General features: G+C 48.1%; 18 non-coding genes across 18 annotated transcripts; 7 read left to right on the forward strand and 11 right to left on the reverse strand.

The window, feature by feature from the left end:
* Positions 1 to 21,976: 21,976 nt before the first annotated feature.
* trnas-gcu (transfer RNA serine (anticodon GCU)) lies at positions 21,977 to 22,058 on the reverse strand. Its single transcript has one exon. It is a non-coding gene; the product is annotated as a tRNA-Ser (tRNA).
* A 1,518-nt stretch (positions 22,059 to 23,576) lies between these two features.
* trnas-gcu (transfer RNA serine (anticodon GCU)) lies at positions 23,577 to 23,658 on the reverse strand. Its single transcript has one exon. It is a non-coding gene; the product is annotated as a tRNA-Ser (tRNA).
* A 1,519-nt stretch (positions 23,659 to 25,177) lies between these two features.
* trnas-gcu (transfer RNA serine (anticodon GCU)) lies at positions 25,178 to 25,259 on the reverse strand. The gene has a single exon. It is a non-coding gene; the product is annotated as a tRNA-Ser (tRNA).
* A 509-nt stretch (positions 25,260 to 25,768) lies between these two features.
* Positions 25,769 to 25,856, forward strand: trnap-ugg (transfer RNA proline (anticodon UGG)). Its single transcript is given in 2 exon segments — positions 25,769 to 25,804; positions 25,821 to 25,856. It is a non-coding gene; the product is annotated as a tRNA-Pro (tRNA).
* Positions 25,857 to 26,774: 918 nt separating this feature from the next.
* On the reverse strand, positions 26,775 to 26,856 carry trnas-acu (transfer RNA serine (anticodon ACU)). Its single transcript has one exon. It is a non-coding gene; the product is annotated as a tRNA-Ser (tRNA).
* A 1,514-nt stretch (positions 26,857 to 28,370) lies between these two features.
* Positions 28,371 to 28,452, reverse strand: trnas-acu (transfer RNA serine (anticodon ACU)). The gene has a single exon. It is a non-coding gene; the product is annotated as a tRNA-Ser (tRNA).
* Positions 28,453 to 28,961: 509 nt separating this feature from the next.
* Positions 28,962 to 29,049, forward strand: trnap-ugg (transfer RNA proline (anticodon UGG)). The gene is given in 2 exon segments: positions 28,962 to 28,997; positions 29,014 to 29,049. It is a non-coding gene; the product is annotated as a tRNA-Pro (tRNA).
* A 1,512-nt stretch (positions 29,050 to 30,561) lies between these two features.
* On the forward strand, positions 30,562 to 30,649 carry trnap-ugg (transfer RNA proline (anticodon UGG)). Its single transcript is given in 2 exon segments — positions 30,562 to 30,597; positions 30,614 to 30,649. It is a non-coding gene; the product is annotated as a tRNA-Pro (tRNA).
* A 907-nt stretch (positions 30,650 to 31,556) lies between these two features.
* trnas-acu (transfer RNA serine (anticodon ACU)) lies at positions 31,557 to 31,638 on the reverse strand. The gene has a single exon. It is a non-coding gene; the product is annotated as a tRNA-Ser (tRNA).
* A 1,510-nt stretch (positions 31,639 to 33,148) lies between these two features.
* On the reverse strand, positions 33,149 to 33,230 carry trnas-acu (transfer RNA serine (anticodon ACU)). The gene has a single exon. It is a non-coding gene; the product is annotated as a tRNA-Ser (tRNA).
* Positions 33,231 to 33,739: 509 nt separating this feature from the next.
* trnap-ugg (transfer RNA proline (anticodon UGG)) lies at positions 33,740 to 33,827 on the forward strand. The gene is given in 2 exon segments: positions 33,740 to 33,775; positions 33,792 to 33,827. It is a non-coding gene; the product is annotated as a tRNA-Pro (tRNA).
* Positions 33,828 to 34,746: 919 nt separating this feature from the next.
* On the reverse strand, positions 34,747 to 34,828 carry trnas-acu (transfer RNA serine (anticodon ACU)). Its single transcript has one exon. It is a non-coding gene; the product is annotated as a tRNA-Ser (tRNA).
* Positions 34,829 to 35,337: 509 nt separating this feature from the next.
* On the forward strand, positions 35,338 to 35,425 carry trnap-ugg (transfer RNA proline (anticodon UGG)). The gene is given in 2 exon segments: positions 35,338 to 35,373; positions 35,390 to 35,425. It is a non-coding gene; the product is annotated as a tRNA-Pro (tRNA).
* Positions 35,426 to 36,347: 922 nt separating this feature from the next.
* Positions 36,348 to 36,429, reverse strand: trnas-gcu (transfer RNA serine (anticodon GCU)). The gene has a single exon. It is a non-coding gene; the product is annotated as a tRNA-Ser (tRNA).
* Positions 36,430 to 36,938: 509 nt separating this feature from the next.
* Positions 36,939 to 37,026, forward strand: trnap-ugg (transfer RNA proline (anticodon UGG)). Its single transcript is given in 2 exon segments — positions 36,939 to 36,974; positions 36,991 to 37,026. It is a non-coding gene; the product is annotated as a tRNA-Pro (tRNA).
* An 896-nt stretch (positions 37,027 to 37,922) lies between these two features.
* trnas-acu (transfer RNA serine (anticodon ACU)) lies at positions 37,923 to 38,004 on the reverse strand. The gene has a single exon. It is a non-coding gene; the product is annotated as a tRNA-Ser (tRNA).
* A 1,515-nt stretch (positions 38,005 to 39,519) lies between these two features.
* On the reverse strand, positions 39,520 to 39,601 carry trnas-acu (transfer RNA serine (anticodon ACU)). Its single transcript has one exon. It is a non-coding gene; the product is annotated as a tRNA-Ser (tRNA).
* Positions 39,602 to 40,110: 509 nt separating this feature from the next.
* On the forward strand, positions 40,111 to 40,198 carry trnap-ugg (transfer RNA proline (anticodon UGG)). The gene is given in 2 exon segments: positions 40,111 to 40,146; positions 40,163 to 40,198. It is a non-coding gene; the product is annotated as a tRNA-Pro (tRNA).
* Positions 40,199 to 72,089: the final 31,891 nt, after the last annotated feature.

Genomic DNA, 72,089 nt, shown 5'->3' on the forward strand with positions numbered 1-72,089 from the left:
CCCACTACAGTCTGAAATCTTTTACTAGCTCTTAATTCTAACCATAAAGTCTCCATTGCCTGCTTATCTCTCATTATAGTCTCTCTTATGATTGAAGTGCTTTCACGCTTAATCACTAAGACTACGACCCCCCCTGTACCATTTCCCTATCTTTCCTGTAGACGTCCAGCAGAACTTCCACCAATCTGTATTACTGCCAACTTGAGATGAAGGCTACAATTCCATGAACCTTTCATCTTCTTTTGTACCTGTCCAGTAGTTTGAACTAATTACTGTACATGGACTTTTAACACTTTCTGCTCCTCCACAGTTCCTAACTTCTCACCTTTTTGAATATACTCTGATCTATATTTCTCAGGTCTAAAGTGGATGATCTCACTGTTCTCCACGTTGAACTCCATCGGCCACAGTTGTGCCCACTCACTTAATCTATCAATGTTCCTTTGGAGCTTTCTGCTCCCACCTACACTACTTACTTTGCCGCCTAACTTAATGCCATCAGCAAACTTGGTTATAGGATGGTCGTCATCAAAATGTGAAAGAGGGCTGGGACCGGGAATAAATCTGCGGGATGAGCTGACAGGACATTGGAATTCGGAATGTATAAATGCAGTCTCAAATGCTCCACTTATCTGCATCAGACTGAAAGTAATTTGTAATACATCATCGATCCATATTGGTCGCTGTAACCTGAGGTTGTAGCTCAGCGTTTCAGTTTGGAAAGGGTTGGGTCTCTGTGGCACATTCAGTTGACAGGGTCAGCTGTCAGCTCAAATAATTGATGGCTCCATTAAGGATCGAGTAATCTTTACCTTATTGTCTCACAGTTTCAGGTTTCAATGAATGAACACAACTGTGCTGCAAACATTGCCAGCTGGGCCCGGTTGATATTCCTAACATTTACCCTGCGGTCGGATAGCAAACACATCAAAAATATATAAAAGCCTGAGACTGGCTTCACGGAAATCAGAATTCATCTTCGCAGGCAAGGCCCCGAAAGGCCGGATGGGAGGCTGCACTGTTTGCAGGAGAGCTGGTTTGCTATGACATGGATGTTTACGCAGTGATCCAGACCAGACTCTCTCCGTGTTTCCACAATGAAAGTCACACCGTTTATTTTAGAAAAGCAAAATGATATTCACATTCTCACTGGCTTCAGTTGATTTGTGAGAGATCATTATAAGATCCTGCAGGGCTGCCTCGGTTAATAGCAACTGTTTTAAGCTCAACTTCAGACAAGGCAACAAATCTATCGTTTTGTTGCTGTTTTCCAGAGCCTGGAATGAGTGAGGCCGCGAAAAGCAGCTCTCTTCAATAACCTGCTGATGGCAAATAGCAGTGAATGTGGCCTCAGAGAGCGCATTACAGCCCATCTCTGGGGAACAAGATACCACTGAAGCAGAGTTGTGCAGAGCTTTGCATCTCACGCCTATAGGTGACGCCATGGAGATGGATCACATAGAATCATAGAATGATAGAATATTACAGCACAGTAGAGGGCATTCGGCCCATCGAGCCTTTGTAAGAGCGAACCAATTAATCCCACTGCCCTGCGGGTTCCCCATAGTCCAGCATATTTTTTATTTCCAATTGTTTATCTAATTACCTTTTAAATATTAGTATTGAATCTGCTTCCACTACCCCTTCAGGCAGTGCATTACAGATCATAAAAATTCACTGTATTAATGTTTCCTCCTGTCACTTCTGTTTCAGTTCCAAATACCGTAAATCTGTGAATTCATGTAACCCACCCTCTGGTCACTGGAAACTGATTGTTCTTCTTAACTCTCCCCAAATCCTTCAAGTTTTTAATCACTTCCCTCAAATCTCTCCTTAATCTTCGCTGCTCCAACGAGAACAATCCAGCTTCTCCAGTCTCTGCACATAACTGAAGTCTTTCATCACTAGTACCATTCTAGTAAATCTCCACTGCACACTCTCTGAGGGCGTGACATCATTCCTCACTGTGGAGCCCAGAATTGGCCACAATACTCCAGCTTGGGCCTAATTAGTGTTTTATGAAGTTTGAACATAAATTCCTTGCTTTTTCCTCAATTCCTCGATTTATAAAGTCATGGACCGCGAATGCCCTCCTTACAGCTTCTCAACTTGTCCCAACACCTCCAAATGCATGTGAACGTACACCCCCAGGTCGCTCTGTTCCTGCACCCACTTTAAATGTAACACGTGGTTTATTTTGACTCTCCTGATACTTCCTACCAAACTTAATTAATTTGACAAATTTCATCTGCCATGACCATATGTCCTCCTGAAATCTGCCAATAACATACTCACTATTTATTACGTTGCCAACACATCCGCAAACTTTGAATTTTGACTCCCCATACCCAAGTCCAGGTCATTTATATATAACAAGAAAAGCACTGATCCTAATACCCATCGCTGGGGGACCCACTGCAGCGAAGGCAGCGCATTACTGCCAGTGAAGCAATATACCACAGGGCCCAGCGAGGCCTCATCATACACAGAACACATTGACAATGAAATCACAGTCACTCGGCCTTCCAGCAACAGTTCGCGTTTTGTTTAATTCAGTGTGTAACTGCAGGGTCATTGGGATATGAATCAGGAAGTCAGAATGACCGAATGGTCTAAGGTGCTCCGTTCAGGTTGTAATTTTCTCTAGAGGCGTGTGTTTAAATCCCCCTTCTGACATTTTGTCCTTTACTTAGACAGAACGATTTTATTTGGATCTTTTGGAGGTATTTTTTCGGCCCAGTTGATTTATTCCTTCCAGAAAACGAAGCCCACTTCCATCCAAGTTGGTTTGTTTTATTGGTTGTAAGTATGTATTGTGTTGGCAGTCAGCAGAACAGGGCCAGAATCAATCTATTGTGCTTCAAACTTGCAGTTCCACGTCATAAATTATCAGATAGGACCCAAATCATTCCACAGCAATCTCCAGTGGCTTTGGAAGAGGGTTAATGTAAACTACCATATTTAATTCAGGACATAAAGACACACAATTAAAGTCTTTTTTTAGCAATCAATTACCTGTGATCCTTCTAAATATATTTGGGTGTGCCCATGTTAGATACACATGTATTTGTGAGTTGCTAATGTGTTGAATGTAAATGATTTTGCGTCTCTGTTAGTTACTAATATAGTTAGATGTGTCTGTATTATTATTTAATGTATTGGGTCGGGAATGTGTGTCAGTTATAAATGTATTTCTGAGCGCTGCAAATGTCCAGTCCGGCCCCATTCTACCTTCTCATTGTTCCCACTTAGGACACGGCAGACCATCTGTCACATTCGGATTCAACTTTGCTTACATTAACCATGTTGATATTAAGACAATGTGAAGTTTACACGATAACAACTCTTGTTCCACCAGACTCGCTGCTACCACCTAAGCATTCCTCAATCTTTCTGATACAACCTGAGATTTAATTTCCCACTCTGATATCTCCAGAGCATTGGTTACTCTCACTGATAGCTCCTCAGTGTCCCGTACCCTCTTTGATACATTCTGAGCGTCCCTTACTCTCTCTCTCATACCTCCCGATCGCTCATTAACCTCTCTGATACCTCGTGAGTTCCCTTTACCTCTGCAATACCTTCTGAGTGTCCGTTACTCTCTCTGGTATACACTTAGAGCCCTCATACCCACGTGATACTATCTCAGAAACCCTTCACTTCTCTCACAGCCTCTGAGCTCCCCATTGCTCTGGCAATCCCCTCTGAGAAAATCTGAGACTCCCTGATGCCAGCAGCAATGTGTGTTTGGAATGTTGCGGCGCAGGACAATGTGGGCAGAAACGGCTGCCTTTCCATCATGTGTGGGGAAAGTTAAGTAGATCTTGTATGTGAGAAGAGCGCAGAAACATTTTGCCTGGAGCTGCGCCCTTGAGGCAAGTTTTGTGTTGTCGGGTAAACTGCTATAGTGAAAACACAAAATTAAAACAGAAAATGCTGGAAATATTCAATAGCTCAGGCAGCATCTGAAGAGAAATTTTCCTTTTACCAGGACGTCACTGTCCACTTTGAATTATACTTCACGTAACTTATATCTTACAATTTCAACACCTCCGTGCAAGAAACAGTTTGGGCTGAAATGAGGACTTTGCTGATTTGTGCAAATAGAGCGAGGCAGCTAAACAAAACTTCCCACTGCGGATTGGGCAAGGAAAGGACTCAGATACAGGAGTCTTGGATGTGTTGAAAAAGATCTAGTCTTAAATGCAATAACAGTAGAATTCAAAACAATGCGTGTAGAGCACAGACGATTAGCAACCCATCGCCTTAACCCCTCAACCACCTCGCTCCATAAACACAGCTCAGAAAGCTCTTTTATTTCCCTCTTTCTCACTGCAAAGCCCTTGACTCAATGCAAAAGCATTAGGAGAGCCGGCTTTCAATTATCAGTCACCAGTATCAGAAATGTGAAAACATTGGCGGGGTAGCATGACCGTGGTCAAAGGCACTGGGTTTAGGCTCCAGTTTCTTCGAGGGCTGTTGGTTCAAAAGCCACCCCTGCCATAAAATTGCGTCAATTTTTGTTGTTGTCCGAAGAAATGCTCGCTGCAAAGTTCAAAATAAAAAATATATGATGGAGCGAACATTGATCAGGTCAAGCAGCATCTAGTGAGAAATGCACTTCATCAACAATCCCTTATATTAAGCAACATCATGCGTGAAAAATCTGTTCTTTTTTTTCCTTCCTGGAATGTGGGCCTCGCTGGCAATCCCTAATTGTCCTTGAGAAGGTGATGGTGAGCCGCCTTCTTGAACCGCTGCAGTCCGTGTGATGAAGGTACTCCCACAATGCTGTTAGAGAGGGACTTCCAGGATTTTGACCCAGTGACGATGAAGGAACGTTGATATATTTCCAACTCAGGCTTGTGTGCGACTTGGAGGGGTACATGGAGGTGATGGTGTTCCCATGCGCGTGCTGCCCTTGTTCTTCTAGGTGGTAGAGTTCGTGGGTTTGGCAGGTGCTGTTGAAGAAGCCTTGGCGTGTTGCTGCAATGCATCTTGTAGATGGTACACACTGCAGCCGCGGTACACCACTGGTGAAGGGAGTGAATGTTTAAGGTGGTGAATGGGATGCCAATCAAGCGGGCTGCTTTGTCCTGTATGGTGTCGAGCTTTCTGAGTGTTGTTGGAGCTGCACTCATCCAAGCAATTGGAGAATATTCCATCACACACTTGACTTGTGCCTTGTAGATGGTGGAAATGACTTGGGGAGTCAGGAGATGAGCCAATCGCCATAGAATACCCAGCATCTGACTTGCTCTTGTAGCCACAGTTTTCAGCGGCTCCCAGGCATGCCTCAAGCCGGGACCGGCAGCTCTCCACCGGTAGTGGCGGATTAGAGGGTGGGCATCCTGGCTGCTGCTGCTTCTGCCTCTTGCATTCCGAGAGCCCTGGTGGTGGTCCACACCGATCTACCTTCTCTGGATTCGGTGTCACTTGCAAACTGTGGACCTAGTGGTGGAACGCCAGTGTATCTGCATTCACAGTATAATGCTGTGTGTTTGAATCACTGCGGGATCACTGAGCTTTCACAGTGTGCGGTACTGAGTTTATATCAGGGCAGTGTTTGAATGATTGAATATCCAGTTTTGGGGCAATAATTATTTTCCGAATTAAGTGTGCCTTTTCTGTTACTTTTGATTACACTGTCAGTTTTTCTGTTAGAGTGTATTTTTTAAATCTTATATCTGAACAATGTTGAAGGGATGTGCTGCGCTCACTGATTTTAGAATAACTCTCTCACCCACTAGATAGAGATTTCTGATGCGGTAACAGAGAGGGTTGATGAGCGCAATGCAATTGACGTGGTGTACATGGACTTCGAAAAGGTTTTCGACAATGTGACACTTAATAGGCTTGCCAGCAATGTTAAAGCCCATGGAATAAAAGGGACAGTTGTAGCATGGATACGAAACTGATCTAAGTACAGGAAACAGAGAGTTGTGCTGAACTGTTGCTTTTCGGACTTGAGGAAGGTTTACAGTGTTGATCCCGGGCTCAGTACTCAGCTTTTGTTGATATATATTAATGACTTGGGCCTGGGAGTTCAGGGCACAATTTCAAAACTTGCAGCTAATGCAAAATTTGGAAGTACAGTGAACAATGAGGAGGATAGTGGTAGAGTTCATGAGGTCATAGACAGCCTGGAGGAAAGCGCGGACACGTGGAAGATGAAATTTAATGCAGAAAAGTGCGAAGTGATACATACTGGTCGAAAGATTGAGGAGAGGAAATGTAAACTAAAGGGTACAAACATAAAGTGGGTGTATGAAGAGAGAGACCTGGGGGTATATGTGCACAAATCGTTGAAGGTGGCAGAGCAGGTTGAGAAAGCAGTTAACAAATACGCTTACAGGGTCCTGGGCTTCATGAATAGGTCTATAGAGTACAAAAGCATGGAAATTATGATGATCCTGTGGAAAACACTGGCTCGACTCCAACTGGAGTATTGTGTCCAATCCTGGGCACCAAAATTTAGGAAGGATGTGAAGGCCTTAGAGAGGGTGCAGAAAAAGGTGAACGAGAATGATTCCGGGGTGAGGGACTTCAGTGACGTGGATAGACCGGAGAAGCTCAGGTTGTTATCCTTAGCGCAGAGAAGATTGAGTTGAGATTTAATAGAGGTTTTCAAAATCATGAGGGGTCTGGATAGAGTAGAGATAAGCTGTTCCCATTGGCAGAAGTGTCGAGAACCAGAGGACACAGATTGAATATGATTGGCAACAAACCAAAGGCGACTGAAGCACAACCTATTGTTACACAGCGAGTGGTTCGGATTTGGAATTCACTGCCTGAAAAGGTGGTGGAGGCAGTTCAATCATGGCTTTCAAAAGGGAGTTGGCAAAGTATCTGAAGGAAAAAAAATGCAGGGCTACGGGAATGGGCGGGTGCCAGGGACTAGCTCAAGTGTTCTTGCCGAGAGCCGGCACGGCCTCGACGGGCTGAATGGCCTTCTTCCGTGCTGTAATCATTCCATTCTATGATTCTATGAAAGGCGCTATATATATTCAAGTTGTTGTTGCTTTACAGTTTGTTATAATATTCGTAACATGCAAAATCTAAACTTTACAAAACGAAATCCACACAAAATGTCTGGGGCAATTTTTTTGAAGGACATCCATTGCACCTTTGCACTGGGCCGAGTAACACATCTTTCTGTTTATATGTCATTCTTCGGTTTGCTGATAAACGTTTAACTGGCGGCCAGTTCCCGTTAATGGTCACAAGCAGTAACAGACAGACAGAGCGTGTCTGACCGTCCCGAGATGTGCAAAAGGCATCAGTTTAGGACAAATGCATCTAATGACGCTAATTTCTTATTTCTCTTGAAATGCCACTGAATTAACTGACTGGAGGAATTGCTTCAACTCCACCTGATCGACTCGACTCAACCTTGGGCCGAGTGGCAAGTGGTGCAAACAAATTCTGCAACTGAATCATGAACGTTCTTCAAGGAAGGGAAACTGCCCCCTACACTTCCTGTTATACAAGTGGCCCCAGGTCCATTCGAACTTTCATGATGCTTAATCCCCTCTGAGCTGGACTGACGAACCATTTTCAAGAAGGCGGTTCATCGTCTGCTCAGCAGAAAAGTCAATCTGCTGGACGTCCAGCTCTGCCAGACTGCATGTTCTTTCAGTCTTTCCCCTTTTCTGCCCCTTTTGCGGGTTAGATCAGCTCTGGCAATCGATGTAAATGTAGCCCGGCAGCTCCAGCTCTTATTTATTCGAGCATTGTATGGAGCTTTAAACAGTATCGCAGCAAGCAGGAAAACCCGAGAGGATTTCAAGCCCAACGCATTAACCCTTCCTACCATCACAGCTGCAAGCGGCAGGTGCTGCACAGCCGGAGAGCATCGCTGCCTGTATTGCTGTGTTATAATCGTATTTGCATTTATTTACAATTTATTTACGAGCAACATAAGTACAAATATATACACAAAAATCACATTTATAACAAATACAGATGCGCCACAGTACAATTGTAAATAAAACTGTTGCATTCAAATACATAAACACTAACACAAATAAACAAAATATATTTTTATTCAACACAACAACTCACAACTACATTTGTTACTAACGCAGAGCCACCAAAATGTATTTACAACTATCAGAGATAAAAGAACATTTTACTCACTGCGGTTCCTCGGCAAATGTTGCTGTGTCTGTTTTTGCTGTGCTTGTGCTCGGTGTGTAGGAAGGTTTGGCTGGGCCGGGGTATATCGTTTCCCAGGGATGGGCTGTAATACGCTGTCTGAGGCCACATGCACTGCTTTATTATATATAAGTAATGACCTGGACTTGGGTATACAGGGCATAATCTCTAAGATTCTATGATTCTACCGATCCAATGCTTGTTACAGACATTGCATGATTTTCATAGCTTAAGAATCGATGGCAACATAAATCGGGGCACTCTTCTTAGGCAGTGCCTGGGAACCCGAGGATGACTTGCTTCCACGTTAAATATTAATTCTCAGGTGGTTGATGAGTCCAATGCGGGATCTACAGACTCTGTTACAGGTGGGGCAGACGGTGGTTGAAGGGGCGGGTTGGTGGGACGCTTGGGTTAAAATGCGTTCGTTGTGCTTGGCTTCCATTTGCTCCCGGCGAAGTGTCTCGAGGTGTTTGGCGCCTTCCCGGATGCTTCTCCATCACTTTGTGCGGTCTTGGGCCAGGTTGTCAGTGGCGATGTTGCACTTTTTCAAGGAGGCTTTGAGGTTGCCCTTAAAGCATTTCCTGGGGCTCTCTTGCTGTGTCGCAGTTCTGAGTCGAGCATTTGTTTTGCGTGTCTCGTACCGGGAATACGGACTAAATCGTGGTCAAAGCTTCGATGCTGGGGACGCAGGCCTGAGCGAGAACACTGATGGTGGTGCGCCTATCCTGCCAATGGATTTGCAGGATCTTGCAGAGGCAGCGTTGGTGCTTCCACTCCAGTGCTTTGAGTTGCCTGCTGTACATCGTCCATGTCTGGGAGGCATACAGGAGGGCAGGAATCACTACTGCTCTGTAGACCATGAGCTTGGTGCCGGATTTGAGGTCCTGGTCTTCAAACACTCTCTTCCGCAGGCGACCAAAGGCTGCACTGGTAACTGTGTTGGACTTGTCATCGATGTCTGCCCTTATTGACAGTAGGTTCCCGAGGTAAGGAAAGTGGTCCAAGTTGTCCAAGGCCTTGTCCTGGTTTTTGATAATCAGGGTGCAGTACTGTGTGGCGGGTAGGTTGGTAGAGGACCTTCATCTTATGGATGTTTAGTGTAAGGCCCATGCTCTGGTACACTTCGGTGAAAGTGTTGATGATGGTTTGGCGTTCGACCTCCAACTGTATGCAGACGCAAGCATCATCTGGATAATGTAATTAGATGACAGAGAATGGGACGACCTTGCATCTGGACTGGAGGCGATGGAGATTTCACAATTTCCCGTTTGTTCTGTAAATTAGCTTCACTCAAGCGGGGAGCTTACTGAGGGTGAGTTGGAGCATTGCAGCAAGGAAGATCGAGAAGAATGTTGGTGCGATGACACAGCCTTGCTTAACCCCGGTCCATACTTGAATTGGGTCTGTTGTGGAACCATACGTCAGGACCATGGCTTGCATATTGTCGTGAAGCAGGTGGAGGATGGTGACAAACTTTTTAGGGCAGCCGAATTTGAGGAGGACACTCCATAATCCCTCACGGTTGACAGTGTCAAAGGTGTTTGTAGGTCAAAGAAGGCCATGTACAGCAGTTGGTGCTGTTCCCTGCATTTCTCTTGTAATTGAGGCACGGTGAAGGTCATTTCCATTGTGCTCTTTAGTGGGCGGAATCCGCATTGCGACTCCGGGAGGAGCTCTTCAGCCACTGGGGAGAAGGCAATTGAGGAGGATTCTTGTGATGACTTTCCCTGGGGCAGACCGCAGGGAAACTCCTCTGTAATTACCGCAATCGGATTTGTCACCTTTCTTGAAGATGGTCATAATTACGGCATCTCTGAGATCCCCTGGCATGCACTCCTCCTTCCAGATAAGAGAAAGTAGTTCATGAATTCACAGCAGTAGTGCTTCTCTGCCATGCTTTAGTACCTCGTCAGGGATTCCATCTGCTCCTGTGCCTTTTTTGTTCTTCAGTTGTCGGATGGCCTTTTCAACCTCTTGCCGGCCTGGGGTTGTGATTAGGTGGTGGCGGGGAGCATGCTGCGGGATGGAGTTGAGTACACTTGCATCGAAGACAGATTCTTAGTTAAGGAGATCTTTGAAGTGCTCCTTCCAGCGGGATTTCACTGCCTCTCTGTTCCTGATGAGTGCCTCGCCATTCTTGGCCCACAGTGGGGTAGGAGCTTGAGTGCTTGGTCCGTACGTGGTCTTGACTGCACTAAAGAATCCACGCACGTCATGGTTGTTGGTTAGCTGCTGGATCTCCTGTGATTTATCGACCCACCATCTGTTCTTTTTGTCGCTAGTTTTATGTTGCACCTCGGCCTTCAGGCGGCTGTAGAGTTGCTTTCTTGCTTTCAAGTTCTGTTCCTGTTTCCAGATCAGGCATGCCTTGTGCTTGTGGCTTATTAGCTCCTGGATCTCCTGGTCATTCTCGTCGAACCAGTCTTGGTTTTCCGGGTCGAGTGACCGAGCATCTCTTTACAGGTGCTTATTATGGAGGTCTTTATTGCAGACCAGGCACTGTGGGCACTCTGTGCCTCTGAATCACTGGGAGTCGTCAGGTTGATTGTGAGTTGCTGGCTGAATAGGGCTTTCTTAGCAGGGTCGTTGAGTGCTCCAGCGTTGATTTTCTTGTGGCATTGCTTCTGTTGCTGCCGCTGTTCTGTGGCTACGTTGATGGAGATGACAGAGTGGATTAGGCAGTGGATTGTCCAGCAATCGTCAGCTCCTGTCATGGCGCAGGTGACGCTGTCATCCTTGTGGTCCCTCGCTCGGATGATGACATAGTCCAGCAGATGGCAGTGCTTTGAGCGAGCATGTTTCCATGAAGCCTTGCACTTGACGCTCTGATGGAACAAGGTGTTGGTTACGTTCTAAGCATTTCATCAGGAGGAGGCTACCTTGGAGTTGGCTTTCCCTGTTCCCTATCTGCCGATCGCACCTCCACAGAGGTCTGTGTCCTTTTCAACTCTGGCATTGAAGTCACCAAGGAGGATCAGCTTGTCGCCCGTTGGGACTCGGGACTGGAGTAGACTTCCTCTTTGGTCTCGTCGGTGACTTCCAGTGTTGGGACGTATGCACTGATGACTGCAGCGCACTGGTTCTGGGCTAAGGTGAGCCGTAGAGTCATCAGGCGTTCGTTTATTACACCAGGGGAGACTCTGAGACGTTCAACTAGCTCATTTTTTATGGTGAAGCCTATCCCATGGAGGCGGCATTCTTCTTCAGATTTGCCTTTCCAGAAGAAGGTTTAACCACCACCTTGCTCCTTGAGCTGGCCTTCCCCTGCATGCTAGGTCTCGATTAGGGTGGCGACATCTATGTCTAAGTGGCTGAGTTCGCTGACAACGATACCTGTACAGCATTCCGGGTTGTCGCTGTTGGGGTTGGCCATGAGGATCCCGATGTTCCAGGTCCCGAACTTCATTTTAAATGTTGGAAGATGCCTGTGCGTGAATTCTTCTAACGTGCGGTGGCCGTTTCACTCCAGCTATCACACGGGCTTGACAGAACAAGGTCTTGGTGCAATTGCAAGGGGATCAAAGATGATTGCAGACCAGGCTCTGCTACATCGGCCTAGCACACACAGCACACATGTAGGATCTTTATAGACATACAAACTTCGCTTATTGGGTTGAAATTTGGTCAGAGGTCACAGCCTCCCCCACCCCCATGCGCTCCTGCCATTTGCGAGGGAGTTTTTCAGGTTTAATTTACAGACTAGTTGAGTTGGTAATCAGGGGCGATGGAACCCTCAGTGTCCCCGGGTGAGACAGGGGTGAATCTGCCCGGGCCCGACCCTGAATGTGCGAATGTGGCAGAAAACACAAAGGGTGGTGGAGGAGATGGGTGGTGCTATGAACTGACAGCAAACCCCCTCCACAAGCAAAATTTGTCTCCGCCACAGAATCGAATGTCACTTCCGGGGCGATTGTTGCATCACTTGCTGCCTCCATGTCTTCTCACTGCCTTTGCTGATTCATTGTCCAAATCTGAGGCATCGCGCCAAACTAATGCAGAAACTCTGCTGCTGCCCAGGGCTGGGCTCCTGCTGTCCCGATACATTACTGTCCTAACAGTTCATTAACTGACTGAGTGGAGCAGTGTGGCACTTTAGAAGACAGGTAGAGAAGACAAAATCAGAGCTATTTCGGCCTCAAGTGCTCTGGTTATCAAGAATGGCTAACACATGGTTTGATTATGGATACCTCTTGAGTGCACTTGCTTCCACCAGCTGGCTCGTTGTTCTAGGGGTATGATTCTCGCTTCGGGTTTATTGGTTGGAACTTGAGAGAAGTCCCGGATTCAAATCCCGGGCGAGCCCTCGTTTTGTTCCCGGCTTTTGAACTTGAACTGCCGTTGAAAATTCAGAAAGCATGTTCCCAAATCAATCCGGGTGAAGCGCAAGGGTGTTTGCAAATATTCTGGAATAAAGGCACCTCAACGACGTACACTTTATGTCAACGAGTTTTGCTGGAATTTGAATTTGCATTGGATGGACAGAAGTGGTGTTAAAGGCTGTCTGATTGGATGTGGCTGGCCATGAAATCATACACTGGCTGAACGGCAATGCGGCCAGTGGATTGTTGCTCTAGTGTTGTGATTCTCGGTAAGGCGTTTCACTGACTGATATGCGAGAAGGCTTAGGTTCAAATCCCAAATGAGCGCAATATTGTAGTGAAAAGCCGGCAGTTTATGGCGCAACATAACAAATCTCGCCTCGTGCGTGCTGCAACATTGATGTATTAACAATGATGCACGCATTTAATGCTTCATTGCTATGACTCGAGCTGCCTGTAATTTCAGGCTCCATAATCATATTTGATAGGAAGCTGCCATACAGCGATTCTGCTTTGTCAAAAGTTGAACACGAAATGAAAAAGTTCTCGTTCCCTCCGGGTTTCCATAGCTACCCAGCTTCCTGTTCTGTACACAGGGGTGGTGGATGAATGAGACTTGGTGCGAGTTAGGACTCGGGCAGCCAGGATGATCTCAGATTTACGGAGGATATAACGTGGGAGACCGGCCAGGCGTGCATTGTAATTGTCAAGTCTAGAGTTAAGAAAGGCATGGATGAGCTTTTTAGCAGCAGATGAGCCGAGGCAGGGATGGAGTCGGGCGATGTCCCGGAGGTGGAAACAGGCAGTCTTGGTGATGGAGCACATATGTTGTCAGAAGCGCCTCTCGGGGTCAAATATGTCACCAAGTTTGTGAATAGTATGCTTCAACCTCAGACAGTTACGAGTGAGAGAGGGATAGAGTTGATGGTGAGGGAATGGAGTTTGTGGCGGGGTCTGGAATCAATGGCTTTGGTCTTCCGCATAAACCATTAGAAGAAATATCCACTCAACCAGTACTGGATTATGTAGAAGCAGAATGACAAAACAGAGGCAGTGGGGGGGGGGGGGGGTGTAGAGCGGCAGTGGTGAGGTAGAACTGGGTATCAGCATATATGTGGAAACTGACGCTGTGGTTTCGGATGATGTCGCCAAGGGGAAGCTTATTGATGAGCAACAGAAGGGGACCAAGCATAGATCCTTGGGCTCACTAGAGATAATAGTGCCGGAGCTGGAGGATAAGCCATTGTAGATGATACTATGGATACGACTGAATAGATAAGAATGGAACCAGGCGTGTGCAGTCCCATCCAGCTGGACGGCGGCCTGGAGGTGCTGGAGAAGCATGGTGAACTATGTCAAATGCTATAGCGAGTTCGAGAAGGGTGAAGAGGGATCGTTTATCTTCTGTCACAGTCGCATAGGATGTCAATTGTGACTTTGATAAGATCAATTTCCGTACTGTGGTGGGGCAGAAACGTGATTGGGGGATAAAAGCATGAAGTTCCGGTATAGATGGACACGGAATTGGGAGGCGACAGCATGTTAATGGATTTGAAGAGGAAAGGGAGGGTGGAGATGGGGCGGTAGTTTGCACGGTTGCTAAAACAGCAGTGAAAATATAAGTAATAATAAAAAAGCATCGTTTGGAATGAAATGAGTCATTGTGAGTAATGAGACCGAATGAGCATTGGCATGAACTTAATGTTAAATAAACTCCGTTCTTTTCTCTGTTGGACATTTTAATCGAATTGTGTAGAGCGACCGCAATCAAACCTGAGAATACTTTAGTAATCAGCTTTGCATTGACTGGGAACCGAAGCCCGGGTCTCTGCGTTGCAGGCGAGAATGCTACCCCTGAAACACCAATGCTCACCTTACCTTACGTTTCAATTCTCCAGTCGCATTCGTGTTTCTGTTAATGAAAGAATAAAAGGCAAATCAAAATACTGCACAGTTCTCCAGGTGTGGTCTCACCAAGACCCTGTACAATTGTAGCAAAGTTTCAGGGAGGGAGCAGAGGCTGAGGCTGACCTGTATCCCGTGGGAACAGAACACAATATTCCTGCTGTTTATTTTCATTATCCTGCAGGATATTCCATACACTTAATATCGGAGGGTTTAGTTTATTGCAATGATCGCTGCGGCTCTTTTCAACTTTAAGAATTTGCTGCAAATTAAATATCACCAAACCAACGAAATGGTTATGTAACAATCAGTGCAGCGTCAGATATTTCTGAATTCAGCATGGCCAATTGGTTAAAGGCAATGCAGAAAGCATTTCACGGTTCTGCCTCGGGAAGTTCAAAGCTTGTTATATTTAAATATTAATAAATCCAATTTGATAGAAAAGTTTAAAGCCTTGGTTGATCTTAGCTCTGATTACCCTAAAGAGTGAAGAGAGTTAATAGAAAAATCCTACAGAATCTCAAGTCCAAAGTCGCATTTTCCTCCCAAGCATGCTGCACTTATCTCATGGCACGGCTCAAATTACTGATACATACCTCGAATGAAAAACATTGGTCGGACTGTGTGTTAGAGCAGGGACGTGGCAATAATTGGACAGCTCGTGCAGAGAGCCGGCACGGGAAGGATTGGCCCAATGATTTTCATCACCACATTAAGAATTATATGATTGTATTACTCCAAGCATTGAAAGGTTTTCTACCAGCGGCTCATTGCTCCAGTGGTATGATGCTTGCTTGAAAAGAATCTTTAGTCAAACATCAACAATTTCCTCACCCTGGAGACATTGCAGAAGTCTTCAAATCAGTAATTGTTAGAAAATCAGCGCAGAGCCTAATTCCATTGTATCGCAAGAAACTCACGAGCTTATTTTTAACAGCGGGAATTCAGTCCCAGATGTGCAGAAACTGCGACGTAAATATGAAAATCCGTCTATTCCCAGAAGCCAGCTCCACAGTTTCCATATTGTCAATCTGGGAGCACAGGCAGAAGAGACGGTAAGGACGACTTTATTAATCGTTGTTTCTATCCTTTGGTAGCTAAAATATTGAAATAAAAGGGATTTTCGGACGACCCTCTTTGGATAATAAAGGTAGATCGAGGTTGGTGAGAGGTTAAGGTGATGGATTGTTCATCCAGTTGGAAGACACTTGGCCTGAAAATTTTACAGTAACCAAGTAAGACAATCTTACCTCTCGCTGTGTAAGATTCTCTCACTTTCTCGAACTAATGCTTCACCCAGTTCTAATGGAACAGAGATCTCGGATTACAGATAGATCTTTCCCCGCTTCCTTCCTTCCTTCCATTCCATTGCCTGCCGCGTTTCCTACATTACAACAGTGAATATACTTTAAAAGTACTTCATTGGCTGCAATGCACTTTGGAACGTCCGGTGGCCATGAAACGCGTGGCGGAATTTTGAATCTTTCTGTCTTTCCTTGTTCGCACTTTCCTGCCTTATTGGGCAAGGAGCCTGATTTTGATGTTAACTCTGTGATCAAAAGCTTATCAGTTCCAGTCCTAACCTCGGCTTTTTGCACATTTATTAAAATCTATTTGATTGAAACTATCCAACATATAATAACATCGTCCATTTAAAGCCAGTGAGTTATAACAGTCGTTTCAATGGTGAGGGGAATCTTTAGAGGAACAACTCCTGCGACATCAGAAATAGAATCAGTGCCCAGCTCTGCTGTTCGGGGCAACATAGAAACATAGAAGATAGGAGCAGGAGTAGGCCATTCGGCCCTTCGAGCCTGCTCCGCCACTCAATGAGATCATGGCTGATCATCCAAATTCAGTACCCTGTCCCTGCCTTCTCCCCATATCCCTTGATCCCTTTAGCCTTAAGAAATATATCCAACTCTTTCTTGAATATACATAATGAACTGGGCTCCACCGCCCTCTGTGGCAGAGAATTCCACAGGTTCACCACTCTCTGGGTGAAGAAATTCCTCCTCATTTCAGTTCTAAATGGCTTACCCCTTATCCTTAGACTATGACCCCTGTTTCTGGACTCCCCGGCCATCAGAAACATCCTTCCTGCATCTAGTCTGTCCAGGCCTGACAGAATTTTATAGGTTTCGATGAGATCCCCTCTCAATCTTCTAAACTCCAGTGAGTATAAGCCCAATCGACACAATCTCTCCTCGTACGTCATTCCTGCCATCCCATGTATCAGCCTGGTGAATCTTCGCTGCACTCCTTCCATGGCAAGTACGTCCTTCCTCAGGTAAGGCGACGAAAACTGCACACAATACTCAAGGTGCGGTCTCACCAAGGCCCTGTACAACTGCAGCAAGACAACCTTTTTCTTGTACTCGAACCCTCTTGCTACGAAGGCCAACATAACATTTGCCTTCTTAACCGCCTGCTGCACCTGCAAGCTTACCTTCAGCGACTGGTGCACAAGAACACCCAGGTCTCTTTGCACTTCCCCTTCTCCCAATCTATTGCCATGCAAATAATAATCTGCCTTCCTGTTTTTGCCACCAAAGTGGATAACCTCACATTTATCCACATTATAGTGCATTTGCCATGTTTCTGCCCAATCATCCAACCTGTACAAATCGTACTGGAATTTCACGACATCCTCCTCACAGCATACCCTCCCACCCAGCTTTGTGTCGTCTGCAAATTTGGAGATATTACATCCAATTCCCTCGTCCAGATCATTAATATATATTGTGAACAGCTGGGGCCCTAGGACCGATCCTGCCGGTACCCCACTAGTCACTGCCTGCCACTCGGAAAATGACCCGTTTATTTCAACTCTTTGCTTTCTGTCCGCCAACCAGTTCTCTATCCAAATCAATACCAAGGCAATCCTCGCCTCGTCCTGTTTCATTTTCACATCGATGGGAGAAGCTGAGAGCGATCTCCAATCTACACTGGCTTTACACCGCTTGAAAGATTGACAGGAAAAGCAAATGATGAGGAATCATAGAATCATAGAAAGTTACAGCACGGAATGAGGCCATTTTGGCCATTCGTGTCCACGACGGCCAACAAAGAGCTATCCAGCCTAGGAAGCTGGAAAAATGGTTTACTTTATCATTTGAAAATTCATTTAATTTCTTATTTTTATTGATTTTAGATGAGCGCAGTTTTCTGATTGGCACCAAGTCTGTACAATTAATTTCTGTTAAACTTTATTTTGCTCCCACTCTTCATAAAGAACAATGTGTCCCTCGCCATGGGCCTTCAAAAACCTTTCAATTATGGCCAACCTCCTGTAATCGCTGCGTTCATCCACTAGCGCCCTTTTCATTTGTCTGTTAATTGGTTCAATGGCATACTTCAAAAGACCTGTTAAGATTAAGGCGGAATGCTTTCGATCTAACTGCACCACGCCAGCCAGCCAAAGTTTCACATTCCAACCCTCATTGGCAGCTAGGTGATGCTGCCCATCGTTCACGCATCACAACAGTTTTGGGAAAAGCGCCAACCAGCAAGACAATAAAATCCAGTCCTTCAGTTAACAAGCCCACTATCACAAGATTCCCCAAGAAAATTTTGTGAACAATCGGGCCACTGTCCTTGTCTGTCGAGCAGTCCCACAGATCTAAAGGTATCGACTGGTTCTAAGGCACTAATGTAAATTGGTGCGAATGGGTCCTGTGCCCAAACCAGCGGTGGTAGCAGATCAAACGTAACATCGTAAGCAGCTGAAAGTGAATGTTGGATTAGACAACACCGCAGGAAAGTGACAATGAAATGGAAGGAGGAAAGTAATGGAGGGCTGGTGATTGTGAAAGGATGATAATGTTGGCGGGTTTGTATTATGGAGCATCAACACAGGTATGTGAGAGCGCAGGGTTTTGAAGGAATAAATAGGTTTTCATCACCAATAAGACACATTTCTTCAGGTGGTAAATACTGATGTGTCCCAGCGGTCTATCAGAGAACAGACAATATAAAGCCAGCTGTGCTGTAATAAGGATTCGAACCGTGGTTGCTGTGGTTAGAACGCAGTATCACCAGTCACTTTACGATAACAGCGGCACACATCAGTTGCGGGGTGTTTGCTCTCACCACAGCATAGTTGCGCACGGCATGGATAGGTTTGCTGCTAAATATGAATAAAATGCAATTGTTGTTTACAGCTGTTTCAGTCATAGGAACATAGAAACAGGTGGTGGCCATTTAACCATCGAGCCTGCTCCGCCATTCAATTACATCATGTCGTAACTCCATCTACCTGCTCTGATTCCATAAATCTTCATATCCTTGCCTAACAAAAATCTATCAACCTCAATTTAGAAATTGTCAATTGACCCCCGGCCTCAAAAGCCTTTTGTAGGAGAGAGTTCCGGATTCCCACTACCCTCTGTCTGAAGAAGCCCTTCCTTACATTATCTCTGAACGTGATAGCTTTAATTTTATGGTTATTTCCCATTCTGCTGGACCCTCCCACCAGAGGAAATAGTTTCTCTCTCTCTCTCACACTTATTTGACTGCAGCTCTAACCGAAGTCCACATCCCAGGACATTAACTGTTCCTCTGATCCTATCCCACTAATTTATATTTTGAGCCCGTGCCTCTTTCCCTGATGATGCTTTGCGCCCTGTCTCTGCATTTGGATTTGTTGTAGATCACTGGCAGCTGGCGGCAAAAGCGAGCGGGATATGGGCGCTCACAGGGAATGCTGCTTCTCATGGCTGCCTCACCCCCCGCGGGAGCTAGCGGGGGTTTGAAAGCATTCATGTGTGACACAGTTAGGATTTAAGAAGTGTTGTCTCAACGTACCAACATATGAAGGAAGCGCCTCTTTATGGGGGTTTTGGAGACACAACATGATTTGGGGAACTCGCCTGACTCCAGATCATAAGACGACGTGTCTGGGTTGCGGCTAAATTTTTTTACCAGATTGTGTGTGAATAACTCGAAACCCCTCACAATAAACACTGTCACTTTTCACTGTTTAGCGGACGAGTTTCTCGGAGTGATGTGCCTGATCCTCTCATTCATTCGTTTGTACAAACCTCGGGAAAGGACGGAGGTGGAAATGATTTACAGGGAAATTATCAAAACATATCTTCAAGTCTCGCGTTCACCCATAAAGAAGCTCAAACTTACGGATTCAGAATCTTTGAGTGTAATCGGCTCTGTGGGTCAATGGATAGCGCGTTGGCCTTCTAATTAATGGTGGGAAGGTTGTGGGTTGGAGTCCCGCCAGAGTCGCTGTACAGTCAGGATTTAGTGATGAACTTTTGCAGCAAAACCACAACTCGTTCATTGATGTCCTTCAAGGAATGGAAATCGCAAATGAGTCCGTTTGAATTGTGATTAATTAACATGTCAGCTTCAATCTGCGCACCTCATGTCAGCTTCAATCTGCGCACCTCATGTCAGCTTCAATTTGCGCACCTCATGTCAGCTTCAACCTGCGCACCTCATGTAAGCTTCAATCTGCGCACTTGCTGGAAAATTTTTCTTTACTCCACGAGTGTTGTGTCGACAAACCCTGTGCCTTCTGTCCTCTGGAGCTCAAACATTCTCTGGAGAAAAGAGAATCCGACCTTCTGGAACGGTAAAAAGCCATCATTTGAACCTGGGAACCTCTCCCATTCATACTTCAGATGAGGGACTGTCAAAATTGGCCGGTTTCACGCCAGATTCAGAATATAAAAAGTGTCGCCCAGATAATTAAAAGACCTTTGTAGGATTTAAACCTTCAATCTTCTGATAACTGTTTCGGTGCCAATCTCAGAGGAAGGAAGAAGGAAGAGAGGGTTCTCAGTCTCCGATTCGCGATCTCATCTCCACTTTCATTCAAGGTGGGTTGAGAAATTTCTTGGAATATTTTAATTTTAACAAGATATGAGCAATGCAGGGGCAGAGACCAGCAACACCAGTGCAATTTCCACGAAAATGCATTGCAAGTAAGATTCAGTGAAATGCTTGGAAAGTGCATCAGCATCAAACGTGTAATACAGTAACGACGAGGATTAGATTCGTACCCACGCGTGCAGAGCAGAATGGATTAGCAGTCCATCGCCTTAACCACTCGTCCACGTCGTCTCACCAATGTACGGCTTTCAGACATTCCATTTCTTGCTTTTTACATCTAATAAGAACGACCCTGAAAGAAATTCAACTTCACCGCTTATCCTGCCCGTGCACACAGATCTACAATGTTGAAAATGTACAATCAGCTTAATGAAAGCAACAGGCCTTCCGTTACTTCAGATGAGGGACTGTCAAAAATGGCCGGTTTCACGCCAGATTCAGAATATAAAAAGTGTCGCCCAGATAATTAAAAGACCTTTGTAGGACTTGAACCTTCAAATATCTGAAGAATTTGCAACCGAAGTCAGACGCCTTATCCATTAGTCTATGCGGCCGCTGATGCCGCTGACTCTCTTTTTATGGGGTGAATTGTGAGCAGGTTCAAGGAAACAGCTCGAAAAAAGAAGTGGATTGAGGAAAAGATAAAAATATTTCAACTGTATTAACAGGTCCTCTGTGAGCTGGATTCGCACCAGCGCAGTGAAACTCAATGCAAATGGGAAATGACATCGGCGGCTCGTTGGTCTAGGAGTATGATTCTCGCTTTGGGCATTTCACGATTAAAATGCGAGAGGTCCCGGGTTCAAATCCCGGACGAGCCCTGGCACATTTTCTTAAACTCAACAACTCGGTCATCAAAGCTGAAATCGCTCTGCTTCTTAAAAAACGGCATGATCCGAGATTGTGAGCTCTGCCATTTCAAACAGACACAGAATGATCCGGGACTGTGAGCACTCCTGGTTCAAACAGACCCAGATTGATTCGCAACTGACCACGACCACGCCCATTATAGACAGGCCTGTTTTTCAAAGCTTATGAAATCCATGGCAACATCAATCGGGCTGTTTCTAAATCGATGCCCGGTTTAATCTTGGACGCCAAGTTGAAAGTTTACTCCATTATCATTTTTCCCATTATCTCCGTCATTTTACTCCAGCCAAATGAACTGAGTTTAGGTGTCAGCCGTGGCTCAGCGGCAGCATACTCAAGCCTCACTCCAGAGACTTGAGTGCATAATCCAGGCTGACACTCCAGGGCAGTACTGAGGTAGTGCTGCACTGTCGGCAGTGCCGTCCTTCTAGTAAGATGTTAAACTGGGGCTTCAGATCCCATGAGCGAATGCTGAAAAGAACGAGGATTTCTCGCGCATTATTTATCTCTCAACCAAAGACCCAAAAACAGAAAATCTCGTCTTTAAGTTTGATAAATATTTTTGAAATTCCAAAGGAGAAATTTATGTTCCTGTTCCCTAATCATTTGCCTCTGTTGCCGCTAGTCTTTTCATTCGGTGCCAATCTCAAAGGAAGGAAGAAGGGGTTCTCAATCTCCGATTCACGATCTCATCTCCACTTTCATTCAAGGTGGGTTGAGAAATTTCTTGGAATATTTTAATTTTAACAAGATATGAGCAATGCAGGGGCACAGACCAGCAACACCAGTGCAATTTTCACGAAATTGTATTTCAAGTAAGATTCAGTGAAATGCTTGGAAAGTGCATCAGCATCAAACGTGTAATACAGTAACGACGACGATGGGATTCGAACCCACGCGTGCAGAGCACAATGGATTAGCAGTCCATCGCCTTAACCTCTCGGCCACCTCGTCTCACCAATACACTGTTTTCAGATATTCCATTTCTTGCTTTTTACATCTAATTAGAACAACCCTGAAAGAAATTCAACTTCACCGCTTATCCTGCCCGTGCACACAGATCTACAATGTTGAAAATGTACAATCAGCTTAATGTAAGCAACAGGCCTTCCGTTACTTCAGATGAGGGACTGTCAAAAATGGCCGGTTTCACGCCAGATTCAGAATATAAAAAGTGTCGCCCAGATAATTAAAAGACCTTTGTAGGACTTGAACCTTCAATCTTCTGATAACTGAAGAATTTGCAACAGAAGTCAGATGCCTAATCCATTAGTCTATGCGGCCGCTGATGCCGCTGAATCTCTTTTAATGGGGCGAATTGTGAGCAGGTTCAAGGAAACTGCTCGAAAAAAGAAGTGGATTGAGGAAAAGATAAAAATATTTCAACTGTATTAACAGGTTCTCTGTGAGCGGGATTCGCACCAGCGCAGTGAAACTCAATGCAAATGGGAAATGACATCGGCGGCTCGTTGGTCTAGGGGTATGATTCTCGCTTTGGGCATTTCACGATTAAAATGCGAGAGGTCCCGGGTTCAAATCCCGGACGAGCCCTGGCACATTTTGTTAAACTCAACAACTCGGTCATCAAAGCTGAAATCGCTCTGCTTCTAAAAAAACGGCATGATCCGAGATTGTGAGCTCTGCCATTTCAAAGAGACACAGAATGATCCGGGGCTGTGAGCACTCGCGATTTAAACAGACCCAGAATGATTCGCAACTGACCGCGACACCGCCCATTTTCGACAGGCCTGATTTTCAAAGCTTATGAAATATATGGCAACATAAATCGGGCTGTTTCTAAAACGATGCCCGGTTTAATCTTGGACACCAAGTTGAAAATTTACTCCATTATCATTTTTCCCATTATCTCCTTCATTTTACTCCAGCCAAATGAACTGAGTTTAGGTGTCAGCCGTGGCTCAGCGGCAGCATACTCAAGCCTCACTCCAGAGACTTGAGTGCATAATCCAGGCTGACACTCCAGGGCAGTACTGAGGTAGTGCTGCACTGTCGGCAGTGCCGTCCTTCTAGTAAGATGTTAAACTGGGGCTTCAGATCCCATGAGCGAATGCTGAAAAGAACGAGGATTTCTCGCGCATTATTTATCTCTCAACCAAAGACCCAAAAACAGAAAATCTCGTCTTTAAGTTTGATAAATATTTTTGAAATTCCAAAGGAGAAAGTTATGTTCCTGTTCCCTAATCATTTGCCTCTGTTGCCGCTAGTCTTTTCATTCGGTGCCAATCTCAAAGGAAGGAAGAAGGGGTTCTCAATCTCCGATTCACGATCTCATCTCCACTTTCATTCAAGGTGGGTTGAGAAATTTCTTGGAATATTTTAATTTTAACAAGATATGAGCAATGCAGGGGCACAGACCAGCAACACCAGTGCAATTTTCACGAAATTGTATTTCAAGTAAGATTCAGTGAAATGCTTGGAAAGTGCATCAGCATCAAACGTGTAATACAGTAACGACGAGGATGGGATTCGAACCCACGCGTGCAGAGCACAATGGATTAGCAGTCCATCGCTTTAACCTCTCGGCCACCTCGTCTCACCAATATACTGCTTTCAGATATTCCATTTCTTGCTTTTTACATCTAATTAGAACTACCCTGAAAGAAATTCAACTTCACCGCTTATCCTGCCCGTGCACACAGATCTACAATGTTGAAAATGTACAATCAGCTTAATGTAAGCAACAGGCCTTCCGTTACTTCAGATGAGGGACTGTCAAAAATGGCCGGTTTCACGCCAGATTCAGAATATAAAAAGTGTCGCCCAGATAATTAAAAGACCTTTGTAGGACTTGAACCTTTAATCTTCTGATAACTGAAGAATTTGCAACAGAAGTCAGATGCCTAATCCATTAGTCTATGCGGCCGCTGATGCCGCTGAATCTCTTTTTATGGGGCGAATTGTGAGCAGGTTCAAGGAAACTGCTCGAAAAAAGAAGTGGATTGACGAAAAGATAAAAATATTTCAACTGTATTAACAGGTCCTCTGTGAGCTGGATTCGCACCAGCGCAGTGAAACTCAATGCAAATGGGAAATGACATCGGCGGCTCGTTGGTCTACGGGTATGATTCTCGCTTTGGGCATTTCACGATTAAAATGCGAGAGGTCCCGGGTTCAAATCCCGGACGAGCCCTGGCACATTTTGTTAAACTCAACAACTCGGTCATCAAAGCTGAAATCGCTCTGCTTCTAAAAAAACGGCATGATCCGAGATTGTGAGCTCTGCCATTTCAAACAGACACAGAATGATCCGGGGCTGTGAGCACTCGCGGTTTAAACAGACCCAGAATGATTCGCAACTGACCGCGACCCCGCCCATTTTCGACAGGCCTGATTTTCAAAGCTTATGAAATCTATGGCAACATAAATCGGGCTGTTTCTAAAACGATGCCCGGTTTAATCTTGGACACCAAGTTGAAAATTTACTCCATTATCATTTTTCCCATTATCTCCGTCATTTTACTCCAGCCAAATGAACTGAGTTTAGGTGTCAGCCGTGGCTCAGCGGCAGCATACTCAAGCCTCACTCCAGAGACTTGAGTGCATAATCCAGGCTGACACTCCAGGGCAGTACTGAGGTAGTGCTGCACTGTCGGCAGTGCCGTCCTTCTAGTAAGATGTTAAACTGGGGCTTCAGATCCCATGAGCGAATGCTGAAAAGAACGAGGATTTCTCGCGCATTATTTATCTCTCAACCAAAGACCCAAAAACAGAAAATCTCGTCTTTAAGTTTGATAAATATTTTTGAAATTCCAAAGGAGAAATTTATGTTCCTGTTCCCTAATCATTTGCCTCTGTTGCCGCTAGTCTTTTCATTCGGTGCCAATCTCAAAGGAAGGAAGATAGGGGTTCTCAATCTCCGATTCACGATCTCATCTCCACTTTCATTCAAGGTGGGTTGAGAAATTTCTTGGAATATTTTAATTTTAACAAGATATGAGCAATGCAGGGGCACAGACCAGCAACACCAGTGCAATTTTCACGAAATTGTATTTCAAGTAAGATTCAGTGAAATGCTTGGAAAGTGCATCAGCATCAAACGTGTAATACAGTAACGACGACGATGGGATTCGAACCCACGCGTGCAGAGCACAATGGATTAGCAGTCCATCGCCTTAACCTCTCGGCCACCTCGTCTCACCAATACACTGCTTTCAGATATTCCATTTCTTGCTTTTTACATCTAATTAGAACTACCCTGAAAGAAATTCAACTTCACCGCTTATCCTGCCCGTGCACACAGATCTACAATGTTGAAAATGTACAATCAGCTTAATGTAAGCAACAGGCCTTCCGTTACTTCAGATGAGGGACTGTCAAAAATGGCCGGTTTCACGCCAGATTCAGAATATAAAAAGTGTCGCCCAGATAATTAAAAGACCTTTGTAGGACTTGAACCTTCAATCTTCTGATAACTGAAGAATTTGCAACAGAAGTCAGATGCCTAATCCATTAGTCTATGCGGCCGCTGATGCCGCTGAATCTCTTTTAATGGGGCGAATTGTGAGCAGGTTCAAGGAAACTGCTCGAAAAAAGAAGTGGATTGAGGAAAAGATAAAAATATTTCAACTGTATTAACAGGTCCTCTGTGAGCTGGATTCGCACCAGCGCAGTGAAACTCAATGCAAATGGGAAATGACATCGGCGGCTCGTTGGTCTAGGGGTATGATTCTCGCTTTGGGCATTTCACGATTAAAATGCGAGAGGTCCCGGGTTCAAATCCCGGACGAGCCCTGGCACATTTTGTTAAACTCAACAACTCGGTCATCAAAGCTGAAATCGCTCTGCTTCTAAAAAAACGGCATGATCCGAGATTGTGAGCTCTGCCATTTCAAAGAGACACAGAATGATCCGGGGCTGTGAGCACTCGCGGTTTAAACAGACCCAGAATGATTCGCAACTGACCGCGACACCGCCCATTTTCGACAGGCCTGATTTTCAAAGCTTATGAAATATATGGCAACATAAATCGGGCTGTTTCTAAAACGATGCCCGGTTTAATCTTGGACACCAAGTTGAAAATTTACTCCATTATCATTTTTCCCATTATCTCCTTCATTTTACTCCAGCCAAATGAACTGAGTTTAGGTGTCAGCCGTGGCTCAGCGGCAGCATACTCAAGCCTCACTCCAGAGACTTGAGTGCATAATCCAGGCTGACACTCCAGGGCAGTACTGAGGTAGTGCTGCACTGTCGGCAGTGCCGTCCTTCTAGTAAGATGTTAAACTGGGGCTTCAGATCCCATGAGCGAATGCTGAAAAGAACGAGGATTTCTCGCGCATTATTTATCTCTCAACCAAAGACCCAAAAACAGAAAATCTCGTCTTTAAGTTTGATAAATATTTTTGAAATTCCAAAGGAGAAACTTATGTTCCTGTTCCCTAATCATTTGCCTCTGTTGCCGCTAAGTCTTTTCATTCGGTGCCAATCTCAAAGGAAGGGAGGGTTCTCAATCTCCGATTCACGATCTCATCTCCACTTTCATTCAAGGTGGGTTGAGAAATTTCTTGGAATATTTTAATTTTAACAAGATATGAGCAATGCAGGGGCACAGACCAGCAACACCAGTGCAATTTTCACGAAATTGTATTTCAAGTAAGATTCAGTGAAATGCTTGGAAAGTGCATCAGCATCAAACGTGCAATACAGTAACGACGAGAATGGGATTCGAACCCACGCGTGCAGAGCACAATGGATTAGTAGTCCATCGCCTTAACCTCTCGGCCACCTCGTCTCACCAATATACTGCTTTCAGATATTCCATTTCTTGCTTTTTACATCTAATTAGAACTACCCTGAAAGAAATTCAACTTCACCGCTTATCCTGCCCGTGCACACAGATCTACAATGTTGAAAATGTACAATCAGCTTAATGTAAGCAACAGGCCTTCCGTTACTTCAGATGAGGGACTGTCAAAAATGGCCGGTTTCACGCCAGATTCAGAATATAAAAAGTGTCGCCCAGATAATTAAAAGACCTTTGTAGGACTTGAACCTTTAATCTTCTGATAACTGAAGAATTTGCAACAGAAGTCAGATGCCTAATCCATTAGTCTATGCGGCCGCTGATGCCGCTGAATCTCTTTTTATGGGGCGAATTGTGAGCAGGTTCAAGGAAACTGCTCGAAAAAAGAAGTGGATTGACGAAAAGATAAAAATATTTCAACTGTATTAACAGGTCCTCTGTGAGCTGGATTCGCACCAGCGCAGTGAAACTCAATGCAAATGGGAAATGACATCGGCGGCTCGTTGGTCTACGGGTATGATTCTCGCTTTGGGCATTTCACGATTAAAATGCGAGAGGTCCCGGGTTCAAATCCCGGACGAGCCCTGGCACATTTTGTTAAACTCAACAACTCGGTCATCAAAGCTGAAATCGCTCTGCTTCTAAAAAAACGGCATGATCCGAGATTGTGAGCTCTGCCATTTCAAAGAGACACAGAATGATCCGGGGCTGTGAGCACTCGCGGTTTAAACAGACCCAGAATGATTCGCAACTGACCGCGACACCGCCCATTTTCGACAGGCCTGATTTTCAAAGCTTATGAAATATATGGCAACATAAATCGGGCTGTTTCTAAAACGATGCCCGGTTTAATCTTGGACACCAAGTTGAAAATTTACTCCATTATCATTTTTCCCATTATCTCCTTCATTTTACTCCAGCCAAATGAACTGAGTTTAGGTGTCAGCCGTGGCTCAGCGGCAGCATACTCAAGCCTCACTCCAGAGACTTGAGTGCATAATCCAGGCTGACACTCCAGGGCAGTACTGAGGTAGTGCTGCACTGTCGGCAGTGCCGTCCTTCTAGTAAGATGTTAAACTGGGGCTTCAGATCCCATGAGCGAATGCTGAAAAGAACGAGGATTTCTCGCGCATTATTTATCTCTCAACCAAAGACCCAAAAACAGAAAATCTCGTCTTTAAGTTTGATAAATATTTTTGAAATTCCAAAGGAGAAACTTATGTTCCTGTTCCCTAATCATTTGCCTCTGTTGCCGCTAGTCTTTTCATTCGGTGCCAATCTCAAAGGAAGGGAGGGTTCTCAATCTCCGATTCACGATCTCATCTCCACTTTCATTCAAGGTGGGTTGAGAAATTTCTTGGAATATTTTAATTTTAACAAGATATGAGCAATGCAGGGGCACAGACCAGCAACACCAGTGCAATTTTCACGAAATTGTATTTCAAGTAAGATTCAGTGAAATGCTTGGAAAGTGCATCAGCATCAAACGTGCAATACAGTAACGACGAGAATGGGATTCGAACCCACGCGTGCAGAGCACAATGGATTAGTAGTCCATCGCCTTAACCTCTCGGCCACCTCGTCTCACCAATATACTGCTTTCAGATATTCCATTTCTTGCTTTTTCCATCTAATTAGAACTACCCTGAAAGAAATTCAACTTCACCGCTTATCCTGCCCGTGCACACAGATCTACAATGTTGAAAATGTACAATCAGCTTAATGTAAGCAACAGGCCTTCCGTTACTTCAGATGAGGGACTGTCAAAAATGGCCGGTTTCACGCCAGATTCAGAATATAAAAAGTGTCGCCCAGATAATTAAAAGACCTTTGTAGGACTTGAACCTTTAATCTTCTGATAACTGAAGAATTTGCAACAGAAGTCAGATGCCTAATCCATTAGTCTATGCGGCCGCTGATGCCGCTGAATCTCTTTTTATGGGGCGAATTGTGAGCAGGTTCAAGGAAACTGCTCGAAAAAAGAAGTGGATTGAGGAAAAGATAAAAATATTTCAACTGTATTAACAGGTCCTCTGTGAGCTGGATTCGCACCAGCGCAGTGAAACTCAATGCAAATGGGAACTGACATCGGCGGCTCGTTGGTCTAGGGGTATGATTCTCGCTTTGGGCATTTCACGATTAAAATGCGAGAGGTCCCGGGTTCAAATCCCGGACGAGCCCTGGCACATTTTGTTAAACTCAACAACTCGGTCATCAAAGCTGAAATCGCTCTGCTTCTGAAAAAACGGCATGATCCGAGATTGTGAGCTCTGCCATTTCAAACAGACACAGAATGATCCGGGGCTGTGAGCACTCGCGGTGTAAACAGACCCAGAATGATTCGCAACTGACCGCGACCCCGCCCATTTTCGACAGGCCTGATTTTCAAAGCTTATGAAATCTATGGCAACATAAATCGGGCTGTTTCTAAAACGATGCCCGGTTTAATCTTGGACACCAAGTTGAAAATTTACTCCATTATCATTTTTCCCATTATCTCCGTCATTTTACTCCAGCCAAATGAACTGAGTTTAGGTGTCAGCCGTGGCTCAGCGGCAGCATACTCAAGCCTCACTCCAGAGACTTGAGTGCATAATCCAGGCTGACACTCCAGGGCAGTACTGAGGTAGTGCTGCACTGTCGGCAGTGCCGTCCTTCTAGTAAGATGTTAAACTGGGGCTTCAGATCCCATGAGCGAATGCTGAAAAGAACGAGGATTTCTCGCGCATTATTTATCTCTCAACCAAAGACCCAAAAACATAAAATCTCGTCTTTAAGTTTGATAAATATTTTTGAAATTCCAAAGGAGAAATTTATGTTCCTGTTCCCTAATCATTTGCCTCTGTTGCCGCTAGTCTTTTCATTCGGTGCCAATCTCAAAGGAAGGAAGAAGGGGTTCTCAATCTCCGATTCACGATCTCATCTCCACTTTCATTCAAGGTGGGTTGAGAAATTTCTTGGAATATTTTAATTTTAACAAGATATGAGCAATGCAGGGGCACAGACCAGCAACACCAGTGCAATTTTCACGAAATTGTATTTCAAGTAAGATTCAGTGAAATGCTTGGAAAGTGCATCAGCATCAAACGTGCAATACAGTAACACCGAGAATGGGATTCGAACCCACGCGTGCAGAGCACAATGGATTAGCAGTCCATCGCCTTAACCTCTCGGCCACCTCGTCTCACCAATACACTGCTTTCAGATATTCCATTTCTTGCTTTTTACATCTAATTAGAACTACCCTGAAAGAAATTCAACTTCACCGCTTATCCTGCCCGTGCACACAGATCTACAATGTTGAAAATGTACAATCAGCTTAATGTAAGCAACAGGCCTTCCGTTACTTCAGATGAGGGACTGTCAAAAATGGCCGGTTTCACGCCAGATTCAGAATATAAAAAGTGTCGCCCAGATAATTAAAAGACCTTTGTAGGACTTGAACCTTCAATCTTCTGATAACTGAAGAATTTGCAACAGAAGTCAGATGCCTAATCCATTAGTCTATGCGGCCGCTGATGCCGCTGAATCTCTTTTAATGGGGCGAATTGTGAGCAGGTTCAAGGAAACTGCTCGAAAAAAGAAGTGGATTGAGGAAAAGATAAAAATATTTCAACTGTATTAACAGGTCCTCTGTGAGCTGGATTCGCACCAGCGCAGTGAAACTCAATGCAAATGGGAAATGACATCGGCGGCTCGTTGGTCTAGGGGTATGATTCTCGCTTTGGGCATTTCACGATTAAAATGCGAGAGGTCCCGGGTTCAAATCCCGGACGAGCCCTGGCACATTTTGTTAAACTCAACAACTCGGTCATCAAAGCTGAAATCGCTCTGCTTCTAAAAAAACGGCATGATCCGAGATTGTGAGCTCTGCCATTTCAAAGAGACACAGAATGATCCGGGGCTGTGAGCACTCGCGGTTTAAACAGACCCAGAATGATTCGCAACTGACCGCGACACCGCCCATTTTCGACAGGCCTGATTTTCAAAGCTTATGAAATATATGGCAACATAAATCGGGCTGTTTCTAAAACGATGCCCGGTTTAATCTTGGACACCAAGTTGAAAATTTACTCCATTATCATTTTTCCCATTATCTCCTTCATTTTACTCCAGCCAAATGAACTGAGTTTAGGTGTCAGCCGTGGCTCAGCGGCAGCATACTCAAGCCTCACTCCAGAGACTTGAGTGCATAATCCAGGCTGACACTCCAGGGCAGTACTGAGGTAGTGCTGCACTGTCGGCAGTGCCGTCCTTCTAGTAAGATGTTAAACTGGGGCTTCAGATCCCATGAGCGAATGCTGAAAAGAACGAGGATTTCTCGCGCATTATTTATCTCTCAACCAAAGACCCAAAAACAGAAAATCTCGTCTTTAAGTTTGATAAATATTTTTGAAATTCCAAAGGAGAAACTTATGTTCCTGTTCCCTAATCATTTGCCTCTGTTGCCGCTAGTCTTTTCATTCGGTGCCAATCTCAAAGGAAGGAAGAAGGAAGAGAGGGTTCTCAATCTCCGATTCACGATCTCATCTCCACAGGTGGGTTGAGAAATTTCTTGGAATATTTTAATTAGATATGAGCAATGCAGGGGCACAGACCAGCAACACCAGTGCAATTTTCACGAAATTGTATTTCAAGTAAGATTCAGTGAAATGCTTGGAAAGTGCATCAGCCGTGTAATACAGAAACGACGAGAATGGGATTCGAACCCACGCGTGCAGAGCACAGTGGATTAGTAGTCCATCGCCTTAACCTCTCGGCCACCTCGTCTCACCAATATACTGCTTTCAGATATTCCATTTCTTGCTTTTTACATCTAATTAGAACTACCCTGAAAGAAATTCAACTTCACCGCTTATCCTGCCCGTGCACACAGATCTACAATGTTGAAAATGTACAATCAGCTTAATGTAAGCAACAGGCCTTCCGTTACTTCAGATGAGGGACTGTCAAAAATGGCCGGTTTCACGCCAGATTCAGAATATAAAAAGTGTCGCCCAGATAATTAAAAGACCTTTGTAGGACTTGAACCTTCAATCTTCTGATAACTGAAGAATTTGCAACAGAAGTCAGATGCCTAATCCATTAGTCTATGCGGCCGCTGATGCCGCTGAATCTCTTTTTATGGGGCGAATTGTGAGCAGGTTCAAGGAAACTGTTCGAAAAAAGAAGTGGATTGAGGAAAAGATAAAAATATTTCAACTGTATTAACAGGTCCTCTGTGAGCTGGATTCGCACCAGCGCAGTGAAACTCAATGCAAATGGGAAATGACATCGGCGGCTCGTTGGTTTAGGGGTATGATTCTCGCTTTGGGCATTTCACGATTAAAATGCGAGAGGTCCCGGGTTCAAATCCCGGACGAGCCCTGGCACATTTTGTTAAACTCAACAACTCGGTCATCAAAGCTGAAATCGCTCTGCTTCTAAAAAAACGGCATGATCCGAGATTGTGAGCTCTGCCATTTCAAACAGACACAGAATGACCGGGGCTGTGAGCACTCGCGGTTTAAACAGACCCAGAATGATTCGCAACTGACCGCGACCCCGCCCATTTTCGACAGGCCTGATTTTCAAAGCTTATGAAATCTATGGCAACATAAATCGGGCTGTTTCTAAAACGATGCCCGGTTTAATCTTGGACACCAAGTTGAAAATTTACTCCATTATCATTTTTCCCATTATCTCCGTCATTTTACTCCAGCCAAATGAACTGAGTTTAGGTGTCAGCCGTGGCTCAGCGGCAGCATACTCAAGCCTCACTCCAGAGACTTGAGTGCATAATCCAGGCTGACACTCCAGGGCAGTACTGAGGTAGTGCTGCACTGTCGGCAGTGCCGTCCTTCTAGTAAGATGTTAAACTGGGGCTTCAGATCCCATGAGAGAATGCTGAAAAGAACGAGGATTTCTCGCGCATTATTTATCTCTCAACCAAAGACCCAAAAACAGAAAATCTCGTCTTTAAGTTTGATAAATATTTTTGAAATTCCAAAGGAGAAACTTATGTTCCTGTTCCCTAATCATTTGCCTCTGTTGCCGCTAGTCTTTTCATTCGGTGCCAATCTCAAAGGAAGGAAGAAGTAAGAGAGGGTTCTCAATCTCATCTCCACTTTCATTCAAGGTGGGTTGAGAAATTTCTTGGAATATTTTAATTTTAACAAGATATGAGCAATGCAGGGGCACAGACCAGCAACACCAGTGCAATTTTCACGAAATTGTATTTCAAGTAAGATTCAGTGAAATGCTTGGAAAGTGCATCAGCATCAAACGTGTAATACAGTAACGACGAGGATGGAATTCGAACCCACGCGTGCAGAGCACAATGGATTAGTAGTCCATCGCCTTAACCTCTCGGCCACCTCGTCTCACCAATATATTGTTTTCAGATATTCCATTTCTTGCTTTTTACATCTAATTAGAACTACCCTGAAAGAAATTCAACTTCACCGCTTATCCTGCCCGTGCACACAGATCTACAATGTTGAAAATGTACAATCAGCTTAATGTAAGCAACAGGCCTTCCGTTACTTCAGATGAGGGACTGTCAAAAATGGCCGGTTTCACGCCAGATTCAGAATATAAAAAGTGTCGCCCAGATAATTAAAAGACCGTTGTAGGACTTGAACCTTCAATCTTCTGATAACTGAAGAATTTGCAACAGAAGTCAGATGCCTAATCCATTAGTCTATGCGGCCGCTGATGCCGCTGAATCTCTTTTTATGGGGCGAATTGTGAGCAGGTTCAAGGAAACTGTTCGAAAAAAGAAGTGGATTGAGGAAAAGATAAAAATATTTCAACTGTATTAACAGGTCCTCTGTGAGCTGGATTCGCACCAGCGCAGTGAAACTCAATGCAAATGGGAACTGACATCGGCGGCTCGTTGGTCTAGGGGTATGATTCTCGCTTTGGGCATTTCACGATTAAAATGCGAGAGGTCCCGGGTTCAAATCCCGGACGAGCCCTGGCACATTTTGTTAAACTCAACAACTCGGTCATCAAAGCTGAAATCGCTCTGCTTCTAAAAAAACGGCATGATCCGAGATTGTGAGCTCTGCCATTTCAAACAGACACAGAATGATCCGGGGCTGTGAGCACTCGCGGTTTAAACAGACCCAGAATGATTCGCAACTGACCGCGACCCCGCCCATTTTCGACAGGCCTGATTTTCAAAGCTTATGAAATCTATGGCAACATAAATCGGGCTGTTTCTAAAACGATGCCCGGTTTAATCTTGGACACCAAGTTGAAAATTCACTCCATTATCATTTTTCCCATTATCTCCGTCATTTTACTCCAGCCAAATGAACTGAGTTTAGGTGTCAGCCGTGGCTCAGCGGCAGCATACTCAAGCCTCACTCCAGAGACTTGAGTGCATAATCCAGGCTGACACTCCAGGGCAGTACTGAGGTAGTGCTGCACTGTCGGCAGTGCCGTCCTTCTAGTAAGATGTTAAACTGGGGCTTCAGATCCCATGAGAGAATGCTGAAAAGAACGAGGATTTCTCGCGCATTATTTATCTCTCAACCAAAGACCCAAAAACAGAAAATCTCGTCTTTAAGTTTGATAAATATTTTTGAAATTCCAAAGGAGAAATTTATGTTCCTGTTCCCTAATCATTTGCCTCTGGTCTTTTCATTCGGTGCCAATCTCAAAGGAAGGAAGAAGGAAGAGAGGGTTCTCAATCTCCGATTCACGATCTCATCTCCACTTTCATTCAAGGTGGGTTGAGAAATTTCTTGGAATATTTTAATTTTACCAAGATATGAGCAATGCAGGGGCACAGACCAGCAACACCAGTGCAATTTTCACGAAATTGTATTTCAAGTAAGATTCAGTGAAATGCTTGGAAAGTGCATCAGCATCAAACGTGTAATACAGTAACGACGAGGATGGTATTCGAACCCACGCGTGCAGAGCACAATGGATTAGTAGTACATCGCCTTAACCTCTCGGCCACCTCGTCTCACCAATATATTGTTTTCAGATATTCCATTTTTTGCTTTTTACATCTAATTAGAACAACCCTGAAAGAAATTCAACTTCACCGCTTATCCTGCCCGTGCACACAGATCTACAAAGTTGAAAATGTACAATCAGCTTAATGTAAGCAACAGGCCTTCCGTTACTTCAGATGAGGGACTGTCAAAAATGGCCGGTTTCACGCCAGATTCAGAATATAAAAAGTGTCGCCCAGATAATTAAAAGACCTTTGTAGGACTTGAACCTTCAATCTTCTGATAACTGAAGAATTTGCAACAGAAGTCAGATGCCTAATCCATTAGTCTATGCGGCCGCTGATGCCGCTGAATCTCTTTTTATGGGGCGAATTGTGAGCAGGTTCAAGGAAACTGTTCGAAAAAAGAAGTGGATTGAGGAAAAGATAAAAATATTTCAACTGTATTAACAGGTCCTCTGTGAGCTGGATTCGCACCAGCGCAGTGAAACTCAATGCAAATGGGAAATGACATCGGCGGCTCGTTGGTCTAGGGGTATGATTCTCGCTTTGGGCATTTCACGATTAAAATGCGAGAGGTCCCGGGTTCAAATCCCGGACGAGCCCTGGCACATTTTGTTAAACTCAACAACTCGGTCATCAAAGCTGAAATCGCTCTGCTTCTAAAAAAACGGCATGATCCGAGATTGTGAGCTCTGCCATTTCAAACAGACACAGAATGACCGGGGCTGTGAGCACTCGCGGTTTAAACAGACCCAGAATGATTCGCAACTGACCGCGACCCCGCCCATTTTCGACAGGCCTGATTTTCAAAGCTTATGAAATCTATGGCAACATAAATCGGGCTGTTTCTAAAACGAGGTTTAATCTTGGACACCAAGTTGAAAATTTACTCCATTATCATTTTTCCCATTATCTCCGTCATTTTTCTCCAGCCAAATGAATTGAGTTTAGGTGTCAGCCGTGGCTCAGCGGCAGCATACTCAAGCCTCACTCCAGAGACTTGAGTGCATAATCCAGGCTGACACTCCAGGGCAGTACTGAGGTAGTGCTGCACTGTCGGCAGTGCCGTCCTTCTAGTAAGATGTTAAACTGGGGCTTCAGATCCCATGAGAGAATGCTGAAAAGAACGAGGATTTCTCGCGCATTATTTATCTCTCAACCAAAGACCCAAAAACAGAAAATCTCGTCTTTAAGTTTGATAAATATTTTTGAAATTCCAAAGGAGAAATTTATGTTCCTGTTCCCTAATCATTTGCCTCTGTTGCCGCTCGTCATTTCATTCGGTGCCAATCTCAAAGGAAGGAAGAAGGAAGAAAGGGTTCTACAATCTCCGATTCACGATCTCATCTCCACTTTCATTCAAGGTGGGTTGAGAAATTTCTTGGAAAAATTTAATTTACCAAGATATGAGCAATGCAGGGGCACAGACCAGCAACACCAGTGCAATTTTCACGAAATTGTATTTCAAGTAAGATTCAGTGAAATGCATGGAAAGTGCATCAGCATCAAACGTGTAATACAGTAACGACGAGGATGGGATTCGAACCCACGCGTGCAGAGCACAATGGATTAGCAGTCCATCGCCTTAACCTCTCGGCCACCTCGTCTCACCAATATATTGCTTTCAGATATTCCATTTCTTGCTTTTTACATCTAATTAGAACTACCCTGAAAGAAATTCAACTTCACCGCTTATCCTGCCCGTGCACACAGATCTACAATGTTGAAAATGTACAATCAGCTTAATGTCAGCAACAGGCCTTCCGTTACTTCAGATGAGGGACTGTCAAAAATGGCCGGTTTCACGCCAGATTCAGAATATAAAAAGTGTCGCCCAGATAATTAAAAGACCTTTGTAGGACTTGAACCTTCAATCTTCTGATAACTGAAGAATTTGCAACAGAAGTCAGATGCCTAATCCATTAGTCTATGCGGCCGCTGATGCCGCTGAATCTCTTTTTATGGGGCGAATTGTGAGCAGGTTCAAGGAAACTGTTCGAAAAAAGAAGTGGATTGAGGAAAAGATAAAAATATTTCAACTGTATCAACAGGTCCTCTGTGAGCTGGATTCGCACCAGCGCAGTGAAACTCAATGCAAATGGGAAATGACATCGGCGGCTCGTTGGTCTAGGGGTATGATTCTCGCTTTGGGCATTTCACGATTAAAATGCGAGAGGTCCCGGGTTCAAATCCCGGACGAGCCCTGGCACATTTTGTTAAACTCAACAACTCGGTCATCAAAGCTGAAATCGCTCTGCTTCTAAAAAAACGGCATGATCCGAGATTGTGAGTTCTGCCATTTCAAACAGACACAGAATGACCGGGGCTGTGAGCACTCGCGGTTTAAACAGACCCAGAATGATTCGCAACTGACCGCGACCCCGCCCATTTTCGACAGGCCTGATTTTCAAAGCTTATGAAATCTATGGCAACATAAATCGGGCTGTTTCTAAAACGATGCCCGGTTTAATCTTGGACACCAAGTTGAAAATTTACTCCATTATCATTTTTCCCATTATCTCCGTCATTTTACTCCAGCCAAATGAACTGAGTTTAGGTGTCAGCCGTGGCTCAGCGGCAGCATACTCAAGCCTCACTCCAGAGACTTGAGTGCATAATCCAGGCTGACACTCCAGGGCAGTACTGAGGTCGTGCTGCACTGCCGTCCTTCTAGTATAGATGTTAAACTGGGGCTTCAGATCCCATGAGAGAATGCTGAAAAGAACGAGGATTTCTCGCGCATTATTTATCTCTCAACCAAAGACAGAAAATCTCGTCTTTAAGTTTGATAAATATTTTTGAAATTCCAAAGGAGAAACTTATGTTCCTGTTCCCTAATCATTTGCCTCTGTTGCCGCTAGTCTTTTCATTCGGTGCCAATCTCAAAGGAAGGAAGAAGGAAGAGAGGGTTCTCAATCTCCGATTCACGATCTCATCTCCACAGGTGGGTTGAGAAATTTCTTGGAATATTTTAATTAGATATGAGCAATGCAGGGGCACAGACCAGCAACACCAGTGCAATTTTCACGAAATTGTATTTCAAGTAAGATTCAGTGAAATGCTTGGAAAGTGCATCAGCATCAAACGTGTAATACAGTAACGACGACAATGGGATTCGAACCCACGCGTGCAGAGCACAATGGATTAGTAGTCCATCGCCTTAACCTCTCGGCCACCTCGTCTCACCAATATACTGCTTTCAGATATTCCATTTCTTGCTTTTTACATCTAATTAGAACTACCCTGAAAGAAATTCAACTTCACCGCTTATCCTGCCCGTGCACACAGATCTACAATGTTGAAAATGTACAATCAGCTTAATGTAAGCAACAGGCCTTCCGTTCCTTCAGATGAGGGACTGTCAAAAATGGCCGGTTTCACGCCGGATTCAGAATGTAAAAAGTGTCGCCCAGATAATTAAAAGACCTTTGTAGGACTTGAACCTTCAATCTTCTGATAACTGAAGAATTTGCAACAGAAGTCAGATGCCTAATCCATTAGTCTATGCGGCCGCTGATGCCGCTGAATCTCTTTTTATGGGGCGAATTGTGAGCAGGTTCAAGGAAACTGTTCGAAAAAAGAAGTGGATTGAGGAAAAGATAAAAATATTTCAACTGTATTAACAGGTCCTCTGTGAGCTGGATTCGCACCAGCGCAGTGAAACTCAATGCAAATGGGAACTGACATCGGTGGCTGGTTGGTCTAGGGCTATGATTCTCGCTTTGGGCATTTCACGATTAAAATGCGAGAGGTCCCGGGTTCAAATCCCGGACGAGCCCTGGCACATTTTGTTAAACTCAACAACTCGGTCATCAAAGCTGAAATCGCTCTGCTTCTAAAAAAACGGCATGATCCGAGATTGTGAGCTCTGCCATTTCAAACAGACACAGAATGATCCGGGGCTGTGAGCACTCGCGGTTTAAACAGACCCAGAATGATTCGCAACTGACCGCGACCACGCCCATTTTCGACAGGCCTGATTTTCAAAGCTTATGAAATCTATGGCAACATAAATCGGTCTGTTTCTAAAACGATGCCCGGTTTAATCTTGGACACCAAGTTGAAAATTTACTCCATTATCATTTTTCCCATTACCTCCGTCATTTTACTCCAGCCAAATGAACTGAGTTTAGGTGTCAGCCGTGGCTCAGCGGCAGCATACTCAAGCCTCACTCCAGAGACTTGAGTGCATAATCCAGGCTGACACTCCAGGGCAGTACTGAGGTCGTGCTGCACTGTCGGCAGTGCCGTCCTTCTAGTATAGATGTTAAACTGGGGCTTCAGATCCCATGAGAGAATGCTGAAAAGAACGAGGATTTCTCGCGCATTATTTATCTCTCAACCAAAGACCCAAAAACAGAAAATCTCGTCTTTAAGTTTGATAAATATTTTTGAAATTCCAAAGGAGAAACTTATGTTCCTGTTCCCTAATCATTTGCCTCTGTTGCCGCTAGTCTTTTCATTCGGTGCCAATCTCAAAGGAAGGGAGGGTTCTCAATCTCCGATTCACGATCTCATCTCCACTTTCATTCAAGGTGGGTTGAGAAATTTCTTGGAATATTTTAATTTTAACAAGATATGAGCAATGCAGGGGCACAGACCAGCAACACCAGTGCAATTTTCACGAAATTGTATTTCAAATAAGATTCAGTGAAATGCTTGGAAAGTGCATCAGCATCAAACGTGTAATACAGTAACGACGAGGATGGAATTCGAACCCACGCGTGCAGAGCACAATGGATTAGTAGTCCATCGCCTTAACCTCTCGGCCACCTCGTCTCACCAATATATTGTTTTCAGATATTCCATTTCTTGCTTTTTACATCTAATTAGAACTACCCTGAAAGAAATTCAACTTCACCGCTTATCCTGCCCGTGCACACAGATCTACAATGTTGAAAATGTACAATCAGCTTAATGTAAGCAACAGGCCTTCCGTTACTTCAGATGAGGGACTGTCAAAAATGGCCGGTTTCACGCCAGATTCAGAATATAAAAAGTGTCGCCCAGATAATTAAAAGACCGTCGTAGGACTTGAATCTTCAATCTTCTGATAACTGAAGAATTTGCAACAGAAGTCAGATGCCTAATCCATTAGTCTATGCGGCCGCTGATGCCGCTGAATCTCTTTTTATGGGGCGAATTGTGAGCAGGTTCAAGGAAACTGTTCGAAAAAAGAAGTGGATTGAGGAAAAGATAAAAATATTTCAACTGTATTAACAGGTCCTCTGTGAGCTGGATTCGCACCAGCGCAGTGAAACTCAATGCAAATGGGAACTGACATCGGCGGCTCGTTGGTCTAGGGGTATGATTCTCGCTTTGGGCATTTCACGATTAAAATGCGAGAGGTCCCGGGTTCAAATCCCGGACGAGCCCTGGTACATTTTGCTGAACTCAACAACTCGGTCATCAATGCTGGAAACACAGCTGTTCACAGACACCGGGACAGGGGACTCACAACAGGAAACACCACTGTTCATAGACACCGGGTCAGGGGGCACGCTAGTTGAAACACCACAATTCATAGACACCGGGACAGGGGACTAACTACTGGAAACACCACTGTTCATAGACACCGGAACAGGGGACTCACTACTGGAACACCACTGTTCATAGAAAGCGGGACAGGGGACTCACTACTGGAAACAGAACTGTTGATATGCACCGGGACAGGGGACACACTACCGGAAACACCACTGTTCATAGACACCGGGACAGGGGACTCACTACTGGAAACACCACTGTTCATAGACACCGGGACAGGGGACTCACTACTGGAAACACCACTGTTCATACACAGCGGGACAGGGGACTCACTACTTGAAACACCACTCTTCATAGACACCGGGACAGGGGACTCACTACTGGAAACACCACTGTTCATAGACATCGGGTCATGGGACTCCCTACCGGAAACACCACTGTTCATAGACACCGGTTCAGGGGCCTCACTAGTTGAAACACCACAATTCATAGACACCGGGACAGGGGACTCACTACTGGAAACACCACTGTTCATAGACACCGGGACAGGGGACTCACTGCTGGAAACACCACTGTTCACAGACACCGTGACGGGGGAGTCTCTACTGGAAACACCACCATTCATAGACACCTGGACAGGGGACTCACTGCTGGAAACACCACTGTTCATAGACACCCCGACAGGGGACTCATTACCGGAAACACCACCGTTCATACATACCGGGAAAGGGGCCTCATTTCTGGATACAGCACTTTTCATAGACACCGGGACAGGTGACTCGCTACTGGAAACACCACTGTTCATAGACACCTGGACAGGGGACTCACTGCTGGAAACACCACTGTTCACAGACACCGGAACAGGGTCTCACTGCTGGAACCACAACCGTTCATAGACACCGGGACAGGGATCTCACTACTGGAAACACCACTGTTCACAGACACCGGGACAGGGGACTCACTACTGGAAACACCACTGTTCACAGACACCCGGACAGGGGGCTCACTACTGGAAACACCACTGTCCATAGACACCGGGACAGGGGACTCACGACTGGAAACAGCACTGTTCACAGACACCGGGACAGGGGATTCACTGCTGGAAACACCACTGTTCATAGACACCGGGACAGGGGACTCATTACTGGGAACACCACTGTTCACAGACACCGGGACAGGGGAATCACTGCTGGAAACACAACTGTTCATAGACACCAGGACAGGGGACTCATTACTGGAAACACCACTGTTCTCAGACACCGGGACAGGGGACTCAATACTGGAAACACCACTGTCCATAGACTCCGGGACTGGGGACTCACTACAGGAAACAGCACTGTTCATAGACACCGGGACAGGGGACTCACCACTGGAAACGCCACTGTTAACAGACACAGGGACAGGGCACTCACTACTGGAGACACAACTGTTCATAGACACCGGGTCAGGGGACTCACCACAGGAAACACCACTGTTCACAGACAGCGGGACAGGGGACTCACTACTGGAAACACAACTGTTCATAGACACCAGGACAGGGGACTCACTACTGGAAACACCACTGTTCATAGACACCGGGACAGGGGACTCACTGCTCAAAACACCATTGTTCATAGACACCGGGACAGGGGACTCACGAGTGGAAACACCACTGTTCATAGGCACCGGGACAGGGGACTCACTACTGGAAACACCACTGTTCATAGACACCGGGACAGGGGACTCACTACTGGAAACACCACTGTTCATAGACACCGGGACAGGGGACTCAGTACTGGAAACAGCACTCTTCATAGACACCGGGACAGGGGACTCACTACTGGAAACAGCACGGTTCATAGACATCGGGTCAGGGCACTCACTACTGGAAACACCACTGTTCATAGACACCGTGACAGGGGAGTCTCTACTGGAAACACCACTTTTCATAGACACCGGGACAGGGGACTCACTCCTTGAAACACCACTGTTCATAGACACCGGGACAGGGGACTCACGACTGGAAACACCACTGTTCATAGATACCGGGACAGAGGACTCACTACTGGAAACAGCACTGTTCATAGACATCGGGTCAGGGCACACACTACTGGAAACACCACTGTTCATAGACACCGTGTCAGGGGGCACACTAGTTGAAACATCACAATTCATAGACACCGGGACAGGGGACTCACTACTGGAAACACCACTGTTCATAGACACCGGCACAGGGGACTCATTACTGGAACACCACTGTTCATAGAAAGCGGGACAGGGGACTCACTACTAGAAACAGAACTGTTCATATACACCGGGACAGGGGACACACCACCGGAAACACCACTGTTCATAGACACCGGGACAGGGGACTCACTACTGGAAACACCACTGTTCATAGACACCGGGACAGGGGAGTCACTACTGGAAACACTACTGTTCATACACACCGGGACAGGGGACTCACTACTGGAAACACCACTCTTCATAGACACCGGGACAGGGGACTCACTACTGGAAACACCACTGTTCATAGACATCGGGTCATGGGACTCCCTACCGGAAACACCACTGTTCATAGACACCGGGTCAGGGGCCTCACTAGTTGAAACACCACAATTCATAGACACCGGGACTGGGGACTCACTACTGGAAACACCACTGTTCATAGACACGGGGACAGGGGACTCACTACTGGAAACACGACTGTTCACAGACACCGTGACGGGGGAGTCTCTACTGGAAACACCATCGTTCATAGACACCGGGAGAGGGGACTCACTACTGGAAACACCACTGTTCATAGACACTGGGACAGGGGACTCACTACTGGAAACACCACTCTTCATAGACATGGGGACAGGGGACTCACTACTGGAAACACCACTGTTCATAGACACCTGGACAGGGGACTCACTGCTGGAAACACCACTGTTCATAGACACCAGGACAGGGGACTCACTTCTGGAATAACCACTGTTCATAGACACCCCGACAGGGGACTCATTACCGGAAACACCACCGTTCATACATACCGGGAAAGGGGCCTCATTTCTGGATACAGCACTTTTCATAGACACCGGGACAGGTGACTCGCTACTGGAAACACCACTGTTCATAGACACCTGGACAGAGGACTCACTGCTGGAAACACCACTGTTCACAGACACCGGAACAGGGTCTCACTGCTGGAACCACAACCGTTCATAGACACCGGGACAGGGGACTCACGACTGGAAACACCACTGTTCATATACATCGGGTCAGGGCACTCACTACTGGAAACACCACTGTTCATAGCCACCGGGTCTGGGGACTCACTCGTTGAAACACCACAATTCATAAACGCCGGGACAGGGGACTCACTACTGGAAACACCACTGTTCATAGACACCGAGTCAGGGGACTCACTACTGGAAACACCACTGTTCACAGACAGCGGGACAGTGGTCTCACTACTGGAAACACCATTGTTCATAGACACCGAGGCCGGGGACTAACTACTGGAATCGACACTGTTCATAGAAAGCGGGACAGGGGACTCACTACTGGAAACAGAACTGTTCATAGACACCGGGACAGGGGACACACCGCCGGAAACACCACTGTTCATAGACACCGGGAGAGGGGACTCACTACTGGAAACACCACTGTACATAGACACCAGGACAGGGGACTCACTACTGGAAACACCATTGTTCATAGACACCGGGACAAGGGACTCACTACTGGAATCACCACTTTTCATAGGCACCGGGACAGGGGACTCACTACTGGAAACAACACTGTTCATAGACACCTGGACAGGGGACTCACTACTGGAAACACCACTGTTCATAGACACCGGGACAGGGGACTCACTACTGGATACACCACTGCTCATAGACACCGGGACAGGGGACTCACTATTGGAAACACCACTGTTCATAGACATCGGGTCAGGGCACTCACTACTGGAAACACCACTGTTCATAGACACCGGGTCAGGGGGCACGCTAGTTGAAACACCACAATTCATAGACACCGGGACAGGGGACTCACTACTGGAAACACCACTGTTCATAGACACCGTGACAGGGGACTCACTACTGGAACACCACTGTTCATAGAAAGCGGGACAGGGGACTCACTACTGGAAACAGAACTGTTCATAGACACCGGGACAGGGGACACACCACCGGAAACACCACTGTTCATAGACACCGGGACAGGGGACTCACTACTGGAAACACCACTGTTCATAGACACCGGGACAGGGGACTCACTACTGGAAACACCACTGTTCATACACACCGGGACAGGTGACTCGATGCTGGAAACACCACTGTTCATAGACACCGGGACAGGGGACTCACTACTGGAAACACCACTGTTCATAGACACCGGGACAGGGGACACACTACTGGAAACACCACTGTTCATAGACACCGGGACAGGTGACTCGCTACTGGAAACACCACTGTTCATAGACACCTGGACAGAGGACTCACTGCTGGAAACACCACTGTTCACAGACACCGGAACAGGGTCTCACTGCTGGAACCACAACCGTTCATAGACACCGGGACAGGGGTCTCACGACTGGAAACACCACTGTTCACAGACACCGGGACAGGGGACTCACTACTGGAAACACCACTGTTCACAGACACCAGGACAGGGGACTCACTACTGGAAACACCACTGTCCATAGACACCGGGACAGGGGACTCACTACTGGAAACAGCACTGTTCACAGACACCGGGACAGGGGATTCACTGCTGGAAACACCACTGTTCATAGACACCGGGACAGGGGACTCATTACTGGGAACACCACTGTTCACAGACACCGGGACAGGGGAATCACTGCTGGAAACACAACTGTTCATAGACACCAGGACAGGGGACTCATTTCTGGAAACACCACTGTTCTCAGACACCGGGACAGGGGACTCAATACTGGAAACACCACTGTCCATAGACTCCGGGACTGGGGACTCACTACGGGAAACAGCACTGTTCATAGACACCGGGACAGGGGACTCACCACTGGAAACGCCACTGTTAACAGACACCGGGACAGGGCACTCACTACTGGAGACACAACTGTTCATAGACACCGGGTCAGGGGACTCACTACAGGAAACACCACTGTTCACAGACAGCGGGACAGGGGACTCACTACTGGAAACTCAACTGTTCATAGACACCAGGACAGGGGACTCACTGCTGGAAACACCACTGTTCATAGACACCGGGACAGGGGACTCACTACTCGAAACACCATTGTTCATAGACACCGGGAGAGTGGACTCACTGGTGGAAACACCACTGTTCATAGGCACCGGGACAGGGGACTCACTACTGGAAACACCACTGTTCAGAGACACCGGGACAGGGGACTCACTACTGGAAACAACACTGTTCAGAGACACTGGGACAGGGGACTCAGTACTGGAAACAGCACTCTTCATAGACACCGGGACAGGGGACTCACTACTGGAAACACCACGGTTCATAGACATCGGGTCAGGGCACTCACTACTGGAAACACCACTGTTCATAGACACCGTGACAGGGGAGTCTCTACTGGAAACACCACTTTTCATAGACACCGGGACAGGGGACTCACTCCTGGAAACACCACTGTTCATAGACACCGGGACAGGGGACTCACTACTGGAAACACCACTGTTCATAGACACCGGGACAGAGGACTCACTACTGGAAACATGACTGTTCATAGACATCGGGTCAGGGCACTCACTACTGGAAACACAACTGTTCATAGACACCGGGTCAGGGGACTCACTAGTTGAAACACCACAATTCAAAGACACCGGGACAGGGGACACACCGCCGGAAACACCACTGTTCATAGACACCGGGAGAGGGGACTCACTACTGGAAACACCACTGTACATAGACACCAGGACAGGGGACTCACTACTGGAAACACCATTGTTCATAGACACCGGGACAGGGGACTCACTACTGGAATCACCACTTTTCATAGGCACCGGGACAGGGGACTCACTACTGGAAACAACACTGTTCATAGACACCTGGACAGGGGACTCACTACTGGAAACACCACTGATCATAGACACCGGGACAGGGGACTCACTACTGGATACACCACTGCTCATAGACACCGGGACAGGGGACTCACTATTGGAAACACCACTGTTCATAGACATCGGGTCAGGGCACTCACTACTGGAAACACCACTGTTCATAGACACCGGGTCAGGGGGCACGCTAGTTGAAACACCACAATTCATAGACACCGGGACAGGGGACTCACTACTGGAAACACCACTGTTCATAGACACCGGGACAGGGGACTCACTACTGGAACACCACTGTTCATAGAAAGCGGGACAGGGGACTCACTACTGGAAACAGAACTGTTCATAGACACCGGGACAGGGGACACACCACCGGAAACACCACTGTTCATAGACACCGGGACAGGGGACTCACTACTGGAAACACCACTGTTCATAGACACCGGGACAGGGGACTCACTACTGGAAACACCACTGTTCATACACACCGGGACAGGTGACTCGATGCTGGAAACACCACTGTTCATAGACACCGGGACAGGGGACTCACTACTGGAAACACCACTGTTCATAGACACTGGGACAGGGGACACACTACTGGAAACACCACTGTTCATAGACACCGGGACAGGTGACTCGCTACTGGAAACACCACTGTTCATAGACACCTGGACAGAGGACTCACTGCTGGAAACACCACTGTTCACAGACACCGGAACAGGGTCTCACTGCTGGAACCACAACCGTTCATAGACACCGGGACAGGGGTCTCACGACTGGAAACACCACTGTTCACAGACACCGGGACAGGGCACTCACTACTGGAAACACCACTGTTCACAGACACCAGGACAGGGGACTCACTACTGGAAACACCACTGTCCATAGACACCGGGACAGGGGACTCACTACTGGAAACAGCACTGTTCACAGACACCGGGACAGGGGATTCACTGCTGGAAACACCACTGTTCATAGACACCGGGACAGGGGACTCATTACTGGGAACACCACTGTTAACAGACACCGGGACAGGGCACTCACTACTGGAGACACAACTGTTCATAGACACCGGGTCAGGGGACTCACTACAGGAAACACCACTGTTCACAGACAGCGGGACAGGGGACTCACTACTGGAAACTCAACTGTTCATAGACACCAGGACAGGGGACTCACTGCTGGAAACACCACTGTTCATAGACACCGGGACAGGGGACTCACTACTCGAAACACCATTGTTCATAGACACCGGGAGAGTGGACTCACTGGTGGAAACACCACTGTTCATAGGCACCGGGACAGGGGACTCACTACTGGAAACACCACTGTTCAGAGACACCGGGACAGGGGACTCACTACTGGAAACACCACTGTTCAGAGACACTGGGACAGGGGACTCAGTACTGGAAACAGCACTCTTCATAGACACCGGGACAGGGGACTCACTACTGGAAACACCACGGTTCATAGACATCGGGTCAGGGCACTCACTACTGGAAACACCACTGTTCATAGACACCGTGACAGGGGAGTCTCTACTGGAAACACCACTTTTCATAGACACCGGGACAGGGGACTCACTCCTGGAAACACCACTGTTCATAGGCACCGGGACAGGGGACTCACTACTGGAAACAACACTGTTCATAGACACCGGGACAGAGGACTCACTACTGGAAACATGACTGTTCATAGACATCGGGTCAGGGCACTCACTACTGGAAACACAACTGTTCATAGACACCGGGTCAGGGGACTCACTAGTTGAAACACCACAATTCAAAGACACCGGGACAGGGGACTCACTACTGGAAACACCACTGTTCATAGACATCGGGTCATGGGACTCACTACTGGAAACACCACTGTTCATAGACACCCGGTCAGGGGACTCACTAGTTGAAACACCACAATTCATAGACACCGGGACAGGGGACTCACGATTGGAAACACCACTGTTCATAGACACCTGGACAGGGGACTCACTACTGGAAACGCCACTGTTCACAGGCACCGGGACAGGGGACTCACTACTGGAAACACAACTGTTCATAGACACCGAGTCAGGGGACTCACTACTGGAAACACCACTGTTCACAGACAGCGGGACAGTGGTCTCACTACTGGAAACACCATTGTTCATAGACACCGAGGCCGGGGACTAACTACTGGAATCGACACTGTTCATAGAAAGCGGGACAGGGGACTCACTACTGGAAACAGAACTGTTCATAGACACCGGGACAGGGGACACACCGCCGGAAACACCACTGTTCATAGACACCGGGACAGGGGACTCACTACTGGAAACACCACTGTTAACAAACACCGGGACAGGGCACTCACTGCTGGAAGCACAACTGATCATAGACACCGGGTCAGGGGACTCACCAGAGGAAACACCACTGTTCACAGACAGCGGGACACGGGCCTCACTACTGGAAACACAACAGTTCCTAGACACCAGGACAGGGGACTCACTACTGGAAATACCACTGTTCATAGACACCGGGACAGGGGACTCACTACTGGAAACACCATTGTTCATAGACACCGGGACAGAGGACTCACTACTGGAATCACCACTTTTCATAGGCACCGGGACAGGGGACTCACTACTGGAAACAACACTGTTCATAGACACCGGGACAGGGGACTCACTACTGGAAACACCACTGTTCATAGACACCGGGACAGGGGACTCACTAATGGATACACCACTGCTCATAGACACCGGGACAGGGGACTCACTATTGGAAACACCACTGTTCATAGACATCGGGTCAAGGGGCACGCTAGTTGAAACACCACAATTCATAGACACCGGGACAGGGGACTCACTACTGGAAACACCACTGTTCTTAGACACCGGGACAGGGGACTCACTACTGGAACACCACTGTTCATAGAAAGCGGGACAGGGGACTTACTACGGGAAACAGAACTGTTCATATACACCGGGACAGGGGACACACTACCGGAAACACCACTGTTCATAGACACCGGGAGAGGGGACTCACTACTGGAAACACCACTGTTCATAGACACCGGGACAGGGGACTCACTACTGGAAACACCACTGTTCATAGACATCGGGACAGGGGACTCCCTACCGGAAACACCACTGTTCATAGACACCGCGTCAGGGGCCTCACCAGTTGAAACACCACAATTCATAGACACCGGGACAGGGGACTCACTACTGGAAACACCACTGTTCATAGACACCGGGACAGGGGACTCACTGCTGGAAACACCACTGTTCACAGACACCGTGACGGGGGAGTCCCTACTGGAAACACCACCGTTCATAGACACCGGGAGAGGGGACTCACTACTGGAAACACCACTGTTCATAGACACCTGGACAGGGGACTCACTACTGGAAACACCACTGTTCATAAACATGGGGACAGGGGACTCACTACTGGAAACACCACTGTTCATAGACATCTGGACAGGGGACTCACTGCTGGAAACACCACTGTTCATAGACACCAGGACAGGGGACTCACATCTGGAATAACCACTGTTCATAGATACCCTGACAGGGGACTCATTACCGGAAACACCACCGTTCATACATACCGGGAAAGGGGCCTCATTTCTGGATACAGCACTTTTCATAGACACCGGGACAGGTGACTCGCTACTGGAAACACCACTGTTCATAGACACCTGGACAGAGGACTCACTGCTGGAAACACCACTGTTCACAGACACCGGAACAGGGTCTCACTGCTGGAACCACAACCGTTCATAGACACCGGGACAGGGGTCTCATTACTGGAAACACCACTGTTCACAGACACCGGGACAGGGGACTCACTACTGGAAACACCACTGTTCACAGACACCAGGACAGGGGGCTCACTACTGGAAACACCACTGTCCATAGACATCGGGACAGGGGACTCACGACTGGAAACAGCACTGTTCACAGACACCGGGACAGGGGATTCACTGCTGGAAACACCACTGTTCATAGACACCGGGACAGGGGACTCATTACTGGGAACACCACTGTTCACAGACACCGGGACAGGGGAATCACTGCTGGAAACACAACTGTTCATAGACACCAGGACAGGGGACTCATTACTGGAAACACCACTGTTCTCAGACACCGGGACAGGGGACTCAATACTGGAAACACCACTGTCCATAGACTCCGGGAATGGGGTCTCACTACGGGAAACAGCACTGTTCATAGACACCGGGACAGGGGACTCACCACTGGAAACGCCACTGTTAACAGACACAGGGACAGGGCACTCGCTACTAGAGACACAACTGTTCATAGACACCGGGTCAGGGGACTCACCACAGGAAACACCACTGTTCACAGACAGCGGGACAGGGGACTCATTACTGGAAACACAACTGTTCATAGACACCAGGACAGGGGACTCACTACTGGAAACACCACTGTTCATAGACACCGGGACAGGGGACTCACTGCTCGAAACACCATTGTTCATAGACACCGGGACAGCGGACTCACGAGTGGAAACACCACTGTTCATAGGCACCGGGACAGGGGACTCACTACTGGAAACAGCACTGTTCATAGACACCGGGACAGGGGATTCACTACTGGAAACACCACTGTTCATAGACACCGGGACAGGGGTCTCACGACTGGAAACACCACTGTTCATAGACACCGGGACAGAGGACCCACTACTGGAAACAGCACTGTTCATAGACATCGTGTCAGGGCACACACTACTGGAAACACCACTGTTCATAGACACCGGGTCAGGGGACTCACTACTTGAAACATCACAATTCAAAGACACCGGGACAGGGGACTCACTACTGGAAACACCACTGTTCATAGACACCGTGTCAGGGGGCACACTAGTTGAAACACCACAATTCATAGACACCGGGACAGGGGACTCACTACTGGAAACACCACTGTTCATAGACACCGGGACAGGGGACTCATTACTGGAACACCACTGTTCATAGAAAGCGGGACAGGGGACTCACTACTAGAAACAGAACTGTTCATATACACCGGGACAGGGGACACACTACCGGAAACACCACTGTTCATAGACACCGGGACAGGGGAGTCACTACTGGAAACACCACTGTTCATAGACACCGGGACAGGGGACTCACTACTGGAAACACCACTGTTCATACACACCGGGACAGGGGACTCACTACTGGAAACACCACTCTTCATCGACACCGGGACAGGGGATTCACTACTGGAAACACCACTGTTCATAGACATCGGGTCATGGGACTCCCAACGGAAACACCACTGTTCATAGACACCGGGTCAGGGGCCTCACTAGTTGAAACACCACAATTCATAGACACCGGGACAGGGGACTCACTACTGGAAACACCACTGTTCATAGACACCGGGACAGGGGACTCACTACTGGAAACACCACTGTTCACAGACACCGTGACGGGGGAGACTCGACTGGAAACACCACCGTTCATAGACACCGGGAGAGGGGACTCACTACTGGAAACAGCACTGTTCATAGACACCGGGACAGGGGACTCACTACTGGAAACACCACTGTTCATACACATGGGGACAGGGGACTCACTACTGGAAACACCACTGTTCATAGACACCAGGACAGGGGACTCACTTCTGGAATAACCACTGTTCATAGACACCCCGACAGGGGACTCATTACCGGAAACACCACCATTCATACATACCGGGAAAGGGGCCTCATTTCTGGATACAGCACTTTTCATAGACACCGGGACAGGTGACCCGCTACTGGAAACACCACTGTTCACAGACACCGGAACAGGGGCCTCACTAGTTGCAACACCACAATTCATAGACACCGGGACAGGGGACTCACTACTGGAAACACCACTGTTCATAGACACCGGGACAGGGGACTCACTATTGGAAACACCACTGTTCACAGACACCGTGACGGGGGAGTCTCTACTGGAAACACCACCGTTCATAGGCACCGGGAGAGGGGACTCACTACTGGAAACACCACTGTTCATAGACACCGGGACAGGGGACTCACTACTGGAAACACCACTGTTCATAGACATGGGGACAGGGGACTCACTACTGGAAACACCACTGTTCATAGACACCTGGACAGGGGACTCACTGCTGGAAACACCACTGTTCATAGACACCAGGACAGGGGACTCACTTCTGGAATAACCACTGTTCATAGACACCCCGACAGGGGACTCATTACCGGAAACACCACCGTTCATACATACAGGGAAAGGTGCCTCATTTCTGGATACAGTACTTTTCATAGACACCGGGACAGGTGACTCGCTACTGGAAACACCACTGTTCATAGGCACCTGGACAGAGGACTCACTGCTGGAAACAGCACTGTTCACAGACACCGGAACAGGGTCTCACTGCTGGAACCACAACCGTTCATAGACACCGGGACAGGGGTCTCACTACTGGAAACACCACTGTTCACAGACACCGGGACAGGGGACTCACTGCTGGAAACACCACTGTTCACAGACACCAGGACAGGGGACTCACTACTGGAAACACCACTGTCCATAGACACCGGGACAGGGGACTCACGACTGGAAACAGCACTGTTCACAGACACCGGGACAGGGGATTCACTGCTGGAAACACCACTGTTCATAGACACCGGGACAGGGGACTCATTACTGGGAACACCACTGTTCACAGACACCGGGACAGGGGAATCACTGCTGGAAACACAACTGTTCATAGACACCAGGACAGGGGACTCATTCCTGGAAACACCACTGTTCTCAGACACCGGGACAGGGGACTCAATACTGGAAGCAGCACTGTCCATAGACTCCGGGACTGGGGACTCACTACGGGAAACAGCACTGTTCATAGACACCGGGACAGGGGACTCACCACTGGAAACGCCACTGTTAACAGACACAGGGACAGGGCACTCACTGCTGGAGACACAACTGTTCATAGACACCGGGTCAGGGGACTCACTACAGGAAACACCACTGTTCACAGACAGCGGGACAGGGGACTCACTACTGGAAACACAACTGTTCATAGACACCAGGAGAGGGGACTCACTACTGGAAACACCACTGTTCATAGACACCGGGACAGGGGACTCACTACTGCAAACACCACTGTTCATAGACACCGGGACAGGGGACTCAGTACTGGAAACAGCACTCTTCATTGACACCGGGACAGGGGACTCACTACTGGAAACAGCACGGTTCATAGACATCGGGTCAGGGCACTCACTACTGGAAACACCACTGTTCATAGACACCGTGACACGGGAGTCTCTACTGGAAACACCACTTTTCATAGACACCGGGACAGGGGACTCACTCCTGGAAACACCACTGTTCATAGACACCGGGACAGGGGAGTCAGGATTGGAACACCACTGTTCATAGACACCGGGACAGAGGACTCACTACTGGAAACAGCACTGTTCATAGACTTCGGGTCAGGGGACTCACTACTTGAAACACCACAATTCAAAGACACCGGGACAGGGGACTCACTACTGGAAACACCACTGTTCATAGACATCGGGTCATGGGACTCACTACTGGAAACACCACTGTTCATAGACACCCGGTCAGGGGACTCACTAGTTGAAACACCACAATTCATAGACACCGGGACAGGGGACTCACGATTGGAAACACCACTGTTCATAGACACCGGGACAGGGGACTCACTACTGGAAACGCCACTGTTCTCAGACACCGGGACAGGGGCCTCACTACTGGAAACTCAACTGTTCATAGACACCGAGTCAGGGGACTCACTACTGGAAATACCACTGTTCACAGACAGCGGGACAGTGGTCTCACTACTGGAAACAGCATTGTTCATAGACAACGAGGCCGGGGACTCACTACTGGAAACACACCTGTTCATAGACACCGGGACAGGGGATTCACTACTGGAAACACCGCTGTTCATAGACACCGGGACAGGGGATTCACTACTGGAAATACCACTGTTCATAGACACCGGGACAGGGGACTCACTACTGGAAACACACCTGTTCATAGACACCGGGACAGGGGACTCACTACTGGAAACTCCACTGGTCATAGACACCGGGACAGGGGAGTCAATGCTGGAATCACTGCTGTTCATGGACACCAGGACAGGGGACTCACTACTGGATACACCACTGTTCATAAACACCGGGACAGGGGACTCACTACTGGAAACACCACTGTCCATAGACACCGTGACAGGGGACTCACTACTGGAAACACTACTGTTCATAAACACCGGGACAGGGGCTCACTACTGGAAACACCACTGCTCATAGACACCGGGACATGGGACTCACTACTGGAAACACCACTGTTCATAGACACAGAGACAGGGGACTCACTACTGGGAACACCACTGCTCATACACACCTGGAAAGGGGCCTCATTACTGGAAACAGCGCTTTTCATAGACACCGGGACAGGGGACTCGCTACTGGAAACGCCACTGTTCATAGACACCGGGACAGAGGACTCACTGCTGGAAACACCTCTGTTCTCAGACACCGGGACAGGGGACTCACTACTGGAAACACCACTGTCCATAGACTCCGGGACTGGGGACTCACTACGGGAAACAGCACTGTTCATAGACACCAGGACAGGGGACTCACTGCTGGAAACGCCACTGTTAACAAACACCGGGACAGGGCACTCACTACTGGAAACACAACTGTTCATAGACACCGGGTCAGGGGACTCACCAGAGGAAACACCACTGTTCACAGACAGCGGGACAGGGGACTCACTACTGGAAACACAACTGTTCATAGACACCAGGACAGGGGACTCACTGCTGGAAACACCACTGTTCCTAGACACCGGGACAGGGGTCTCACTACTGGAAACACCATTGTTCATAGACACCGGGACAGGGGACTAACTGCTGGAATCACCACTGTTCATAGGCACCGGGACTGGGCTCTCACTACTGGAAACAACACTGTTCATAGACACCGGGACAGGGGACTCACTACTGGAAACACCATTGTTCATAGACACCGGGACAGGGGACTCACTATTGGAAACACCACTGTTCATAGACATCGGGTCAGGGCACTCACTCCTGGAAACACCACTGTTCATAGACACCGGGTCAGGGGGCACACTAGTTGAAACACCACAATTCATAGACACCGGGACAGGGGACTCACTACTGGGAACACCACTGTTCATAGACATCGGGTCATGGGACTCACTACTGGAAACACCACTGTTCATAGACACCGGGTCAGGGGACTCACTAGTTGGAGCAGCACAATTCATAGACACCGGGACAGGGGACTCACCACTGGAAACACCACTGTTCAGAGACACCGGGACAGGTGACTCACTACTGGAAACGCCACTGTTCACAGACACCGGGACAGGGGACTCACTACTGGAAACACAACTGTTCATAGACACCGGGTCAGGGGACTCACTCCTGGAAACACCACTGTTCACAGACAGCGGGACAGGGGTCTCACTGCTGGAAACACCACTGTTCATAGAGACCGGGACAGGGGACTCACTACTGGAACACCACTGTTCATAGAAAGCGGGACAGGGGACTCACTGCTGGAAACAGAACTGTTCATATACAACGGGACAGGGGACACACTACCGGAAAAACCACTGTTCATAGACACCGGGACAGGGGACTAACGACTGGAAACACCATTGTTCATTGACACCGGGACAGGGGACTCACTACTGGAAACACCACTCTTCATAGATACCGGGACAGGGGACTCACTACTGGAAACACCACTGATCATAGACATCGGGTCATGGGACTCCCTACCGGAAACACCACTGTTCATCGACACCGGGTCAGGGGCCTCACTAGTTGAAACACCACAATTCATAGACACCGGGACAGGGGACTCACGACTGGAAACACCACTGTTCATAGACACCGGGACAGGGGACTCACGACTGGAACACCACTGTTCACAGACACCGTGATGGGGGAAGCTCTGCTGGAAACACCACCGTTCATTGACACCGGGAGAGGGGACTCACTACTGGAAACACCACTGTTCATAGACACCGGGACAGGGGACTCACGACTGGAAACACCACTGTTCATAGACATGGGGACAGGGGACTCACTACTGGAAACACCACTGTTCATAGACACCTGGACAGGGGACTCACTGCTGGAATAACCACTGTTCATAGACACCCCAACAGGGGACTCATGACCGGAAACACCACCGTTCATACATACCGGGAAAGGGGCCTCATTTCTGGATACAGCACTTTTCATAGACACCGGGACAGGTGACTCGCTGCTGGAAACACTACTGTTCATCGACACCTGGACAGAGGACTCACTGCTGGAAACACCACTGTTCACAGACACCGGAACAGGGTCTCACTGCTGGAACCACAAACGTCCATAGACACCGGGACAGGGGTCTCACTGCTGGAAACACCACTGTTCACAGACACCGGGACAGGGGACTCACTGCTGGAAACACCACTGTTCACAGACACCAGGACAGGGGACTCACTACTGGAAACACCACTGTCCATAGACACCGGGACAGGGGACTCACTACTGGAAACAGCACTGTTCACAGACACCGGGACAGGGGAATCACTGCTGGAAACACAACTGTTCATAGACACCAGGACAGGGGACTCATTACTGGAAACACCACTGTTCACAAACACGGGGACAGGGGGCTCACTACTGGAAGCAGCACTTCTCGTAGACACCAGGACTGGGGACTCACAGCTGGAAAGACCACTGTTCTAAGACACCAGGACAGAGGACTCACTGCTGGAAACACCACAGTTCACAGACACCGGGACAGGGGACTCACTACTGGAAACACCACTGTTCAAAGACACCGGGTCAGGGGACCCACTACTGGATACACCACTGTTCACAGACACCGGGACAGGGGACTCACTGCTGGAAACACCACTGTTCAAAGACACCGGGTCAGGGAACTCACTACTGGAAACACCACTGTTCATAGACACCGGGACTGGGGACTCACTACTGGAAACAGCACTGTTCATAGACACCGGGACAGGGGACTCACTATTGGAAACGCCACTGTTCACAGACACTGGGACAGGGGACTCACTACTGGAAACACAACTGTTCATAGACACCGGGTCAGGGGACTCACTACTGGGAACACCACTGTTCACAGACAGCGGGACAGGGGACTCACTATTTGAAACACCACAATTCATAGACACCGGGACAGGGGACTCACTCCATGAAACACCAATGTTCATAGACACCACGGCAGGGGGCTCACTACTGGAAACTCCACTGTTTACAGACAACACGACAGGGAACTCATTACTGGGAACACCACTGTTCATAGACACCGGGACAGGGACTCATTTCTGGAAACACCACTGTTCATAGACACCGGGACAGGAGAATCACTTCTGGAAACACCAATGTTCCTAGACACCGGGACAGGGGACTCACTACTGGAAACACCACTGTTCATAGACACTGGGAGAGGGGCTCACTACTGAAAACACCACTTTTCATAGACACCGGGACAGGGAACACACTACTGGAAACACCACTGTTCATAGACATGGGGACAGGGGACTCACTATTGGAAAAACCTCTGTTCATAGACACCGGGACAGGGGACTCAATACTGGAAACACAACTGTTCATAGAGACCAGGAGAGGGGAATCACTACTGGAAACACCACTGTTCCTAGACACCGGGACAGGGGTCTCACTACTGGAAACACCTCTGTTCATAGACACCGGGACAGGGGACTCAATACTGGAAACACCACTGTTCATAGACAGCGGGAGAGGGGACGCACTACTGGAAGCACCACAATTCATAGACACCAGAACAGGGGACTCATTACTTGAAACACCACTGTTCACAGACACCGGGACAGGGGACTCACTATTGGAAACAGCACTGTTCACAGACACGGGGACAGGGGACTCACAACTGGAAAGAGCACTTTTCATAGACACCAGGACTGGGGACTCACAGCTGAAAAGACCACTGTTCATAGACACCACGGCAGGGGGCTCACTACTGGAAACTCCACTGTTTACAGACAACACGACAGGGAACTCATTACTGGGAACACCACTGTTCATAGACACCGGGACAGGGACTCATTTCTGGAAACACCACTGTTCATAGACACCGGGACAGGGGTCTCACTACAGGAAACACCACTGTTCACAGACACCGGGACAGGGGAATCACTGCTGGAAACACAACTGTTCATAGACACCGGGACACGGCACTCATTACTGGAAACACCACTGTTCACAGACACGGGGACAGGGGAGTCACTACTGGTAACACCACTGTTCATAGACACCGGGACAGTGGACTCACTACTGGAAACATCACTGATCATACGCATCGGGACATGGCACTCACTTCTGGAAACAGCACAGTTCATATACACCGGGACAGGGGACACACTAATGGAAAAACCACTGTTCATAGACACCGGGACAGGGGACTCACTGCTGGAAACACCACTGCTCATAGATACCGGGACATGGGACTCACGACTGGAAACACATCTGTTCATAGACACCGGGACAGGGGAATCTCTACTGGAAACACCACTGTTCATAGACACCGGGACATGGGACTCACAACTGGAAACACCACTGTTCATAGACTCCGGAACATGGGACTCACTACTGGAAACACCCCTGCTCATACACACCGGGACATGGGACTCACAACTGGTAACACCACTGTTCATAGACTCCGGAACATGGGACTCACTGCTGGAATCACTGCTGTTCATGGACACCAGGACAGGGGACTCACTACTGGAAACATCACTGTTCATAGACACCGGGACAGGGGACTCAATACTGGAAACACCACTGTTCATAGACTCCGGGATAGGGGACTCACTACTGGAAACACCACAGTTCATAGACACCGGGACAGGGGACTCACTACTGGCAACACCACTGTTCATAGACACCGGGCCAGCGGAGTCACTACTGGAAACACCACTGTTCACAGACAGCGGGACAGGGCTCTTACTACTGGAAACACCACTCTTCATAGACACCGGGACAGGGGACACACTACTGGAAACACCACTGTTCATAGACACCGGGACAGGGGACTCACTACTGTAAACACCCATGTCCATAGGCTCCTGGACAGGGGACTCACTACTGGAAACACCACTGTTCATAGCCACCGGGAAAGGGGCCTCATTACTGGAAACAGCACTTTTCATGGACACCGGGACAGGGGACTCGCTACTGGAAACGCCACTGTTCATAGACACCGGGACAGAGCACTCACTGCTGGAAACATCACTGTTCATAGACACCGGGACAGAGGACTCACTACTGGAAACACCACTGTTCACAGACACCGGGACAGGGGACTCAATACTAAAAACAGCACTGTCGATAGACACCGTGACAGGGGACTCACTACTGGAAACACCACTGTTCACAGACAGCGGGACAGGGGTCTTACTACTGGCAACACCACTGTTCATAGACTCCGGGATAGGGGACTCACTACTGGAAACACCACAGTTCATAGACACCGGGACAGGGGACTCACTACTGGCAACACCACTGTTCATAGACACCGGTACAGGTGAGTCACTGCTGGAAACACCACTGTTCATAGACACCGGGACAGGGGACACACTACCGGAAACACCACTGTTCATAGACACCGGGAGAGGGGACTCACTACTGGAAACACCACTGTTCATAGACACCGGGACAGGGGACTCACTACTGTAAACACCCATGTCCATAGGCTCCTGGACAGGGGACTCACTACTGGAAACACCACTGTTCATAGACACCAGGACAGGGGATTCGCTACTGGAAACACCACTGTTCATAGACACCGGGACAGGGGACTCACTACTGTAAACACCCATGTCCATAGGCTCCTGGACAGGGGACTCACTACTGGAAACACCACTGTTCATAGACACCAGGACAGGGGACTCACTGCTGGAAACACCACTGTTCACAGACACCGGGACAGCGGACTCACGACTGGAAACACCACTGTTCATAGACACCGGGACAGAGGACTCACTGCTGGAAACACCCCTGTTCACAGACACCGGGACAGGAGACCCACTACTGGAAACACCTCTGTTCATAGACACCGGGACAGAGGACTCACTGCTGGAGACACCACTGTTCATAGACACCGGGACAGGGGGCTCAGTACTGGAAACACCACTGTTCATAGACACCGGGACAGAGGACTCACTGCTGGAAACACCACTGTTCATAGTCACCGGGACAGGAGACTCACTACTGGAAACACCACTGTTCATAGACACCACGGCACGCGACTCAATACTGGAAACACCACTGTTCCGAGGCACTGGGACAGAGGACACACTGCTGGAAACACCGCTGTTCACAGACACCGGGACAGGGGACTCACTACTGGAAACACCACTGTTCATAGACACCGGGACAGGGGACTCACTACTGGAACACCACTGTACATAGACACCGGGACAGGGGACTCACTACTGGAAACACCACTGTTCATACACACCGGGACAGTGAACTCACTACTGGAAACACCACTCTTCATAGACACCGGGACAGGGGACTCACTACTACTGGATACACCACTGTTCATAGACATCGGGTCATGGGACTCACTACCGGAAACACAACTGTACATAGACAGCGGGTCAGGGGATTCACTAGTTGAAACAGCACAATTCATATACACCGGGACAGGGGCCTCAAGACTGGAAACACCACTGTTCATAGACACCGGGACAGGGGACTCACTACTGGAAACACCACTGTTCGCAGACACCATGACAGGGGAGTCTCTACCGGAAACACCACTGTTCATGGACACCGGGACAGGGGACTCACTACTGGAAACACCACTTTTCATAGACATGGGGACAGGGGAGACACTACTGGAAACACCACTGTTCATAGACATGGGGACAGGGGACTCACTACTGGAAACACCACTGTTCATAGACACCGGGACAGGGGACTCACTACTGGAAACATCACTGTTCATAGACACCGGGAGAGGGGACTCACTACTGGAAACACCATTGCTCATAGACACCGGGACAGGGGACTCACTACTGGAAACACCACTTTTCATAGACACCGGGACAGAGGATTCACTACTGGAAACACCACTGTTCACAGACACCGGGACAGGGGACTCAATACTAAAAACAGCACTGTCGATAGACACCGTGACAGGGGACTCACTACTGGAAACACCAATGTTCAAAGACAGCGGGACAGGGGTCTTACTACTGGAAACACCACTCTTCATAGACACCGGGACAGGGGACACACTACTGGAAACACCACTGTTCATAGACACCGGGACAGGGGATTCACTACCGGAAACACCACTGTTCATAGACACCGGGAAAGGGGACTCACTACTGGAAACACCACTGTTCACAGACACGGGGACAGGGGACTCACTACTGTAAACAGCACTTTTCATAGACACCAGGACTGGGGACTCACTACTGGAAACACCACCGTTCATAGACACCAGGACAGGGGACTCATTAATTGAAACACCACTGTTCACAGACACCGGGACAGGGGACTCATTACTGGAAACACCACTGCTCATAGACACCGGGACAGAGGACTCACTGCTGGAAACACCACTGTTCGCAGACACCGGAACAGGGGCCTCACTATTGGAAACAGCACTGTTCACAGACACCGGGACAGGTGACTCACTACTGGAAACAGCACTTTTCATAGACACCAGGACTGGGGACTCACAGCTGGGAAGACCACTGTTCATAGACACCACGGCAGGGGACTCACTACTGGGAACTCCACTGTTCATAGACAACACGACAGGGAACTCATTACTGGAAACACCGCTCTTCATACACACCGGGAAAGAGGCCTCATTTCTGGATACAGCACTTTTCATAGACACCGGGAGAGGTGACTCGCTACTGGAAACAACACTGTTCATAGACTCCGGGACAGAGGACTCACTGCTGGAAACACCACAGTTCACAGACACCGGGACAGGGGACTCACTACTGGAAACACCACTGTTCATAGACACCGGGACAGTGGACTCACTACTGGAAACACAACTGTTCATAGACACCGGGTCAGGGGACCCACTACTGGATACACCACTGTTCATAGACACCGGGACAGGGGACTCACTACTGGAAACACCACTGTTCATAGAAACCAGGACAGGGGACTCACTACTGGAAACACAACTATTCATAGACACCGGGTCAGGGAACTCACTACTGGAAGCACCACTGTTCATAGACACCGGGACTGGGGACTCACTTCTGGAAACAGCACTGTTCATAGACACCGGGACAGGGGACTCACTACTGGAAACGCCACTGTTCACAGACACCGGGACAGGGGACTCACTACTGGAAACACAACTGTTCATAGACACCGGGTCAGGAGACTCACTACTGGGAACACCACTGTTCACAGACAGCGGGACAGGGGACTCACTAGTTGAAACACCACAATTCATAGACACCGGGACAGGGGACTCACTCCTGGAAACACCACTGTTCATAGACACCGGGACAGGGGACTCACTGCTGGAAACACCACTGCTCATAGACACCGGGACATGGGACTCACTACTGGAAACACCCCTGCTCATACACACCGGGACAGGGGAATCTCTACTGGAAACACCGCTGTTCATAGACACCGGGACATGGGACTCACAACTGGAAACACCACTGTTCATAGACTCCGGAACATGGGACTCACTACTGGAAACACCCCTGCTCATACACACCGGGACAGGGGAATCTCTACTGGAAACACCACTGTTCATAGACACCGGGACATGGGACTCACAACTGGAAACACCACTGTTCATAGACTCCGGAACATGGGACTCACTACTGGAAACACCCCTGCTCATACACACCGGGACATGGGACTCACAACTGGAAACACCACTGTTCATAGACTCTGGAACATGGGACTCACTGCTGGAATCACTGCTGTTCATGGACACCAGGGCAGGGGACTCACTACTGGAAACACCACTGTTCATAGACACCGTGACAGGGGACTCAATACTGGAAACACCACTGTTCATAGACTCCGGGAGAGGGGACTCACTACTGGAAACACCACAGTTCATAGACACCGGGACAGGGGACTCACTACTGGCAACACCACTGTTCATAGACACCGGGACAGGGGAGTCTCTACTGGAAACACCACTGTTCACAGACAGCGGGACAGGGCTCTTACTACTGGAAACACCACTGTTCATTGACACCGGGACAGGGGACTCACTACTGTAAACACCCATGTCCATTGGCTCCTGGACAGGGGACACACTACTGGAAACACCACTGTTCATAGCCACCAGGAGAGGGGATTCACTACTGGAAACACCACTGTTCATAGACACCGGGACAGGGGACTCACTACTGGATACACCACTGTTCATACACACCGGGAAACGGGCCTCATTACTGGAAACAGCACTTTTCTTAGACACCGGGACAGGGGACTCGCTACTGGAAACGCCACTGTTCATAGACACCGGGACAGAGCACTCACTGCTGGAAACACCACTGTTCACAGACACCGGGACAGGGGACTCACTAGTGGAAACACCACTGTTCATAGACACCAGGACAGGGGACTCACGACTGGAAACACCACTGTTCATAGACAGTGGGACAGGAGACTCACTAGTGGAAACACCACTGTTCATAGACACCGGGACAGGGGATTCTCTACTGGAAACACCACTGTTCATAGACACCAGACAGAGGACTCACTACTGGAAACATCACTGTTCATAGACACCGGGACAGGGGACACATTACTGGAAACACCACTGTTCACAGACACCGGGACAGGGGACTCACTACTGAAAACACCACTGTTTATACACAACACGACAGGGGACTCGACTGGAAACATCACTGTCCATAGACACCGGGAAAGGAGATTCACCACTGGAAACACCACTGTTCATAGACACCGGGACAGGGGACTCACGACTGGAAACACCACTGTTCATAAACACCGGGACATGGGACTCACAACTGGAAACACCACTGTCCATAGACACCGGGAAAGGAGACTCACTACTGGAAACGCCACTGTTCATACACACCGGGACAGGGGACTCACTATTGGAAACGCCACTGTTCATAGACACCGGGACAGGGGACTCACTACTGGAAACACCACTGTACATAGACACCAGGACAGGTGATTCACTACTGGAAACACCACTGTTCATAGACACCGGGACAGGGGACTCACGACTGGAAGAACCACTGTTCATAGACAAGGGTACAGGGGACTCACTACTGGAAACACCACTGTTCATAGACACTGGGACAGGGGACTCACTACTGGAAGCACTACTGTTCATAGACACCGGGACAGGGGACTCTCTACTGGAAACACCACTGTTCACAGACACCGGGACAGGGGACTCACTACTGGAAACACCACTGTTCATAGACTCCGGAACATGGGATTCACTACTGGAATCACCCCTGCTCATACACACCGGGACAGGGGACTCACTACTGGAAACACCACAGTTCATAGACAGTGGGACCGGGGACTCACCACTGGAAACTCCACTGGTCATAGACACCGGGACAGGGGACTCACTGCTGGAATCTCTGCTGTTCATGGACACCAGGACAGGGGACTCACTACTGGAAACACCACTGTTCACAGACACCGGGACAGGGGACTCAATACTAAAAACAGCACTGTCCATAGACACCGTGACAGGGGACTCACTACTGGAAACATCACTGTTCATAGACACCGGGACAAGGGACTCACTACTGGCAACACCACTGTTCATAGACTCCGGGATAGGGGACTCACTACTGGAAACACCACAGTTCATAGACACCGGGACAGGGGACTCACTACTGGCAACACCACTGTTCATACACACAGGGACAGGGGAGTCACTACTGGAAACACCACTGTTCACAGACAGCGGGACAGGAGACTCACTAGTGGAAACACCACTGTTCATAGACACCGGGACAGGGGACTCTCTACTGGAAACACCACTGTTCATAGACACCAGACAGAGGACTCACTACTGGAAACATCACTGTTCATAGACACCGGGACAGGGGACACATTACTGGAAACACCACTGTTCATAGACACCGGGACAGGGGACTCACTACTGAAAACACCACTGTTTATACACAACACGACAGGGGACTCGACTGGAAACATCACTGTCCATAGACACCGGGAAAGGAGACTCACCACTGGAAACACCACTGTTCATAGACACCGGGACAGGGGACTCACGACTGGAAACACCACTGTTCATAAACACCGGGACATGGGACTCACAACTGGAAACACCACTGTCCATAGACACCGGGAAAGGAGACTCACTCCTGGAAACGCCACTGTTCATAGACACCGGGACAGGGGACTCACTATTGGAAACGCCACTGTTCATAGACACCGGGACAGGGGACTCACTACTGGAAACACCACTGTACATAGACACCAGGACAGGGGATTCACTACTGGAAACACCACTGTTCATAGACACCGGGACAGGGGACTCACTACTGGAAGAACCACTGTTCATCGACACGGGTACAGGGGACTCACTACTGGAAACACCACTGTTCATAGACACTGGGACAGGGGACTCACTACTGGAAGCACTACTGTTCATAGACACCGGGACAGGGGACTCTCTACTGGAAACACCACTGTTCACAGACACCGGGACAGGGGACTCACTACTGGAAACACCACTGTTCATAGACTCCGGAACATGGGATTCACTACTGGAAACACCCCTGCTCATACACACCGGGACAGGGGAATCACTACTGGAAACACCACAGTTCATAGACAGTGGGACCGGGGACTCACCACTGGAAACTCCACTGGTCATAGACACCGGGACAGGGGACTCAGTGCTGGAATCTCTGCTGTTCATGGACACCAGGACAGGGGACTCACTACTGGAAACACCACTGTTCACAGACACCGGGACAGGGGACTCAATACTAAAAACAGCACTGTCCATCGACACCGTGACAGGGGACTCACTGCTGGAAACATCACTGTTCATATACACCGGGACAAGGGACTCACTACTGGCAACACCACTGTTCATAGACTCCGGGATAGGGGACTCACTACTGGAAACACCACTGTTCACAGACAGCGGGACAGGGGTCTTACGACTGGAAACACCACTCTTCATAGACACCGGGACAGGGGACACACTCCTGGAAACACCACTGTTCATAGACACCGGGACAGGGGACTCACTATTGGAAACACCACTGTTCATAGACACCAGGACAGGGGATTCACTACTGGAAACACCACTGTTCATAGACACCGGGAAAGGGGACTCACTACTGGAAACACCACTGTTCATAGACACCGGGAAAGGCGCCTCATTACTGGAAACAGCACTTTTCATAGACAGCGGGACAGGGGACTCGCGACTGGAAACGACACTGTTCATAGACACCGGGACAGAGCACTCACTGCTGGTAAAACCACTGTTCACAGACACCGGGACAGGGGACTCACTAATGCAAACACCACTGTTCATAGACACCAGGACAGGGGACTCACTACTGGAAACACCACTGTTCATAGACAGTGGGACAGGGGACTCACTACTGGAAACACCACTGTTCATAGACACCGGGACAGGGGACTCTCTACTGGAAACACCACTGTTCATAGACACCAGACAGGGGACTCACTACTGGAAACATCACTGTTCATAGACACCGGGACAGGGGACTCATTACTGGAAACACCACTGTTCATAGACACCGGGACAGGGGACTCACGACTGAAAACACCACTGTTTATACACAACACGACAGGGGACTCTACTGGAAACACCACTGTCCATAGACACCGGGAAAGGAGACTCACTACTGGAAACAACACTGTTCATAGACACCGGGACAGGGGACTCACTACTGGAAACACCACTGTTCATAGACACCGGGACATGGGACTCACAACTGGAAACACCACTGTCCATAGGCACCGGGAAAGGAGACTCACTACTGGAAACGCCACTGTTCATGGACACCGGGACAGGGGACGCACTATTGGAAACAACACTGTTCATTGACACCGGGACAGGGGACCCACTACTGGAAACACCACTGTACATAGACACCAGGACAGGGGATTCACTACTGGAAACACCACTGTTCATAGACACCGGGACAGGGGACTCACTACTGGAAGAACCACTGTTCATATACATGGGGCAGGGGCCTCACTAATGGAAACACCACTGTTCATAAACACCGGGACAGGGGACTCACTACTGGAAACACCACTGTTAAAAGACACCGGGACAGGGGACTCACTACTGGAAACACCACTGTTCATAGACACGGGTACAGGGGACTCACTACTGGAAACATCACTGTTCATAGACACTGGGACAGGGGACTCACTACTTGAAGCACTACTGTTCATAGACAGCGGGACAGGGGACTCTCGACTGGAAACACCACTGTTCACAGACACCGGGACAGGGTACTCACTGCTGGAATCTCCACTGTTCATAGACACCACGGCAGGGGATTCACTACTGGAAACACCACTGTTCATAGACACCGGGACAGGGGACTCACAACAGGAAACACCACTGTTCATAGACACCGGGACAGGTGACTCACTACCGGAAACACCACTGTTTATACACAACACGACAGGGGACTCACTACTGGAAACACCACTGTCCATAGACACCCGGACAGGGACTCACGACTGGTAACACAACTGTTCATAGACGCCGGGACAGGGGACTCACTGCTGGAAACACCACTGTTCATAGACACCGGGAGAGGGGACTCACTACTGGAAAAAGCAATGTACATAGACACCGGGACAGGGGATTCACTACTGGGAACACCACTGTTCATAGACACCGGGACAGGGGACTCACTACTGGAAGAACCACTGTTCATACACATGGCGCAGGGGGCTCACTAATGGAAACAGCACTTTTCATAGACACCGGGACAGGGGACACACGACTCGAAAACCACTGTTAAGAGACACCGGGACAGGGGACTCACTACTGGAAACACCACTGTTCATAGACACCAGGACAGGGGACTCACTACTGGAAACAGCACTGTTCATAGACACCAGGACAGGGGACTCACGACTGGAAACACCACTGTTCATAGACACGGGTACAGGGGATTCACCACTGGAAACACCACTTTTCATAGACACCGGGACTGGGGACTCACTACTGGAAACACCACTGTTCATAGACACCGGGACAGGGGACTCACTACTGGAAAAACCACTGTTCACAGACACCGGGACAGGGGACTCACTACTGGAAACACCACTGTTCATAGACATGTGGACAGGGGACACACTACTGGAAACACCACTGTTCATAGACATGGGGACAGGGAACTCACTACTGGAAACACCACTGTTCATAGACACCGGGACAGGGGACTCACTACTGGAAACATCACTGTTCATAGACACCGGGAGAGGGGACTCACTACTGGAAACACCATTGCTCATAGACACCGGGACAGGGGACTCACTACTGGAAACACCACTTTTCATAGACATGGGGACAGGGGACTCACGACTGGAAACACCACTGTTCATAGACACCGGGACAGGGGACTCACTACTGGAAACATCACTGTTCATAGACACCGGGACAGAGGACTCACTACTGGAAACACCACTGTTCACAGACACCGGGACAGGGGACTCAATACTAAAAACAGCACTGTCGATAGACACCGTGACAGGGGACTCACTACTGGAAACACCACTGTTCACAGACAGCGGGACAGGGGTCTTACTACTGGCAACACCACTGTTCATAGACTCCGGGATAGGGTACTCACTACTGGAAACACCACAGTTCATAGACACCGGGACAGGGGACTCACTACTGGCAACACCACTGTTCATAGACACCGGTACAGGTGAGTCACTACTGGAAACACCACTGTTCATAGACACCGGGTCAGGGGACACACTACCGGAAACACCACTGTTCATAGACACCGGGACAGGGGACTCACTACTGGAAACACCACTGTTCATACACACCGGGACAGTGAACTCACTACTGGAAACTCCACTCTTCATAGACACCGGGACAGGGGACTCACTACTACTGGATACACCACTGTTCATAGACATCGGGTCATGGGACTCACTACCGGAAACACAACTGTACATAGACAGCGGGTCAGGGGATTCACTAGTTGAAACAGCACAATTCATAGACACCGGGACAGGGGCCTCAAGACTGGAAACACCACTGTTCATAGACACGGGTACAGGGGATTCACCACTGGAAACACCACTTTTATAGACACCGGGACTGGGGACTCACTACTGGAAACACCACTGTTCATAGACACCGGGACAGGGGACTCACTACTGGAAAAACCACTGTTCACAGACACCGGGACAGGGGACTCACTACTGGAAACACCACTGTTCATAGACATGGGGACAGGGGACACACTACTGGAAACACCACTGTTCATAGACATGGGGACAGGGGACTCTCTACTGGAAACACCACTGTTCATAGACACCGGGACAGGGGACTCACTACTGGAAACACCATTGCTCAAAGACACCGGGACAGGGGACTCACTACTGGAAACACCACTTTTCATAGACATGGGGACAGGGGACTCACGACTGGAAACACCACTGTTCATAGACACCGGGACAGGGGACTCACTACTGGAAACATCACTGTTCATAGACACCGGGACAGAGGACTCACTACTGGAAACACCACTGTTCACAGACACCGGGACAGGGGACTCAATAATAAAAACAGCACTGTCGATAGACACCGTGACAGGGGACTCACTACTGGAAACACCACTGTTCACAGACAGCGGGACAGGGGTCTTACTACTGGCAACACCACTGTTCATAGACTCCGGCATAGGGGACTCACTACTGGAAACACCACAGTTCATAGACACCGGGACAGGGGACTCACTACTGGCAACACCACTGTTCATAGACACCGGTACAGGTGAGTCACTACTGGAAACACCACTGTTCATAGACACCGGGACAGGGGACACACTACTGGAGCACCACTGTTCATAGACACCGGGACAGGGGACTCACTACTGGAAACACCACTGTTCATACACACCGGGACAGTGAACTCACTACTGGAAACACCACTCTTCATAGACACCGGGACAGGGGACTCACTACTACTGGATACACCACTGTTCATAGACATCGGGTCATGGGACTCACTACCGGAAACACAACTGTACATAGACAGCGGGTCAGGGGATTCACTAGTTGAAACAGCACAATTCATAGACACCGGGACAGGGGCCTCAAGACTGGAAACACCACTGTTCATAGACACCGGGACAGGGGACTCACTACTGGAAACACCACTGTTCACAGACACCATGACAGGGGAGTCTCTACTGGAAACACCACTGTTCATGGACACCGGGACAGGGGACTCACTACTGGAAACACCACTGTTCATAGACATGGGGACAGGGGACACACTACTGGAAACACCACTGTTCATAGACATGGGGACAGGGGACTCACTACTGGAAACACCACTGTTCATAGACACCGGGACAGGGGACTCACTACTGGAACCATCACTGTTCATAGACACCGGGAGAGGGGACTCACTACTGGAAACACCATTGCTCATAGACACCGGGACAGGGGACTCACTACTGGAAACACCACTTTTCATAGACATGGGGACAGGGGACTCACGACTGGAAACACCACTGTTCATAGACACCGGGACAGGGGACTCACTACTGGAAACATCACTGTTCCTAGACACCGGGACAGAGGATTCACTACTGGAAACACCACTGTTCACAGACACCGGGACAGGGGACTCAATACTAAAAACAGCACTGTCGATAGACACCGTGACAGGGGACTCACTACTGGAAACACCACTGTTCACAGACAGCGGGACAGGGGTCTTACTACTGGAAACACCACTCTTCATAGACACCGGGACAGGGGACACACTACTGGAAACACCACTGTTCATAGACACCGGGACAGGGGATTCACTACCGGAAACACCACTGTTCATAGACACCGGGAAAGGGGACTCACTACTGGAAACACCACTGTTCATAGACACCGGGACAGGGGACTCACTACTGGATACACCACTGTTCATACACACCGGGAAAGGGGCCTCATTACTGGAAACAGCACTTTTCATAGACACCGGGACAGGGGTCTCATTACTGGAAACACCACTGTTCACAGACATGGGGACAGGGGACTCACTACTGGAAACAGCACTTTTCATAGACACCAGGACTGGGGACTCACTACTGGAAACACCACCGTTCATAGACACCAGGACAGGGGACTCATTAATTGAAACACCACTGTTCACAGACACCGGGACAGGGGACTCATTACTGGAAACACCACTGCTCATAGACACCGGGACAGAGGACTCACTGCTGGAAACACCACTGATCGCAGACACCGGAACAGGGGCCTCACTATTGGAAACAGCACTGTTCACAGACACCGGGACAGGGGACTCACTACTGGAAACAGCACTTTTCATAGACACCAGGACTGGGGACTCACAGCTGGAAAGACCACTGTTCATAGACACCACGGCAGGGGACTCACTACTGGAAACTCCACTGTTCAT

The sequence above is a fragment of the Somniosus microcephalus genome, unplaced genomic scaffold (genome assembly GCF_052327205.1).
Source record: "Somniosus microcephalus isolate GS21.2 unplaced genomic scaffold, FLI_Smic_1.0 unresolved_chr1, whole genome shotgun sequence".
Classification (NCBI taxonomy): domain Eukaryota; kingdom Metazoa; phylum Chordata; class Chondrichthyes; order Squaliformes; family Somniosidae; genus Somniosus; species Somniosus microcephalus.